This window comes from Myotis nattereri (genome assembly GCF_964212035.1).
Source record: "Myotis nattereri genome assembly, chromosome: 16".
In the NCBI taxonomy this organism is placed as follows: domain Eukaryota; kingdom Metazoa; phylum Chordata; class Mammalia; order Chiroptera; family Vespertilionidae; genus Myotis; species Myotis nattereri.
Window position 1 is genome coordinate 44,771,301 of NC_138091.1, and position 62,879 is coordinate 44,834,179.

At 52.3% G+C, this 62,879-nt stretch overlaps 2 protein-coding genes across 4 annotated transcripts; one reads left to right on the plus strand and one right to left on the minus strand.

Moving 5' to 3' along the window:
• The first annotated feature begins 2,858 nt into the window (after positions 1-2,858).
• Positions 2,859-14,476, plus strand: ANKRD40 (ankyrin repeat domain 40). Its single transcript, XM_081109134.1, has 5 exons — positions 2,859-3,000; positions 8,632-8,780; positions 9,180-9,665; positions 11,195-11,376; positions 12,074-14,476. The coding sequence occupies exons 1-5, from the start codon at positions 2,867-2,869 to the stop codon at positions 12,218-12,220; spliced, it is 1,098 nt and encodes a 365-aa protein (XP_080965260.1). The 5' UTR covers positions 2,859-2,866; the 3' UTR covers positions 12,221-14,476.
• Positions 14,477-15,288: 812 nt separating this feature from the next.
• On the minus strand, positions 15,289-58,693 carry ABCC3 (ATP binding cassette subfamily C member 3; the record flags this gene model as incomplete). Of its 3 annotated transcripts, none has more annotated exons than XM_081110554.1 (31): positions 15,289-16,780; positions 19,011-19,205; positions 21,806-21,972; positions 22,546-22,704; positions 22,874-23,020; positions 25,203-25,304; positions 26,276-26,402; positions 26,558-26,757; positions 27,541-27,851; positions 28,093-28,300; positions 28,401-28,548; positions 28,748-28,862; positions 29,824-30,016; positions 30,316-30,483; positions 36,229-36,405; positions 36,481-36,607; positions 36,833-36,899; positions 37,267-37,354; positions 37,723-37,869; positions 37,980-38,183; positions 39,322-39,414; positions 39,943-40,104; positions 40,217-40,394; positions 43,830-44,021; positions 45,131-45,262; positions 45,934-45,995; positions 46,220-46,345; positions 47,097-47,234; positions 47,458-47,583; positions 47,920-48,096; positions 58,611-58,693. In XM_081110554.1, the coding sequence occupies 31 exons, from the start codon at positions 58,653-58,655 to the stop codon at positions 16,672-16,674; spliced, it is 4,590 nt and encodes a 1,529-aa protein (XP_080966680.1). In that variant the 3' UTR covers positions 15,289-16,671. The 3 variants fall into 3 exon arrangements, with proteins under 3 accessions (XP_080966680.1, XP_080966679.1, XP_080966678.1); XM_081110553.1 differs by having other exon boundaries at positions 28,748-28,847; positions 58,611-58,655; XM_081110552.1 differs by having other exon boundaries at positions 28,748-28,865; positions 58,611-58,655.
• Between the last annotated feature and the right edge of the window lie 4,186 nt (positions 58,694-62,879).

Consider the following 62,879-nt stretch of genomic DNA (forward strand, 5'->3'; position numbering starts at 1 on the left):
GACAGCCAAACCCAGATCACTAGCCCAGAATGCCACACCCATATACACAGCTATTTACCTGGTATCTCCACTTAAAAGAAAGTCAGAAGGGAAAGCACAGGCTCTGGAGTCTAGCTGCTTGAGCTCAAAGCCTTGCTCCCCCACTAAGCTGTATGGTATTGGGCGAGTTACTTACCTCTTTGTGCCTCAAATAAGGATCAGTAATAATGATAATGATGGGGTTGTTGTGGGTACTAAATGAGATAATTCATAGATAATTCATATGCAGCACATAGTGTAATGCCTAGCAATCCCATATAATAAAAGGCTAGTATGCAAATTCTTCCCTCGACTGGGAGTTCACGCAGGGCAGGGGGGGGGGTCGAGACCCCTCCCCCCGCCAGCCCCACCTGATCGACCCCATGGGGTGGGCTGGCAGGACCCCACCCATGCACAAATTTGTACACTGGGCCGCTAGTAGTAGTAACAAAAGACCTTCAACAGATTCAAAAGTAAATCCATCACCGTACCTGAGACTTTCTCTTCATTCTTTGTCCTAAATCTCAGTAAATGGCAACACTACTCACCTAGCCAGAACCCTGGGTGCTATCTTTGTTTCCTGACCGCCACTGCCCTCCTCTCCTATTAGGGGCTCTTCCTGGGCTTCCCCTTGTTGGAATATACCTGTGACCCATTAAGTATTTCTGATGTCCAGGCTTGACACATACTCATTCATCAATCCATAGAACAGTCCTGCAAAATAGGGGCTATTATTATCATCCCTATTTTGCAGAAACAAAATTTGAAGCACAGAAAGATTTAGTAACTCATCCGAGATTATATGAGAGGCAAAGCGGGGACCAACCACTATGCCATATGCCATACTGTTTCCATTGTAATACTGACCACACTCTGTGGTTTCCCTCCTCTCCCCTGTTAGGCTGTGTTCTCTGAAGCCTCTGATTTGTTTGCAACCCCATCTTCAGTGACTAGAACAGCGCTCAGCAAAAGGTGCCTGCTGAATACACCCAGGGAGCTGGATAATCCCTTAGCGATAAGACAGAATAAATAAATGGAAAGCAAAAGAATAGCCATTGGCTTGCATTCAAGTCATGGCCAGGATTAGAGATTTTGTTTGTGGAGAAGGTTTTTGTTTTTATATGTGAGGACAACAAGCAAAAAATTGAAGTTAGAGATAAGTAGAGGATGAGTTTAAGGAGATACTAATATTCACGGATTCACCAATTATAGGGCACATGCTATAATCCTTTTAAGAGAGAAATTTGAGAAATAAATTCTTATAACAGGAATTCAGTCTTCTGAGTGCAGTCACTGCCGAATTTTTACAACTGCTTTTTAGAAAAAGAGAGGCTACCACCTACTTCCGTGTTACTCAAATTGTGTTAAAGGATCCAATTTCAGCGCCATGCAAGGCAGTTCAGGTGACGTATCATGCTGGATCTGAGAAAATTTAAATTGGGGGACAAATAAAAATAAATAAAAAGCTCAGAGTTCCAAGTTGCCCTGGGGGTCCATTTAAGCTTGCTGTTACCATCACCTGGGGCATACTGTGTACTGTGTGGATTCCGCCATCACAACGAACAGACAGGTTGTTTTTCTTTAATAGCAGCAAGAAAAATGCTTGCTGTGCGGGCCCTGGGTAGCTCCAAGGGAGGGAAATGAGAACTCCATCCCTGAGTTTGTCCCTTCCTGTTTCAGCTCCTCTCTTTGTTCAGGCCTTCCTCCTTTCCACTGCAGGGCCATTTCCTTAATCCTCCTGACCCCATCTGCAAGGTGCCCTCGTGTGCCACACTGGAAAACCTCTCAGAGGCACCTGCGCTCAGCACAACAATGATTTTATTTTTCACCCGCTGGGCGATAAAGCAGGGCCACGCGTGCGCGGAACCTCATTAGATTGACCAGGCAGAGTCAGGCAGAAAACATCCTCTTTGCATCCGCACCATAGCTCTCCCCGAAGCTCCAAAAAGCCTCTTTGGTGGCCTTTCTTTTTTTCCTTACACGGCCTTCATGAAGAGTAACTAATTATGATTTATAAGCAGTAATACATGGCAGTTTACAGACTCGAGGCACAGTATACATATTTCCCCCGAAAGCCAAGCTATAGAAGACATCCATCCCTGTTAGGAGAAATGAGATGTAAAACCACGGGGCAATTGAAATAAATATTCGAACTAAATGGTCCAAGCACTGTCAGAAGAAGAAAGAGCCGTGTAATCTATCTCTGCAGTGACGGGCATATAATAATAGGATCGTTTTCGGTCCATTTCCCCATCCTGCTGGGCAAGAGCTGGCTCAAATAACGAGAAAGGCTCAAACGACCTGGAGGGGAAAAACACACACACAAAAACCCAGCAATTATTTGTGATGCCCGGTAAACAGCCTGCGCCAGAGGATCAGGCTTTCCTGGCTCTCAAGCATGCATTTCCCCCCCTTTCCACGCATCTGTCCTCCCTGGAGCCGCGGGGGTGGGGGGAGGAGTGTGGGGAGGGGAGAGGCGTGTCTAAAAATAGCGCAAGAATCAGGGCGGCAGACCCAGCGCAGCGGTTACGTAAACAGGCGGCGCGGCCCGGACCCAGGGCGGAACGGAAGCGATCGGGGTCGGCGTTGTTACTCTGAATAGGGTCCCCCGGAGCCGGCCTGCGGGAGGCGCGGCCGGGGCGGGCCACTGGGTCCGCGGGGCCGGGAGCAGCAGGAGGGCGGCGGGCGGCCGGCGGGAGGGAGCCGAGGCCCCGGGCCGGGCGCGGGCGGGCGGCGGCGGCGCGAGCAGGGCGGGCCAGCCCCGCGCTCTCCCCATGGCCGGGAGCGGGCGGCGGTGGCGGCAGCGCTGACGGGCCCGGGGCGGGCGGGGGCCTGGGCCGCGGGGAAGATGAGCGCTGGCTTAGAGCAGAAGGAGCAGCAGGAGAGGCTGCGGGAGGCCGCGGCCCTGGGGGACATTCGGGAGGTGCAGAAACTGGTGGAGAGCGGGGTGGATGTGAATTCCCAAAACGAGGTCAACGGCTGGTAAGTGGGGAGCGGGGAAGGCCAGGGCCAGCGCCGCGGGCCGGGCCGTGGGGCGGCCGCCCGGGACCTCGGCGACGCCAGCGAAGGCGCGGCCTGGCGCCGGGACCCCGAAGTTGTGCGCTCGGGAGGCCAGCCCGGCCCCCCTGCCCGAGGGAGTCGGGAGCGCGGAAATCGTGGCCCACGTGGTCTTCCCCGGGCAGCGCCACCCCCCACCCCCCACTCACTTGGCCTGAAGGGTGCTGGCTGTGGTTCTCGCGCTAATTGGGAGTTCACCCCAATTCCGGTGTTGGATTGTTTTGCCATAGGACCTATGGCATAGGTGCTCCTGCAGAACGCGTGTGTACAGCCCAAAGCATAGATGAATCTTATCAACTAGCACGATTTCTTTTCTCAAGAGCAGAAAAGAAAAATCACTTGCACCGCTGTTCTGCTCCGTTGTCCCCCTGCAGCAGTGACTGCTGCTGCCTTCAGCTGCCTGTTGAGGGAAGACTCATTCATTTATTCTTTGGAGTGTTTTCTTTGTCTAACTGTTCCAGTTTCAAATAGAGAATCTGGTCTAAGGCTTTAGATACTTGCCTGCACTTAAGTCCTTCCCGATGAAGTAAGGAGTCGTTTTAAGATGTGCTGGTGGTCCAAGTGTGAGTGTGCAGTTACTGAATGTGTTATTCTGCCCTCTTCACGTTTAAATTTGTTTATTTTTATTTGATCCTGCCTATTTTGCTAGCTCAGAGTTCAAGTTAAGTTTGCAAATGTTATCTTTTAAAAGTGGAATCATACATTTGGAACTGAAAGGAACATTGGAGATGGGTTCCTCCCCAGAGAGTAACTTGCCCTCAACACAACTGTTAATGTGATAGCCAGGACCAGACCTCACAAATCTATCTCCCTCCTTACCCTAAAGAAAAAAACGGGAGTAGCTGTTGAGAATGCCAGGAAACAATAGATGCAGCTGCTTTGTTTAAAAGTGTTTGCAGACGAGCTTGCTGTTCTGTGTGTGCCTTTCCTGAGCGTTTCTGGGCGGCCCACCAGCTGGGAATCCCTGTTGGGGCCCTGGGAGGCAGCCTTGTACAGATGAAGGAGCCTGGGCTTGCCTGCAGGCTCTTCTTCCTGCCTCACTGATTGAATTTATTGGAGTCACTTCATTTTCCAATTATGTATTTCAGGAGAGTGTTGTAAGCGTCCAACGAGATGAAGCATAATATAAATAGCTGAGCTTGCTCAGCAGCACACACGAGGTTCTAAGGGCTTTACATAATATTATGTCATTCACAACCACACAGGGACATAGCTTTTGTTATTCTCTCCATTTCACAGATTAGGAAACTAAGGCCCAGAAAGATTAAGTAATTTCCCCAAGGTCATAAAGTTGTACTATCTATGGAGCTAGGAAATGAACCCAGCCTTGGACTCCAGACCCTGCTTTCCTAACCATAGTGCCCGCCACATAACAGGTGCTGTTTAGAAAAGGAACTACAGGCCCAAGGTCCCAAGGACAGCAAGCCAAGACTTTATTGCAGTTTAAAGCCCCTCCCAGAAAGGTGACTGTTAATCAGATTAGGAATTTCCTCATCCACACTAGTGAGGTTATCTACCTAGTAAGACTCCTGCTGCTCCCAAAGAAAAGTGCACTTGTCTGAAAAATACAATGATCCGTCCTTGTCTTACATCAGCAACTTTCTTGTCCTGCTCAGTTTCTGCCTATTAAAAACCTTTCTTTTTTTTTTTTTTTAACAGCTTCTCAGAGCTCCCTTCTATTTGCTAGGTGGGATGCTGTTCAATCCTGAATTATTTTAAAAAAATTTTAAATTGATTTCAGACAGGACTGGAGAGGGAGAGAGAGATAGAAACATCAGTGATGAGAGAAAAATCATTGATTGGCTGCCTCCTGCACGGCCCCCCACTGGGTGTCGAGTCTGCAACCTGCGCATGTGCCCTTGATCAGAATCGAATCCTGGACCCTTCAGTCCACAGGTTGACGCTCTATCCACTGAACCAAACTGGCCAGGGCAATCCTGAATTATTTAATAGAGCCAATTAGATCTTCAAATTTACTGAGTTGAATTTTGCTTTTTAACAGTACTCAGTTAATATAAGTTGAATCTGAAGTAACCTGAAGAAGCTTCTCAGAGATTTATTGGGACAGATGTCTAATCGCCGCCTCAAATTCAAGGTGTCAAAGGTTGAATTCCTGGTCTGCTCTCATCCCCTAATTGCCCCAGGCCTGCTCCTCGGGGTCCTCATCTCAGCGTCTGAGGTGCTCAGGCCAGAACCCTCAGTGCCAGCCTTGCTTCTGATCTTTCCCTCACACCCACAGCCACTCAGCCGGCGAATTCTGACCACTTCTCGCCGGCTGTACCACTACATCTCTGGTACAGAGTTGCCATCATTCTATTACCTGGGTCATTGCAGTGGCCTCCTAACTAGTCCCCTTACTTCTACCCTGATCCCTGACAGTCTTCTTCAACATAGAAGTCAGAGGGATCCTAACTTAAAACGGAATTTGCATCATTTCACTCTGCTCAGGACCCTCTAATGCAGTGGTTCTCAACCTTCTGGCCCTTTAAATACAGTTCCTCATGTTGTGACCCAACCATAACATTATTTTCGTTGCTACTTCATAACTGTAATGTTGCTACTGTTATGAATCGTCATGTAAATATCTGATATGCAGGATGGTCTTAGGCGACCCCTGTGAAAGGGTCATTCGACCGCGAAAGGGGTGGCGACCCACAGGTTGAGAACCGCTGCTCTAATGGCTCCCATCTCACTCTAAGAGCCCACGGAATCCTATAGTTCCTACTCCTGTCCCCGATCCTCCTGCCTCGATGCCTCATCTCTGCATTTGCCCCTTGCTTTCTTCATTCTGCTCTCGGCCTTGCTTTTCCTGAAACATGAGGCACAGCTCTGATTTAAGCCCTTTGCGCTTTCCCTTCCATCTAAAAATGCTTTTGCTTTCTCACCTCCTTCAGGTCTCAGCTTAGATATAACCGTGGTGAGCCTTTCTTTGGCTCCTCAGTTTAAAATTGCACTATGCCCCTCCCGTACCCCTAGCATCCCCTACTTCCTTTCCTTGCTTTATTGTCCCTATAACATTTCATAACGCTTGAGAATAGCAAGCATACTGTTTGTTTTGCTTATTTATTTGCTGGCTGCCTCAGTTTCTTCATCTGTAATATGGAAGGAACATTGATAATAGTACTGAACTCGTGGGTTGTTGAGAGGATTAAATAAGTTACTATCTGTACTGCTTTTAGACCAATGTCCAGCATGGGAAGCATTATATCTGTGTTTATTTTATGAGCAGTGTGCTGGATAAAGATTACCTAAGAAAAAACCAAATACTTACTCTCTAGCAGAATGGTTACTGCTTTCAGTTCTTAGTTGCTCAGTAACCACAATTTCAGCACTGATGAATGATGCCCAGGGCCTCTGGTCTGAAATACTTCCCAGCACTAATAGGATATTCTGACTGCAAATTTAAAGCTTAGAGAGTTGAGGTTCAAAGATAGAACTCCCACGTCGACTATAATTTAAGTGTCATGCATATCCCTTGGCTTTAAGGAACAAGTATAATGGCTCAGGAAGAATTTGAAAAGATTGCCTGGTTGCAGTGGCTCTGAGTTATGACTGCCCAGAGCCACACAGATCTGGACTGTAGGTGATTAGGGCACAGGGCTGGGGAGCCGTGCTGACTTAACCCCACTTGACATGGTGCTGCTTTAGTTAGCTGGTTTGTCCCAGAGTATCAGACCCACTGGCAGTCCATTACCTCCTTCCTCTCAAGCTTGTCATGAACAAGTTTGTCATGATTTACTACTGGCAAGTGAGCACTTATTTCCAAAGGGAACATATTTTTCTCATCATGCTCCATTCATTTTTGAGAGCTGCTGATTATAATTATTTACTTTCCAAGCCTATGCTACAGACATCCACACACAAACACACCGTTGGCTGCAGTTTGCCCAGAATGCATTGAATCCTTCTACTAGCAACACCTACCTTGTTCTTGGTTCACTCACTCAGCAAATATTAATTAAGCACTTGTATGTCTAAGTAGACCCTTCCTTGTCTTCCTGGAGCTTATGTTGTAGAAGTCTAGATCAAGACTCTGGCCTTATTTTTCCCAAATTGGTAGTCATATCGTCATGGAGTGCACCTTAAAGGCACTTGAATAATCTAATTCTAATGAATCTATTGTAGAATGCCACTCTGGTACATCAGTGGAGTTGCTCCCAGCCAGCCAGACAGGCTAGCTTTCTGTAAGTCATAAATATCAGGGTACCCAGGGTAAAATCAGCTTTTTCCTGGAACCAAACGAACTTTCTAGATATATTTCCCAGGTGAGTGACCTAATTCTCACTCTGGTACATATGTTCTATTCTTTTCCATACCTGTATTTGCCTATAAGCACTAAAGGTATTTATCTCAGTTCAATTAGAGAGTTGGTGAATGAGGACATTTCAAAACAGTGGGAAGAAAGTCTTCCATGGTATCATTCAGCTTTGACAGTTGGGTATGAATTTAGTAGCTCTGAATCCTTTCATTTCGATTAAGATGGAGTATTTGCTGGCATGTTAATTATGTTTCTATACAGTGTTAAAATAACAGCCCTTCAGTGTGTACATAACCCCTATGTGTACAATATTAAAGAATTAGTTTTACTTAAATGACTATGGTAGAAGAGTTCTTGAAATTTTGGTGGTTGATGTACATTTTTAAATGCCTTAGGAATTAAAGTCTGTGCAGTGCCTTACGTATAAGCAGATGAGGGTGTGTTTGTCGCCTTCTGGAGAGAACAAGAGAAGCCAACATTTTTAAAAATGGAAATTTAGCCCTGGCTGGTTTGGCTCAGAGGATAGAGTGTCGGCCTGTGGACTGAAGGGTCCCGGGTTCAATTCCGGTCAAGGGCACATGCCTGGGTTGTGGGCTCAATCCCCAGTAAGGTGCATACAGGAGGCAGCTGATCAATGATTCTCATCACTGATGTTTTTCTCTCTCCCTCTTCCTTCCTCTCTAAAGTCAATAAAAATATATTTAAAAATAAAAATGGAAATTTGGAAATCCTTCTTTTTGAGAGTGTGAAGGAAAGAAAAAGAGGAAAAGATTCAGACAGGAATATTCTGTATTACTAGTAAATCATTTTAGTGGCAGAGCAAGCTTGTAGATACAAGATAATTATTTCCCTGATAATATTTAATCTTCAAGTGATAATTGATGCATATGAAGCCAGTTTCCATAGTCCCTAAAACAGGAATGTGCCAATATAAAGATATACTTTAAAGAGATTGGGACAATCAAATGAGCAATACTGATAGACTAACACTCAGCAATACCATTAGAGTTATCCAGCCAGCCAGCCTGTCAGCCTTCTGGAAGCCATTGAAATGAAAGCTCCTAGGACAAATTAGTTTCTCCCAAGGGCCAGCAATGAAATTTAAAAATAAATTTTAAGCATAGTAAATATTTTGATCATCTGCTTTCTGTAAAGAAAAGTTGAGATTACTAGCCTGGTTTCCTGGTCCTAGCCGAACTCTTGCATATATTTATTTGCTAACGTGTAGAATTTGAAATCCCAAATCACCTCTCCTTTTTAAATTACTCTCCCCCCTACCCCCCTTTTTTTTGGGACAGGACCTGTTTACACTGGGCCTGTAAACGCAATCATGGTCAGGTGGTCTCTTACTTGTTAAAATCAGGAGCCGACAAAGAGATTCTTACCACAAAAGGAGAAATGCCAGTCCAGTTAACATCAAGGAGAGAAATCAGAAAGATAATGGGAGGTGAGTCTGAGTTTTGGGGCAGCTTTTGATTTTGTCAAACTGATTTAAGTAGTATTATTGGCTGTATTCTTTTTTTTTTTTTTTTTTGGCTGTATTCTTTATGCGATTCAAGCAACCAGTCTGCTTCTAAAAGCAAAGACTGTATGACTGTGCCAAGATAGTAATTCTATGTTGTTTCTGGGAAGGTAGGCATTATAAGTTTTTTAATCTGTAAAATTTAAGATGATAAAAACGATAATCATAAACCTAATGAAATATTCTTTTTCTTCTGACTTGAAGAGGCACAGAACACTGACCATGGAATTCTGTCATATACCAAAGCGTACTAGGTTTCACAGGACACTCGTTTCTTGCCCATTTTTGGACTATGTCTAGGTTCTGTGTTTTCCTCTTTTTCAGTGGAAGAGGATGATGATGGTGACAACCTCCCCCAGATGAAGGAGTCAGACCTGCCCTTTGTTCCCAACTATTTGGCCAGTCCAGCTTTCCCTTTTCTCTACACCTCCGTGGCAGAGGATTCGGCCCCGCTGCAGAATGGGGACCCCTCCACACCCCCTGCCACACCCCCTGCCTCACCCCCTGGAGACAGCTCCCCTGCATTGCTACCCCCTGGGGACCCTCCCCCACTGGGGGCCTTTCCGAGGGAGCACACCTCTTTGGCGCTGGTGCAGAATGGGGATGTGTCTGCCCCCTCTGCTATCCTCAGAACACCAGAAAGCACAAAACCTGTTTGTCAGCCACCCGTGACTCAGAGTCGATCACTGTTCTCTCCCGTCCCGTCCAAGCCACCAGTGTCTCTGGAGCCTCAAAATGGGACATACGCAGGACCAGCGCCAGCATTCCAGCCATTTTTCTTCACTGGAGCGTTTCCTTTTAATATGCAAGGTAACTCCTCGTCAGCAACCGCCTCTGCAAATGGGCAGACAGTATCCAGAGCTCCAGAGCTTTCCTTCCTGGGTTTTTGGGGGTGGAATGTATTTATGTTAAATATAATTACAGATTTACAGAAGAGCTGCAACACTAGTATACTAGTAAGGAACTCTCTTTCCTCAAATTGTTTGCCTTTTGCCCCTTTACCTTGAACTGTTTTTCCTAAGAATAAGGATAGTCCGTTACATAATTATACACAACACAATGATCAAATTTAGGAAATGTAACCTTGATACAGAATACTGTTTTCTAATCCATAGTCCGTACTTAAATTTTGTCAGTTATCTCAACAATGCCCTTCATAGCCATCCTCACCCCTCACCTCTGCCCCTGCCCCTGCCCCCCCATAACATTTAGTTACCGTGTTGGTTTAGTCTCCTTTAATCTGGAACACTTCCAGCCTTTCTCTGTCATTGTGGACCTCAATATTTTTAAAGAGTTGAGGCCAGTTATTTTGAAGAATATGATTTCCTGTCATTCTCTATTTACTAGTTGGTATTCTACTGTAAAGAAGGGCTTTCTTTTCTCCTCCATTTATATCAGCATGAACGCAGATTCTTATTCTAGTCATTTGGGTTATAATCCATTGCTATTACTTTGATGTTCAAATTATGTCACATTTGCCCAGAGGGCGCTTCTTTAAGCCAGTTCCTGTGTCCCTTGGACATGTCACATCCTTTTGGACCACTACCTTACTCTCTTGTACAGCAAGATGTTTACTCCCAAAGCCAAGGCTCCTCCCTTGGTAAAGTGCACTGTACTCAAATCATAATTATACTTTAATTTTTATTAGTAGCTTTTTGTCCTTTTACTGCACTTAATACAAGGAATTTCATATTTCATAAATACCTTTAGATCCACAATCGTTAAATCTTTTTAGAGTAACTCATGTACCATATCTTGCCTGTGCCTTTTCCCCTCTCTCTCCTTCCCTGCTTATATGTAGTTTAACTCCCAAACCCATTCTTAAGCCTTTACCTTCTTAGTTCCAGCAGCAGAAAGAAATGATCCTCTGTACAGTTGTGATGGTTGTCCCCGCCCCAGCCCACCTCCACGCCCCCTTTTACTTTTTTTTTTTTTAATATATATTATTGATTTTCCACAGAGAGGAAGGGAGAGAGATAGTTAGAAACATCGATGAGAGAGAAACATCGATCAGCTGCCTCCTGCACACCCCCTACTGGGGATGTGCCCACAACACAGGTACATGCCCTCGACCAGAATCGAACCTGGGACCCTTCAGTCCGCAGGCCGACGCTCTATCCACTGAGCCAAACCGGCCTTGGCCCCTTTTACTTTAGAAGCACACACAGGCTTAGGTGCAGGAAACTGCCAGCAGAGCCAGAACTGGGCTTGAGCAAATCTTGCTGGTGCCTAGCTTTTCCTCATTGGGTGGCACAAGCATCTTCTGGAAAAGGTCTTAAATTACTTAGGCTGATTATGCCAGAACCATCCATTAGTATTTCTCTCTTTTTTTTTTCTAGAGCTGGTGCTCAAGGTGAGGATTCAAAACCCATCTCTTCGAGAAAATGATTTCATTGAAATTGAACTAGACCGACAGGAGCTCACCTACCAAGAATTGCTCAGAGTGAGTTGCTGTGAGCTGGGTGTTAATCCAGATCAAGTGGAGAAGATCAGAAAGTTACCCAATACTCTGGTCAGAAAGGTAAGGCAAGGCCTGCTACGCCTGAGGGGTCAGTTGCTTTCTGCATTTGGAAAATACCCAGTTTCCTCCTTGGTTATGAGTCATAGTTGAAGAAATGAAGATAATGGAAAAGGAGAGAAGGGTTGTTTTCCAAATATAACCATTGAGCTTTCTCTCTCTCTCCTGGGTCCATAAGGGACATTGGCCTTTTTGGTTTTTGTTTGTTTCTTTGTTTTGTGGCCTTTTTGAAAGTTGTAGGATTCCAGAGAGAACATTCTGACATACCATTCACGTTTCCATTCAGTTGTTTCTGTGTGGCTCTATAAGGAGTATCTTAGTGCACCATCAGAATGAGGTTAAACTACAGGGCAAATCCACACGGATGCATGTGTGGTCCTCCCAACATCTCTGGGTTTTTTGAGCATCAGGCTCTGCTTCTCAGAGCACGTGAGTAAAACTGATTCCTGCATTGCCTCTCCCTTCAAGGTGTGCTCATCCGATAGCAGCTGCGGCTAAGGGCTTCCACCATTCCAACCAGCTCACGCCCCTGGGCCTTTCCTGCACCGTCACTGACGGCCGCAGGGATTTTTGTTTTTGTTTCTGTGTTTGTTTTTAGGCTTTAAAATGAGCCAAGAAACTGATATCAGTTCAACACAGCATACCAAATAGAAAGAGACAAGTGGCTCCTCTTAATCTGATTAACCTATTTTTGTTTTAGGACAAAGATGTTGCTCGACTCCAAGATTTCCAAGAGCTGGAACTGGTTCTAACAATAAGTGAAAATAATTTTCTGTTCAGAAATGCTGCATCCACACTGACAGAAAGGCCTTGCTACAACAGGAGAGCTTCAAAACTGACTTACTAATGCCGCAGGGACTTTTATCACTGAGTATTGTGACAGCGGGTCACCTCTGGGCCAAGGACAAGCCATTGATCTCAATGCCTTGGATGCCGGAGGGCCGCTGGTGCCACTGAGTAGTGTACACTAACATTGTCCTGCCAAGGTGGAAGCCCCTGACCCTCAAGCAGTGGTGCCACTCTTCCAAGCCTCTTGGTGCACAATAAACCGATTGCTCAACGCTGTGAACAGTGGAGAAGTGGTCTGGAGAGGCAGGAGCTGGCGGTTCCATATCCAGTGTGTTTTACGTGCAGCATGTAAGAGAGCGGTCCGCAGTGCTGAGAGAGTGGAGCCTGTTTCTAGCCACTCCTGTTGACAGTGCACCTGAAGGGCCAGGATGCACTCGGCTTGGTGATGCACGCTCACAACTGTCCTGAAATGTGAACCGACTTGAGGAAAACGGGAATGCACAGGTGCTAGACAGATGGGTTTTAGTGTGGCTTGTGGCTGTGAGGTTCCATATAACATATTTATAAATGTTACTCAGGTGAAAAGTATTTAAGGATACAGTTACCTAATTGTAAATATGCTGTTAACCAAAAGAGCTTCCCCTCCCCCACTTTTTCCTTTGTAAACACTCATGGCTCCTCTGTCTCCAGTCGGCCATTGCCAAGCCCTAGACTAGCACCTCTGCATTCACTTCCCTTTGTGGTCACTAGAGGGCTCTCCGATGCCTTCCAAAAGAGCAACCGCGGTTTTTGTTTTGTTTTGTTTTTTTTAACTGAAGTGATTCCTGCCATCTTCGTGTTTAATTGCACCATATGAGAAGAGCACAAACATTGCCTGTCCATGTTCTCTACTTTCATTTTCCACTAGAAATGAAAAGCAATTTTTGAGACTGAATCTGTTGCTGTTTTAAAGGTTATTGTAGGAAACTGAGCTAAAGGAGTTAGGATATTTATTTTTGTATAAAAGATAAAGATTATTTTGAAATTATTAGGATTTTTACACAACTCTGAAATCTGTTGCTTTTGTAAACAAATTGTTTTATCTTAGGGATCTCCCATAACCCCCACCAATCCAATACCCCCCACAAAGGCAATTGCAAGTCTACCAGGCTTTGTTCTGAAAAATGAAAAACAAAAAGTGCACACCTGATTAAACTCTTGAACATGGCATAATAATTTTTAGAAGAATGCATTCAAGGATTCTTTTCCTTCAGTGTCATTAATGTGAACAGAAAGCCACTGTCTTGTTGAACAAACAGCTTAGCTTCCGATGTGAGAACGAGCACAGACGGGAGAGCAGGGGTTTGAAGCCAGCTGTTGAAGGGCACCCTGCTGTCCTAAGAAGCTTTTCCCCATAGTGCCTATAGTTTCCAAAGAAACTTCACTTCCTGACTGTGTTACCTTCATTGGGTGGAGAGAGAATGTGCAGAAGATGTCAGGGGAAGAGAATGCGGTGCTAAGATGACGGCCTCCTGCTGCCCCAATGCGGAGCTGAGGTGGAGTGTTCGCAAGGCCAGCTCCACGGAGTCACCGTTCAGGGACCGACCGAATGTGTTTCAGCACTTGCTGATGGTGACTTACCCTTGTACAGTGTTTGCATGGCAGAGTAAAGGTTACTTATTACTCACTCTCTCTGAGGTACTTTAAAAAAGAAACCTCCCTTGTGTTGCAAACCAATCAGAAGCTAGTTTATCTAGACATGCTAACCTCTCTCCCCCTTTCCTTTAAAAAAAAGTTTAATGATAAGATTAGTTCTGTCGTGAAAGAAATAAATTCAGTATTAACTCATGTCTAAGTCACTGGGGTTAAAGCTTCCAGGCATCCAGATCGGTTAGCGATTCAGAAGCAGTGGAGGCCTCGCTTGGGGGTGACCTACAGAGGAGCAGCTCCGGGCATTTCCAGGGCTTAGGAACAGAGGGAGCCAGGGGCTGGCGTCTCAGGTGAGAGATGGGCCCTACGCGGGTCTCCTCTATAAAGCCCTCTGTGGTCCAGTGCCCTCTATGTATGGCCGTAGAATAAGACTGCACAGTTGCTGGTAGGTGAGTCTAAAGTCTTAATCTATGCATTCAGAGAAATATTTTTATATGCTTTGTGTAATTTATAACAAAGGGTTTTTCTTTTTAGCTCTGTTACTGTGAATTCCCCCCTCCTCCACTGCATATTTAAAGCATGTGTTCATACTGTGGGCAAACATTCACTGAAGATAATTTTCTTTGTGCATTGCTGACTGTTCAAATATAACAGGTATTATTAAAATTAAATATTAACTGACCAAGCCCATATTCTTTCATTTTGGCTTCCTAAACAGCACTTTACTTCTACCCATAGGGGGTTTAAATGGTTGGACAGTCCCAGGGACCAGACGCGGTGGAGGAAGCATGGGAGGGACCGCTCCCTACCTGAGCCTCCTGCATCCTGCTGCTGTGGTGCTCACGCCCTGTCAGTGGCGCCTGGAGACAGATATCTTGTGCGGAGTCTTCCCTCCCATTCTCAGCAGTCAGCTTCATTTCCCCGGAGTAGCTGAGCCAGCTAGATGGAGGTCATCCTATTAACTACATTTTTTTTTTTTTTTAAATATATTTTATTGATTTTTTACAGAGAGGAAGGGAGAGAGATAGAGAGTCAGAAACATCGATGAGAGAGAAACATCGATCAGCTGCCTCCTGCACATCCCCCACTGGGGAAGTGCCCGCAACCCAGGTACATGCCCCTGACCGGAATCGAACCCGGGACCCTTCAGTCCGCAGGCCGGCGCTCTATCCGCCGAGCCAAACCGGCTTTGGCTTAACTACATTTTTTGATTATTCTATTTACTTCACCCAACTGAGCCTCTCCTTCGGGCTGTCAGCACCTGTCTTGGCCTCAATGAGCTCAGAAGCAAACTCCCTAGACAGGAGAGGAAAATACAGCTTTACACCTTCATATCTTCAGCTGAGAACGATGCTGAAGGAACCTGCATTTCTGTAGGTTTAGGGCAGCTAGAGCCTCACAAAGCAGACGTCAGGCCAAATTGATCTAATAAATCAGGGCGCATAGCAGAGACCTTTTCTTAGCACCAAGCAGAGGAAGAATAATATGGGCATTTGTGCTTTCATACTTGCTTTATCACAAGGATGGAAGTCTTCTTCCATACACTCATAAACATCCTGAGCCAAAAGAGCCTGCCAAAAAAAAATTGTGGTTAACCTTTAACAAATGGGCCTGTAGCACAGGCTGCCCCAAGGCACAGAGCAAAACCAGATCAAAGGAGGCCTCTCCACACCTCCTGCAAACCATTTAGGGTGGGGGAAGAAGACAAACCGTCACCCACAACCAGTCACATCTTACCAAGGATGAAGACTGCGGAAATGAAAGAGGAGACCAGGAAGCTAAGTAACAGAGAGAAGAGATCCATTCCAAATAGAAGGTCTTGTGCAGGTAAACTGACCCACAGAAAATAAACGGATGGATTGCTCAAGAAAGCAAAACCCACCCCTCATCTCATTTACCAGCCAGGGATCGTCAGGGCTGCCTGCGTTCCTCCCGCATTCAGCTTCAGCCCGACTGAGGAAGACGGATGGTTCCGAGCCGCACTGGCTATGGAGACCTGTCTGGAACAGACTTCTAAAGGAGTGAGGAAATGAAGTGCCAGGCACTTTGCGGCCCCTAGAGAAGCAGGCTTACAGGTCTGAGGGATGACATAAACGCGGAGGTGTTCCCAGCAGCTGTCCCAAGAGGCCTCAGGTCAGATTTCAGGGACTTCATTTCTCACCTTTTTATAGTATCTGCACAGCAGAGCGGGAACTTCTGGCAATTTCCCAGTGAATTTTGGCTGTGAAGACAATATTTCCAGCCCAAAGCTCTTGGGTCTGAAGTCTTCAGATCATTCCAGCCATGTAGATGTATACTGAAGTCCACCTCCGCCTCTCCCCCTTCCTCCCCGCCTCCTTCCGAGGCCCTCACCCTCACCCCTGTGACCAGGCGGAGACAGCCTGCCCCGAGATGAGTGTTAGTGGCCACGCAGCTTCATTTCACCACTGTTCCATTTTTAATGGATTCAGGCCAGCACTCCAGAGTACAGGACTCGGTTCTTAGGGACGGCCTGACCTGGCAAGCTTCTGTTTCAGAAGGAAAAAGCTTTATTTTTTTTTTACAAAAAGACTTCAGAATAGAAACTATGAAAAGTCATCTAGGGGTAGGGAGGTTGCTCCATGAAGTGATTGCAAGCAGTGTCGTGGGGACAGAACAGGAGGCTGGGAATCAGGAGATCTGGGGACTAGTCTGGGCTCTGCCTCAAACCATCTGCGACCTTGGGCGCGTCAGGCACCCCCGGAGCCTTGCATTTCGCACGGTTTTCCCCCGGAGCGTTTCACAGGAGCAAAAGTCCAACAAATGCCCCCAGCTACCAGGTTTATTCTGCAGACACAGGTGGTGTCCTTTTCCTTTCTGAGGAAAACCAGGTCAGCCGGGAGGAAATCCCAGGAATCTCTGTTAGGCGAGACCAGCATCTCTGGCCATCCCATAGAAGATGCCTCTGGCTGCGATGAGGTTGGTTGGAGAATCAAATTCAGCGACTGTCCCTTTGTCCAGCACCAGGACCCTGGCCAAAAAAAAGAAGCAGTCAGGTCTCCGTCAGCCCAGACCTGGCCTCGTAGCCCGACCCTACCCTTCTGGGTACTGCTCAGGCCCTGCAGTGACATGCCAACCCTCCCACTTCAGTCAGCCCCCCCAGCACAGCCGCTACGCCCCCTGTGCACACTTGCAAGGCCGGCTATTTTAGCCGCTCCGTTTGCTCTCCTGGCAGATGAGGCGGTTTCTGGGATCAAACACAACGTTCCTATTCATCTCTGTGGGCCGGGGCTCCGAAAACCTTCCCTAATGAGCCTTTCTCCGGGCCAGGGTCACAGGACTGTGCGTGGGGGCGCCACGGGCCTGTGCGCTGGGCCCTGTGTGCTTCCATCTGCTTTGTGCCAACTCACAAAGGCACACGGCGGGAAACCGGGCTGCCGTGAGCCCTGACACTGGAATCTGGGGCTGTGGCTGCAAATCTGGCTGCCGCTGCCGGGTGGATCTCCCCCACCCACACACATACAGTCAGACCTCGGCCTGGGGTAGGTAATCACCGGGTGCACCTGGTACAGGGCCCACAGGCTGGCTCCCAGGGTGGGGCAGGAGTGGAAGGGCTCTCCCAAGCCTGGGGAGATGCCCCTGGATGGGAGGGTGTAGAACACACTCTGTTTCCCCACCCATGGGACACCCAGAAACATGTCCTGGGAAGAAGTGTGTCTGGGGACATCACTGCCTGGCCACTTCCCATACGGGAGCCCTGGAGACTGCCCTCTCCCTTCTCAGTACATGTAGGGTAAGGGATGCTTCCCCCTGGTCCTGGAAGTGCAGCATAGCAAGGTCTGTCCCTCTCTCTCCTCATCTTGGTTCCACCGTCTTCTTTGCTCTTTGTACTTCAGCCTCATGTGCCTTCCTACCTCAGGGCCTTTGCACGTGTTGTATCCTTGGCCTGACATTTTCAGCATCCTCCCTCTCCCATCTCCTCCCCCGCCTCCCAACTCCTACTCATCCATTAGGGCCTAGCTGGGGCTTCCCTTCCGTAGGAGAGAAAGAGTCCTGGCTGCCCTGGGGAAATGGGCTTCCTTGAGCCCCCACCCCACGGACCCCTGCTGCCTTCCCGCAGGGTCTAATTACATGGACAGTCACATGGGTATTTGATTAATTTCTGTCAGCCCCACTACCACTCCCAAGGCCAGTTTGAGCCTTCTCCCCGCAGAGCTGCTGGTGAAACCATTCTCATTTGGGCCCGAAAAACAGACTCGACTCGCTCAGCCCAGCCCTGTCCCTTATCTGGATCCAGGGCCCAGCACTTCCTGCCCACCCTCCCTTCTCTTCTCCAATGGGGTCCTGGGTGGGAGTGGGGAGTACGGTGGGGCAGGGATGGAACAGACAGCATAGGGCAGTGATGGCGAACCTCTGACACACGAATTCATTTTTTTGGTTGATTTTTCTTTGTTAAATGGCATTTAAATATATAAAATAAATATCAAAAATATAAGTCTTTGTTTTACTATGGTTGCAAATATCAAGAGATTTCTATATGTGACACGGCACCAGAGTTAAGTTAGGGTTTTTCAAAATGCTGGCACGCCGAGCTCAGAAGGTTCGCCATCACTGGCGTAGAGCATTCTCAGCTTGGTGCCCAGGCGCCTGGGGCTGTGTGGGGACACTTCTGACACAGGGACGACAGCTGCCCATGGCCCGTCCATGGCACGGTCTCCCCCTGCCCATGCCCTGTGGGTGTTTATTTTGTGAAGGAAGGTCTGGCGGTATACTCACACCCTCCTCCTTCACCATAGATTGGTGGCCGGGTCCTGCCTCCCCCGTCTGCATTCTGAGCTCCCAGGCCTCCATGGGGCCAGACCGCTGGGCCAGCACGGCTCACTCCCATGAGGCATCTGAGTCACCCGGCCCCTCCCCTCGTTCTCAGCACCGCCCTCTGACATTGGGCGCCACGAGGGAGTAGGTCACGGTCTTTCTGTTTGGCCGAGTGAGCTGCCTCTCCAAAGAAGCCATCGATTCCAAGGACAAGGCCTCCTTCCCAATCCTCTGAGGAAATGGCCCTCGGGAGAATTCCAGTAAGGAGCTGGGGAGGAACCGGACATTTCCCGGGATCTCCTGTCACTGGCTCTGACTGTAGCCCTGAGGGACTGGGGTTCAGGAAGGTTCATCCAATGGCCCAAGGTCACACCTCTCTCCCGCATCCAGATAACCTTCCCACTGGCCCAGGCGGCCCCAGCAGCCCCCCCCGCTGGGCGCCCCACCTGGTGTAGTCCATGATGGTGTTGAGCCGGTGCGCGATTGTCAGCACCGTGCAGCTCTCGAACTGGGTGCGGATGGTGGCCTGGATGAGGTCGTCGGTCTCCAGATCGATGGCGGCCGTGGCCTCGTCTAAAACCAGGATTCGGCTCTTGCGAAGAAGGGCTCGGGCCAGGCACACAAGCTGCCGCTGACCCACACTGGACATGGGGAAGGCAGACATCACCAACTGGGGACCCCCGGCCTGCCCCCAGGCCTCACGCTCTGAACGGTTTCTGTCTCCTCTCCTTCCCAATGGCCCAGGACTAACCTCTTTCATTTCTACCCCAGCCCTGACTCCCTGGACCGGGAATCGGAGCAGGGGAGAGGATTAAGGTGGGGCCTCGAGGATCGAGCCAGTGCTCAACAACCCTGTCTCTGGCACCTGGCCACTTCTTTCTTTGCCTTCTTCCTCCTCCTTGCTCCTCAACTAGTGCCATGATGTTTCTCTGCTTCATTCTATCAGTCATTTACACCTTAGTAAGAAATACTTAAATGGCTCTCTCTGGATATTTGCACAATGTCATCTTGCTGAACCAAATATCACACAATTCAGATAGCCTCTCCTGCCCCCATGGGAAATACAGGCCAGGGCTGTGGGAACGAGGAAGGAGAAGGGCAGGGAAGGACTTGGGGGACTCCCCATGTCTGGTCACCGGGGAGATGGAGGAAGGGCAGGATGCATACCTTCCACCTCTTCCCTTGGAAGCCAGAGCTAGTGAACAAAGTGAGGCTGTGTTCCCAACCACAGAGGCTGCAGCAACCCCACACCCAAGGACAAATACCTCAGCCCTGCCCAAAGGGGTGAGTCACCACAGCCCAAGTGAAGGCCAGGCTCTCTCCCTGGCCCATTCCCACAACTAATGAAGGTTTTGGCCGCAGAATGAGCCGCCAGATAGAACTCGGGATTGATTTATGGTGGGACTGGCACAGGATACAGGTTCTACTTAAAGCAGCTACAAGCTCAGTGAGGGAGGCAGGGAGCCCATTTCTGTCTCAGGTCCTGGTGTATGTGGGGATCGAGGGGATGCTCTGGGGAGGTGCTGATGGCAAGCAGGAGCAGGAGAACGGGCCAAAACACAACCCTGGGGCGCGGGGTCTGGAAGTTCAGGCTTGTCGGCCAGCTATGCCCAGCACGGCTGTGTAAGTGAACTCCCGTTAAAACGCCGTCTTCCAGGGCTGCCTGGGGAGGCAGGGACATCCCATGGGTGGCTACAATGCAACAAAAAAAGGTTTGGGGCAAAAGCCCCTACTCTCCTGAGTTTCTGCCCCTCCCCTTGCTCTCTGAGCAGCTTTGGGCAAATAATTTTATACGTTGGAGCCTCATTTCTGGCCCACAGGGCTGCAGTCAAGATTAAATGAGATAGTGGAGGCCAAAGTGTTTTGAGCACCACTCAGTGCTGAGCAAATGTAAAAGGTTTCTGGTTTGGTTTTTGAGTTCTGGAGGGAGTCCAATGGTACGGACCAAGTAGAAGAATAAGAATATGAACAGCTAAATTCTCCAGGAGTATATATAGGCTGAGCACGTTCCATTTAATCACAATGACCCTGAGACGGCTCTGTCCAAATGGCAGCCATTGGCCTCAGGAGGCTATAGAGCAGTTGAAGTGTGGCAAGTCTGAAGTGGGATGTGCTGTAAACGTGAAAATACACATGGGATTTCCAACTTAGTAAGAAAAAATGTAAACTATCCTAATCACTTTCATGTCCATTACATGTTGAAAATATATTTTTTTCTATATATCAAGCTAAATAAAGTCCGCTGTTAAAATTTATTTCACCTGTTTCTTTTTCCTTTTCTTAATGTGGCTACTAGAAAAAATTTTAATTACACACACGTGGCTCACGTGATATTTCCATTGGGCAGGACGGTGCAAAGAGGTAGGGGACCGTCATTACTTCTATTTTAGCGTGGGAGAAAAGGAAGCGCACAGAAAGGTTAAGCAACTTGCCCGAAATCACACAGCTAACACAGGTATGGGATTCTCAAGCTTTTAGACGCAGTAAGGAGATTTCTGGCTCTCCTTGAGGCACAGCCCAGAGGCCGGGGATATAAAATCTAAGGCTATAAAGAAGCAAAGAAGGAACTAGAGAGCTCACGTTCCTAAACTACAGACGAGACTGCATCCATCTGGGAACATATGATTTGCCTAAAGCACTGTAGTTGTCCTCTCACCTGCTCCACAAGTTCAGTTCACACCCCTGCCCCTGCTCCCCATCTCCCCCCATCCCTCCCCCAGCCAGCTCCCCCGGCCAGTGTGGCATTGAAAACCTACAGGACAGCCTTGGCCTGTTTGGCTCAGTGGATAGAGCGTCGACCTGTGGGCTCCAGGGTCCCAGGTTTGATTTGGGTTAGGGGCACATGCTCAGGTTGTAGGCTCAATCCCCAGTGGGGAGCACGCCGGAGGCAGCCGATCAGTGATTTTCTCTCATCATTGATGTTTCTATCTCTCTCTCCCTCTTCCTTCCTCCTTGAAATTAATAAAAATATATATAAAAAAACACACCTATAGGACAAGTCTGAATAGGGCTTTGGAATCTCCCAGACCTGGTTCAAATCCCAGGCCTGCCTTTTCCCAGCTATATGGCTTTGGGCCTGCCTCAGTTTCCTTCCAAGAGGGACCATGGACCACCTCTAGGGCTTATGGGAGGAGACAGTGAGATGGTGCATGCCTGGCACACAAAATGTATTCAAGACAAACAATGCCCCCTAAGAGCACCCAGGCTGATGGGAGTGGGGAGGGCCGGAGGGGGCTGTTACCTGAGATTCTCGCCTCCCTCAGAGCACTGGAAGTCCAGGCCTGCGGGCTGGGAGCTCACGAATGTTTTCAGGTGGGACAGCTCCAAGGCCCGCCATATGTCTTCCTCCGAGGAATTGCCGAAGGGGTCTAGGTTCATACGCAGGGTCCCCGAGAACAGGATGGGGTCCTGGGGACACATCAGGGTCTTAGAGGGAGGTAGTTTGGGCCCCACCAGGAGCCAGGGGGTGAAAAAAAAAAAGAAATTTGAGGAGGCAGCATTCCCACCCTGTCCCCAGCCCTCCAGGAGGGAGGCAGTGGCCACGGAGATAGAAAATGCCTGTGGGGAGCGATAAACCTCAGCTTTGCCGTCACTAAGCCCTCTGCTACAGCAGGGACCCGCGCGCTAATCTGAGTCCGAAGTGTCCGCTCAGCAGAAAAACGCCCCAGAGGAGCCAAAAAAGGGAAATGCCATTTAGAGCCGAGAAGCAAGGAAGCCGGGACCGAACATCTCGGCAATAGGCTGCTTTAAGGGGTCCTAGGGCCCTGGCCCCATCTGCTGGCCCCGGAGATTGTAGGACAGGGTCTGATTCGGCCAGGGGACCCCTGACCCTCCCGGATCCATAAGAGGTGGCCGCTCTGTGGCTCTGCTCCTGCTGTCTGGCTCTCCAGCCTCGAGGTCCAGTCTTGCCTTGAGGAACAGGGCTGGGGTCTGCCCCCCAGGGTAACTGGCCAGTGTGGCCCGTCCATGTCCGGTTCATACCTGGGGGATGATGGTCAGCTGAGAGCGCAGGTCATGGAGCCCGATGTCCGCTACGTTGACGCCGTCGATGCGGATTTCACCCCCTGCGGCCTCCAGGAGGCGGAACAGGCTGAGGGTCATGGATGATTTGCCAGCTCCCGTGCGGCCCACGATGCCCACCTGGAGGGGGTGGGGAGCGGCAGTCAGAGGGAGGCCCAGGGGTCAGTGGGGGCACCTCCTGGACTCCCCTAGAGAGGCCAACAGACAGCTGGGATGGAGCACCCGCTCTCCCAAAGACCCACTCTCCCCACGAGGGGTACAGGCACGTCCCAGGCACAAAACCACCCACCTTCTCGCCGCCGCGCACGCGGAGACTCAGGTCCTTCAGCACCAGATCCAGGCCCGGCCGGTAGCGCACGGAGTAATTCCGGAACTCCACCTCACCCCGCGTGGGCCAGCCTGCAGGAGGGCGGCTGCCCTCTACCACCCAGGGGGCCTGGCATGAGGGGAAGATGAATAAGAGTGCAGGTCACACACCATGAAGCCAGCCTTGCTTGGAGGTAGGGGAAGCCAGATTGTCAAACAAGCAAAGCAGCCCTGGCCGGTGTGGGTCAGCTGGTTGAGCGTTGCCCTGTGCACCGAAAGGTCACCTGTTTGATTCCTGGTCAGGGCACATACCCAGGTTGCGGACTCGATCCCCAGTATGTTGCATGCAGAAGGAAACCAATAGATGTTTCTCTCTCTCTCTCTCTCTCTCTCTCTCTCTCTCTCTCTCTCCCCTCCTCTCTTTCTAAAAAGCAATAAAAGCATTTTTTTTTTTAAAAAAAAAGCAGTAAAGCAGTCAGTACAGACCTCCCTCTCTCAAGGAGGTGTCAAAAGATGGCCCAGCCAGTGTGTCTCAGTGGTTGAGCATTGACTTATGAACCAGGAGGTCACAGTCTGATTCCAGGTCAGGGCATATGCCCGGGTTAGGGCTCGAGCCCCAGTAGGGACATGCAGGAGGTAGCCAATCAATGATTCTTTCTCATCATTGATGTTTCTATCTCTCTCTCCCTCTCCCTTCCTCCCTCTGAAATCAATAAAAACATTGAAAATAAAAGTACTATGCCTTGTATTTAAAAACAAAACAATGAACAGCAGGGTTGCGGGGGTGGCGGGGGGGGGTACAGAATTTTTTAGGATATGGAGACAGGATCATGTGTATAGATGGGGGAAATGGGAATGCTAGACATGAAAGGGGAGAATCTGAAGATCCCAGGAGGGGAGGGTTTGAGGGATGATGGAAGGTGCCTGGGAAAGGCAGGGGTAGATGGAGCCACAGGGGCAGGAGAGGTCCGGCTGGGAGGAACCAGTGGGGTGGTGGCTCAATGGAGACCGACGAGGAGAGAGCTCCAGTCACAGAACCCATGCCTTCCAAGAAAGGAGGGGCCATTTCATCTGTGTGTCACTGAGAGGTAGAACTAGACAAGAACAGAAAAAATGTCCCCTAGGTTTGGAACCAGGGAGGTCATGGGTGAGCGGCTTCAGGGGAGCGATAGGGCCAGAAACCAGACGGCAGGGGGCAGCTGAGCCCAGCGATGCTGAGGAGAGCGTTTGTAGACCATATTTGAAAACAAGCTTCATGACGAAGGGGAGCAGAGAAACGGGGCAGTGGGATGCAGAAAGGGAGGGTTGGCTTGTGTGTCTAGATGGGAATCATCCAACAGAGGGAGCGAGGTGGGCTCATGGGAGGGGTTTTGTAGAGAAAGAGGGAGGAGGGCAAGGGGCCTGAGAGCACTGGTGCTGGTGGGAGCATCGAATCCAGGCTAGATGAGCTGATGGACAAAAGGACAAAGACAGATGTCACAGGATGGGGAGTCCCCATGAGGTCAAAGTGCTGTGATTGCGGAGGGTTTGGAATCCATGAGCTGGGAGGGATGGGAAGGATGGTCTACACGAGGGATGCGTGGCACAGAGATCTCAGGGATGGGCAGCTTCTGGCACAGAGAGGTCTGGGGTTGGAGCCTGGGAGGGTGCGAACGGAGAAGTCGGAATCTCTCAGGAGAGGACAACTCCCTCCCCAAGCAAAGGGCAGGCTGCGCACCATTGCTCCTTCCACCAGGCCGATGGCTTTGGCCCGATGCTCACCTTCCCTGCTCATCCCGGCTGACCGGTCCTCTTTGGGTGCATCACCCCGGAGCTCTGGTCTTCCACCCACACCCTGCAGCGTGTCTTACCTCCCCCACGACATCGGAATCTGCTTAAGGGCAGAGCCTGTCTTGCTTCATTGGGAACCATCTATGCCCTTTAGCAAAGACCTCTGGTTGATGGCCAATCAGGATCGAATGAATAAATGAATCAATAAAGAGCCACTACTGCTGGCTTTTGAGCTATAGCAGTGGTTCTCAACCTGTGGGTCGCGACCCCTTTGGGGGTCGAACGACCCTTTCACAGGGGTTGCCTAAGACCATCGGAAAACACATATATAATGACATATTGGTTTTGTGGTTAATCACTATGCTTTAATTATGTTCAATTTGTAACAATGAAACTGGGGGTCACCACAGCATGAGGAACTGTATTAAAGGGTCGCGGCATTAGGAAGGCTGAGAACCACTGAGCTACAGGGATGGTGGGCTACTGAGAACCCTTCCCCAGCTATTCCAGACTCCCCACCCCAGGTTCACCCCGGTACACACCTCGGTCTCCGTCTTGGAGTACTCCTTGACTCTCTCCACAGCCACAATATTAGACTCCAAGTCGGATAACATCCGTATCATCCAGTTCAGAGAAAATGTCACCTGGCCAAAGGGATTGGGTCATAAATAGGGTGACCTCTCCCTCCCCCGCCGCCTGCAATGGCTTTGGGAGGAGTTCAGACTCCTTGATTTTGCTCCCCTCCCATCAGTGACCCAGGGGGGCCTGGGCAAGTCCATAGGGTGTGCCACCGAGGGCTCTACTCACGACTGCACCTCTGACCGGGACAGTGCAGACTCACTAGTAACCAAGGGCCAACGGGGCTAGAGTTTCCCAAACTTTGATATGCATGAGAAAGGCTTCCCAGAGAACCTTGCTGCCGAGCCAGGAAGATTCTGTATCTCTAACAAGCTCCCAGATGATGTTGCCACAATTGGTGCTGGGACCAGACTCTGTGTGGCAAGGAGTCTTGACAGACATGCAGGATCCTGAGCCCCTTCTTGGGCGACTGGTGTCAGAATCCGCGTTTTAACAAGATCTCCAGGTGACTCATCGGCACATGAAAGTTTGAGAAGAATGTGATTGGCTTCACAAAATTCCAGTTGCCAGTAGTGACCTGCCCAACCTCCAGCCCAGGGGCTCTTCCTGCAGGCATGTGAAATGGGGTGTCTTCCAGCCCTATACCCCCTCCCCCAGGAACCGTCAGGGCGGAGGGCCTTCTAGATCTTGTGCTCAGGCAGGACAAGTTCTGTTTGTGTTTTGGGGCCAAGTGCCAAGATAATTTCTCCAACACCCAAGGTGGAGCATCTCCTCCAGGATCTTAGAACATTTTGTTCCTCCCTCCACCAAGACCTGCTCCCCCAGCATTATAATCCCCTGCGGGGGGTGGGGGGGGGTAGGGGGGGGAGTGTGTCTCCATGCTTGCCTGTGAGCTCAGCCCCTCCGCCCTCCCTGTGAGCAGAACCTGGGGCTGGTCCCCACATGGGCAGAGCGAGGTGCTCAGCAGATGCCTGTGGCACTGGTGTGGCCTCTGCCCCAGTCATGGCCCTGCCCTGAGTCCCGGAGCCCTGCATACCTGTAGGGCATAGGACACAGACAGGCCCACCATCCCTGGACTCAGGCTGCTTCTCCCAATGACAGCGAAGAGCGCAGCAAAGAACACAACACAGTTCCCCAGGAACTCCACTCGGACCCCCAGCCACCTGCAAGGATGGGACAAGGAGGAATTGGGGCAGAAGCAAGAAGGTGGGGGAGGGCAGTTTTCTGCTTCAGGGGAAGGAGGGGCTAGGCCCCAGAACACCGCAGGGACCCCAATGGGAGCTGCTGGAGGGGCAGGGGTGGGGAGGAGGCCTCTGACCTGTTGGAGGAGATGCTGGGGTAGCAGCTCCTCTGGTTGGTGTCCACCTTAGCATCACTGATGGCCTCAAAGGCCTGGCTGCGGCCATAGGCCCGGATGACGCTGGAGCCAGTGACCGTCTCTGAAAAGTGCGAGTAAATGGGCGAGCGGCTGACGGACTCCAGCCGCTTCAGCTGCCGCGATGTGGCCACATAGAAACGCTGGCGGAGGACGGAGAAAGGGCCTGGGGTCAGGACTGCGGAGCCCAACTCAGCCCTGCACACCCTCTGAAGCACCAATGATGCTTCTCTCTCTCCCCCCTTCCTCTCTGAAATCAATAAAAACATATTTCAAAAAAACGAACAAGCCCTGACCGGTTTGGCTCAGTGGATAGAGCATCAGCCTGCGGACTGAAGGGTCCCGGGTTCGGTTCTGGTCAAGGGCATGTGCCTTGGTTGCGGGCACATCCCCAGTGCCCCCACTGATGGATGTTTCTCTCTCTCTCTCACCGATATTCCTAACTCTCTATCCCTCTCCCTTCCTCTCTGTTAAAAAATCAATAAAATATATATTTTTTTAAAAAAAGAACAAAACAACAACAACAACCCCATCCATATACACATATGTTTAGAAATGTATAAAACGAAGGGAAGGATAATATGTCTCAAACTGTTAGCAATATTTTATTTAAAAAATAGCCAGCAGGAAGGCGTTCTGGGGCCAGTCAACATTTACAAGGATTTCATTTTGTCCTAGCAACAACCCTATGATTGGGCCTACGATTCCTGCTGTTTCACAAGCGAGGAAAACAAATGTCAATCAACGAGGGAAAGGAACAGACTACCCCCTAACCAAAGCCAGCTGTGACCCTGGGTTCTGCCCTCCCTGCGCCTCGCCTCACCTGGGTCATCAGCCCTCACAAAGCCCCGCCCACTCGAGCGCCCCGCCCTCTGACAGCCATGACCACCTCCCCACCCCCACCCCCACCCCCCCTCCCTGAGCACCTGCACCAAGATGTAGAAGACAGCCAGAGGCAGGATGACCACGGCGAAGAGCGGCGTGCTGACCACGATGACCACGATGGTGGAGATGGAGGTGTAGAAGGAGCTCAGCAGCATGAGGATGGTGGGGGCCAGCGCCTCGTCGATGACGCAGATGTCCTTGGAGAAGCGGTTGAGGATGCGGCCCGAGGGCGTGGTGTCGAAGAAGGCCTGTGGCGAGCGCATCTTGTTGTGCAGCAGCGCCTGGTGCAGCAGGCGCGCAGCCCGGACACAGCCCACGACCATCATGACGGACGACAGCACCACCAGGAACCCTGGCGGAGGAGGCAGAGGGGCGCTCACTCGCCTGGGCCAGGTGGCGGGCACGCGGGCGCCGGATCCGAGACAGGGGCTGGGCGGGCCCAGAGGCAGGTGGACGCTAGAGTGGGTTAGGGAGGCCTTGGGGCTGGGCCATGGCTGTGATGGTGGAGGGAAGGGCATGGTTTGGGGGACTCAGCAGCTCCGGGGTGAGACAGGGGCTACCGGCGTCCCTCCCAAGGATCTCCGCAGGCTCACCTTGCAGAATTCCCAAGGTGGCATACACACCCAGCCTCTGGGTGGTGCTGTTCTGTCGTCCCCCCACCGTGGCCTCGTTGGTCCAGGCACCGAGCCACATGTTGGCGCCAATGGCAGCTGCACTTTGCCCCGCGTACAGCAGACAGATGACCAGTGTGGTACAGAGCCCCACAGCCCTGGCATAATCCCAGAACACGTTCAGCTTCACCTGCATGGCCATGGCGGTCAGAGACAGAGGAGTCCTGTGAGCCCCAGGACTGCTGGGGACCTGCCCACCCTCTCCAGCCCTCCTTGTCCACCCTGCTCACCTTGCCCGTCTCCACCTTCTCCTCTTCAATCAGCGTCCCATTTGCCTTCGCCTCTGCTGCCTGCGCTAGCTTTTCTGCTGGACTCAGGCGCCGCCGGAGCGCAGGCCGACCTTGGCCCTCCCCCTCCGAGGACATGGTACTCAGCTGTCTGTGGAGGCAGCTGGTCAGGCCCGGAGAGGAGGCCTCTGACTCACCCACAAGACAGAGCCCCAGGAGGAGGATGCAGGCAGCAGCAGAGGCCCAGGGTGTATGTCGGGGAGGATGCCCATCCACCTGTACCCCACCTGGCAGGGCTTGGGGAGCCCCGACCCAGCTTCCCGGGGGGCTGCGCGCTCTCAGGAGCCCACCTCATAAACTGCTTCTGGACCTCGTACAGGACCGGTTCATTATCCATCAGGTCTGGGTGGCTGCTGAGTGTGTCTTCGATCAGCAGCATCTCCTCGTCGTCTGCCTCTTCTAAGGCTGCTGTTGGGTGGGAGGAAGGAGACGGAGGTCTGCTAGCTCCCTAGAGACCCCCATCCCTGCTTCAATGAAGGAACCTGAATGGACAAGCATGAGCTAAGGAAGACGAGAGGGGTTGAAAGGGCAGCAAGAACAGTAACGACCAAAATAAGTGACGGGTTTTGTGTTGGACAAGGAAAAGGGCAGCAAGAAAGGCTTAGGTGAGACCAGAGGGAAAACTTCCCATCACGGGCTATAGAGCAAGGGACTCAGATATAAGGGTTAGGAGGGTGGGCTCTGGAGTCAGGCTGGCTGCGCTTAAATCCTGCTTCCTTGCTGCATGGCTTTAGGCAGGCATGGAAAACCGGGATAATAATAGTACCCACTTCATCATGTCGTTGAGAGAATTAAAGGAATAGATGTGTGTCAAGTGCTCAGCAAGGGGCAGAGCCCTTAGTAAATGCTCAAGGCGTGTTAACTTACATACAGCAGCAGGCAAGAAAACCCAGGGAGCCAGCCCAGGGTTTGGGGTTGGGGAGCCGAGACCGGACGACAGGGGGTGAGGAGCAGGGGTGTCCCAGGAGCCCAGGGACTTACATATGTGCGATGAGGACAGGAATTTTTCTATTTGTTCACTGCTACTCTCAGTGTTTAGAATCGTGCCTGGCCATAGTCTTTGCTCAATAAATACGTGTTCATTAATAAATGGCATATGCACCAAACAATGTATCCAGGAAACAGCCTGGGCCCTTCGACACATGGGGAAACTGAGGCTCTGAGGGTGCCAGTTAGGGGAGAGGAAGAGGAGGGACTGACTACATCCAGCTCCCTTTCCCTCCTGGTGATGCCTGACCATCACACAGAGGGTCCAAGTTCCCCAGACCCTCCCTTGCACAGCATCGGGCCCTGTCCACAGACTCGCAGAGACCCCGAGGCGGGGGAGATGCTGGGCGGGTACAGGGACATGGACGGCCAGGGGTACCGGTCCTGCTGCTCTCCTCCAGGTGTTCCTCGCCCTCATCCGGTGCGTAGTTGTGGAGGAAGTTGGCAAAGGAGCCGTTGCGCTGCAGGAGGGCTGGGTAAGTGCCCACCTCAGACACCTGTCCGTCAGCCAGCACGACGACGAAGTCTGTCTGGGGCAGGAAGCTGATGCCGTGGGTCACCAGCAGCCGGGTCTGGGGAGAAGGCAGGGGGCTGTCACTCCCACAGCCCTCAGCACACGCCCCAACCACAGGCACAGGGCCCCGGAGTGAGTGTGAGGTACCCATGTGCCAGGGAGCCCGGGCAGGCACATCGGGGACTCACCCGTGCTCACCACAGCTGGCTCAGTGCATTTGGGCTGTGAGCTCCCATCCCACACTCCTGCTTCTCACATCCCACACCTCCAAGTGTCACCCAAACTCCTTGGCCTCCCACCAGTTCTCTCCTAGGCCCTCGATCTCACCTTAGCCCCTTAGCTCCCTGGAGGCCTCACCTTGCTTGCCAGCACGCCTTCCGGCCCGATGACTTGGTCAAAGATGTGTTTGGCCACGTGGGAGTCCACGGCTGACAGTGGGTCATCCAGCAAATAAATGTCGGCATCACTGTAAACAGCTCGGGCCAGGCTGACCCGCTGCCGCTGGCCCCCAGACAAGTTGATGCCCTGGATGGGGGAGAGGGGAGGGAGGTGGGTCCTGGGTAGGAGGGGTCAGATGGGCACAGGGAAACAAGGGCCCTGCCCATTGTCATTCCGCAAGGCACACCTCTAAATGCACATTTCACATGCCCGGTCCTGTCTCCGTGAAGCTGTGAGGTCATGGAGAAAGGGTGGTGGCTCTCAGTCCTCCTGGGACACGTGAGGACATCCTGCTCCCTTTGCTCCACCACCTGCCCAACTGGTTCCCCTGCCTGCCACCCTCACGCTTGGGCAGGCTGGAAATCCCCAGGCGGTCCCTCGTAGACGTTTGACTCTTCTGTCACCCAAACAGTTTGCAGATGACTTTTGTAACAATGATCTCAATTGGTCCTCAGGTCATTCCTTCCAGGGAGGTATTGTTAGCCCCACTTTGGGGGATCAATTTAAAAATGATAAATAACGATGGTACTGGATTATAATCCATTGGATCAAATAAGAACCCATGAACCCATCTATACTAATAATAGCCTAGGTGGCATCACGCCCTAACATCGTCACAAGACGGCTGTCACAAGATGGCTGTGCACACGGCACAGGCGGGCCCGGTGGCCGCTCTGTGCAATGAGGCTGGGGGTCCCGCAGCTGCTCTGCCTCGCGTGGAGAAAGCGGGTCCCAGCAAAGGAGGTGGGTTGTGGCAGGGGAGGGCAGTTGGGGGGCGATCAAGCCAGCAGGGGAGGGCAGTTGGGGGCCATAAGGCTGGCAAGGGAGCAGTTAGGCATCAATCAGGCCGACAGGGGAGCGGTTAGGGGGCGATCAGGCTGGCAGGCAGAAGCGGTTAGGGGCAACCAGGCAGGCAGGCAGGCAGGCAAGCAGTTAGGGGCCAGTGGTCCTGGATTGTGAGAGGGATGTCCCAGATTGGAGAGGGTGCAGGCCAGGCTGAGGCCCCCCCCCCCATGCATGAAATTCATACACCAGGCCTCTAGTATTAATATAAAGAAATTAATGAATAAGTAAAAAAGGCAAAGGAGGAGAAAGCTCTTTCTTAGAGTCAAATGCCAACTAATAACTATAGGATGAATGGAGGTAGAAAGTTAGTATTTGGCAAACATCATAGTAAACACTGACTCAGGCGAGAATCATCAGTGAAAGTTATGAAATAAAATGACCAATGAAAAGAAATGCCTCCATGACAAAAACTATTTCACGTTTTAGATTTAGTAAAAGAAAAACAATTTTAATTTTCTAAGGTGATATAGTTCAATATGCCCATTTTGAATTATGTAATTAACTGGTATTAGGTATTTATTAAATAGAACACAATTTCCTTCATAAAATTGACATGATCAATAATCTGTTTATTTGATTAGTGACCATAGAGAAATTATTTTTATTTATACCTCACACAAGCCAATTCTTTAACAATAAGACTTGCATTCAGATGATATATTTAAAGTGAGGCTAACCATAGCACAGCCAATGATTAATTAAATTGATTTTTTGTTGAAATTTAAGAGATGAGATTATGCATTTGGTGATTGTGGTGGAAATTTGTGGTTGGAACAATCTTGGATATATCACTTGATGGAACAAAAATATTGAGCTACCTTTGGATAATTAATCAAAGAATACATTCACCTCAACAAGTATAATAGGAGGAAATGTGCGCTTTTTATTCTAGCAAGAATTTATTTTAGCCTACTTTTCTGGAGATCTTGGTTATGAAGCTCTATATAATGTGTTGTTCAAGATTGGCAGGCAAATTCTGTATTGTTCAATGACAGTACATTTACTGCTGGGTCCTGTTAGAGAAGTATGTTTTCCAAATATAGTACCTCCATTTTAGAAAACAAAGAGGTGAGCTATGAGTATTTATTTTTGTTAGATTCATTTACTTGAAATGTGTTCTAAGTAATGGGCTTTAGTAATTAATTTGTTTGAACTTGAATAAAGTAAAACTTTAGTGAGTAAAGTGTGAAGTCCCTGAAAAAAGAGATACTGAAGATAAAAGGGCAGAAGTTAACATTCTTATTTTGCATGCTGATAACGGAACTACTGAACTACATTGCTGGTGTCCTGACTTTGGAAAGGCTTATAGTTTGTAAATGTTACTTCATTTTGCAATTGAGATTTAATAAAGTGTAGATTTAATAAAAAAGAAAGAAAGAAAAGACATGCCCTCAGTCAAATGATCAAAGTTAACGCTGTTAATAAATGGACATCACGTGCCTCCTAATACGGTGCACCAAGAAGGACACAATATTACTCCTTTAGTATTTCCCCCCAAAATATACAATCTGCATCTAACTGTGGTCAAATTGAGAGACATTCTACAAAAAGACTGGCTTCTACTTTTCAGAAATGTCCAGGTCCCAAAAGACAAAGACTGAGGAATCGTCCAGATTGACAGAGAATAAAGAGATATGACAAGTAAATGCAATTCATGATCCCGGATTAGATCCTCGCCCAGGAAAGAAAATAGCTAAAAAAAGACATTTCTGGGACAAATGATGACATTTGAGTACAGACTGTGAATTAGATAGTAATATTATATCAATGTTAAAATTTCTTGATTTTGATCATTCATCTATGGTTATGTAAGAGAATGCCATTTTTTTGAGGAAATACGGACTCAAATCTTTAGTATTAAAAACAATACGGTGCCTGGCTAGTGTGGCGTTAACCCATAAACCAAGAGTTCACTGGTTCAATTCCCAATTCCTGGTCAGGGCACATGTTCAGGTTGCAGGGCTCGGTCCCCAGTGTGGGGCCTGCAGGAGGCAGCCGATCAATGATTCTCTCTCATCATTGATGTTTCTGTCTCTTTCTTCCTCCCTTCCTCTCTGAAATCAATAAAAATACATTTCTTTAAAAAGAGCTAAAACTCTTAGAAGAAAGCATAGGGGAAAATTTCATGACATTGGAATTGGCAATGATTCCTGGACACGACACCAAAAGCATGGGTAACAAAGGTAAAAATAGAGAAGTTGGATTATATCAAAATTAAAAATTCTCTGTGTCAAAAGACAACAGAATGAAAAGGCAACCTACAGAAGAAAAATATTTGTAACTCATATACCCGATAAGGGGCTAAAATCCAGTACAGTAAGTCCTCTCTTATTGTAAGTCACTATGACTTTAAGCTAAATGACATATAATGAAACCAATTGATATAATTGATGTAAATCAGAGTTAAGTTCCTACAGCATGTCATCATGTTATAACAGAATGACACTGAATGAAATAACATTATTTGGGGACCTCCTGTATACATAAAGAACTCCTACAAATCAACAAAGGAACAACTTGATCAAAAAATGGGCAGAGGACTCAAATAGACAGTTCTCCAAAGAAGATATACAAATGGCCAATAAGCACATGAAAAGGTGCTCAACATCACCACACCCCTTTACAATGGCTACTATCACAAACCAAAAACAACCCCCCACCCTCCCAAAAGCCACAAGTGTTGGCCAGGATAGGAGTTGGAATCCTTGTGCACTGTTGGTGGGAATGTAAATTGGTGCAGCCACTATGGAAACCCTATGGCAGTTCCTCAAAAAATAAAAAATAAATAGAATTACCATATTATCTAGCAATTCCACTTCTGGGTATATATATACTCAAAAGAACTGAAGGTAGGCTCTCAAAGAGATATTTGCACATGCATCTTCATAGTAGAATTATTCAAAATGGCTAAAAGGTGGAAACAACCCAAGTGCCCACTGAGAAATGGATAAACAAAACGTGGTATAAACATACAATGGAAGATTATTTAGCCTTAAAAAGGAAAGAAATTAAATTTTTTTTTATTGATTTTAGAGAGGAAGGGAGAGGGAGGAAGAGATAGAAACATCAATGATGAGAAAGAATCATTGATTGGCTGCCTCCTGTATGGCCCCCACTGAGGATTGAGCCTGCAACCTGGGCATGTGCCCTGACCAGGAATTGAACTGTGACCTCCTGGTTCATAGGTCGACGGGCAAACACTGAGCCACGCTGGCTGGGCAAAAAGGAAAATAAATTTGACCGGTGCTATAACAGGAATGAACCTTGAGAATGCTAAGAGAAATCAACCAGTCACACAAAAAAAGATACTCTATGATTCCATTTCTATGAAGTACCTGGAGGAGTCAAATGCGTAGAGACAGGGAGGAGCAAGGTGGTTGCCAAGAGCTGGAGAGGGAGCAGGATGGGGAGTGTTGCTTAATGGGTGTGGAGTTTAAGTTTTGCAAGATGCAAAGCGTTCTGGAGATGGATGGCCATACCACAATGTGAGTGTACTTAACACTACTGACCTGTCCACTGGAAAATGGTGAGGATGGTAAATTTAGTTATGTACATGTTGCAACAATTAACAACAAATAAACTAAAAAACAGAAACTTTCACTGATAGCCCGTGGTTTTTAGGTAAATGTCAAAACCTTAACCAAGGTCTGCAAGGCTCTGCCTTGCCCTGTACCCTCCCCCTGCCTTCCTTTCCTAACCACATTCCTCAGCTCACCTTCAAAGGCTTTCCGTCCCTCTTGGTAAAAGCCACCATCCTTACAGTGGCCTGCAAGGCACTGTGTGAAATGGACGCTTCTCTCCCCCACCCACCCCTGCTTACTCTACTGCAGCCTACTGGCCTCCTTGCTGGTCCTTAAGTGCCCAGTCACATTCCTGCCTCAGGGGCTTCGCACTTCCTGCTCTCTCTGCCTCTAAGGCCTTTCCCCAGCCAGACCTCCAGGTCCCCAGACAGGGCCCACTCCCTCCCTTCATTCAGGTTCCAATTCTCACTGAGGCTTTCCCAAGGTACAACACAGCCCCAGACATATTTCCTTCTCTGTTCCATTCTCTCCCCCTTAGCATTTATCTAAAATATTACATACTAGAGGCCCAGTGTACGAAATTCATGCACTGGGGGGTGGGGGTCCCTCAGCCCAGCCTGCCCCCTCTCACAGTCCAGGAGCCCTCAGGGGATGTCCTACTGCCTGCGTAGGCCTGCTCCCCATGAGGAGCAGTCCTAAGCCGCAGTCTGGCTGCGGAGGCTCAGAGCAGGCACTCTGTGTGTGTGTGTGTGCATGTGTGTGTGTGTGTGTGTGTGTGTGTGTGTCCCCGTCCGCTGGGGGCCTGCCCCCAGCTGCGCCACGGAGGCTCAGAGCAGGCGCCTCTCTGTGTTGATCTCTCAGGCTCAGGGTGGTGCCTGGGTATAGTTTTCTCAGGCTCGGGCCATGCCCGGCCCCTCCTCCTGAGCTGGTGGTGACCCTTATGGAGTCCAGACCTCATTTGCATATTACTTCTTTATATGTATAGATTTTACTTACTTATTTTGCGTATGATCTCTCTCCCCCACCAGAACGTAAGCTATATGAAGGCAAAGATGTGAGACTGGTAGAGTCACTACTGTATAATATTGCCTGGGGCATAGGTGTGTGATGAAATCTGATGAATGAATGTATAGATAAGTAGATGCACGACAAGCTCTTCTTCCTCAGCTGTTAAGATCGGCTCAAAAGTGATGCTTTTCCTCATGCAGAGTTTCCCCTCCCTGCCCTCCCTGTCCTCTGCACAGGCCTTCAGCCTGGCGGGCAGGCATTCTACAGCCCGCACCCGTTCACAAGTTGGCCTCCCCCAGTAACGGATCCGTTTCCCCAGTGCCCAGCACAGAGCTGGACATGCTATTACACGGGTGTGTGAGTGAATAAATAAATGAGTGCATATATGGGCCTGGACTGGGCTGAGGCGGGCAGGTGCATATGCTGACTCCCCAGGGAATGAGAGGGGACCATGTACCTTCTCGCCAATCTCTGTCTTGTCCCCGCCAGGCAGCACCTCCAGGTCGGCTAGCAGGGCACAGGCCTCCAGGGTCCGTTGGTAGCGCTTGGGGTCCAGGGCTTGGCCAAAGAGCACGTTTTCCTGAAGAGTGCAGTTCTGGATCCAGGCCTGCTGGGGCACGTAGGCCACGGAGCCCTGGCCACGGAAGAACCCCACCGTTACCTGGGGGTTCGCCAAGCCTCCCTTCCCAGGAGTCCCTACCGCACTCACCTTCACATACACCTTGCCTTCCAGCTTCTCCATCTCTCCCAGAAGGGCAGACACCAGGGAAGACTTTCCACAGCCCACCGGCCCCACCACGGCCACCAGGGCCCCTTTTGGCACCTGGATGTCTAAGCTGGGAGACAGGAACCCAGTCAAAGACAAAGATCAGGCTTTTGAGTCCCAACCTTCCACCTGGAGACCCAAACCCTTCTTTCTTCAGACACCGCCCTGGCCATTGAGGCGCTTCCTGCTTTCCAGGACAAAGACTTGGGGTAGCGTCGGGGGCAGGTTTTGCTATTTATTGATCTGAATGTTGGCCCCCTATAGGCAGCTAAGAAGGGATGGGAGAAGCTGGTACCTGTGCAGGGTTGGGGGCAGGTCCTGGGCCCAGGTGAAGGTGCCATTGTCTATGGTGACTGCATAGCCTGGGAGGGTCAAGGTTTGCAGGGTCAGGGGAGTGGGCAAGGCAAGGGGGAGGTTGGGAGGGAGAGGTATGGGGACCCCTGGGGAAGGGGCCAAGGGGAGAAGGCAGGGACGCTTGGGGCATAGTGAAAGAGACAGGAAGGCCAGGGACAGGGGCACAGGGAGCCCCAGGGAAGGAAGGAGAGTGGGGGGAGTCTGGGGAGGGATGAAGGACAGGAGAATAGAGAGAGGAGGGCGAAGGCAGGCATAGAGTTAAAGATATGAAAGAGGAAGAAGAAAGGGGGTCACAAGGGAAAAGTTGAAAGCCTGGAACAAGGATTTTCTGGAGCAGGGCCGCTGCAAGAGCAGCCCAGGCAGGGGTGTCTGGACCTGGGGCGATGGTATTTCTTTCCACACACTGGGGGTCAAGTTCATCTTGGCTCAGGAAATGCTGGATCCGTTTCAGAGACACGCTGGTCTGCAGGAGGGCGTGTGTCAGCCCCAGAAGCCATGCTTTTTCTATCTCCCTCCACTCCCTCTTACGCTTGCCTGGCCCCCTGAAGGCCAGATACGGGGTGGGGTGGGGGGGGCCCTCCTGTGACTGAGTCTTCCCTGGCTCCCACTCTGGCCAAGAGGAGGCTGTCTCTAGAACTCAGGTTTCCAGGGACCCGACCTGACCTCCTCTGACCCCTGACTCTAACGACTTCATTCAACTTTGAACAATTCTTCGTCATGTCGGATGGCCCTCTCCTGATTCCAGTAACTCTCCTTGATTATCCCCTGCACCCAAGTGACCCCAACAACCTGCCCTCGCTCCAGCAGAACCCCCAGCCCCACTGGGGTTACCTGGGTCAGGCCGCTGATGATCTGGGGCAGCATGCTGAGGGGGTTCTTTAAGATATTGAACAGGGACACGGACACAAAGGCCTTCTCAGCGTCCAGCACGTTGTTTGGACCCACAGACACGTACACCCCGAGGGTGATGAGGGTCACCTGGAGAGCAGTGGGGATGGGTGTCGGGGTGGGGTGTGCTGGACCCAGAGGCCTGGGCTGCCCAGGAGGGGGGTGGGAGGTGGGAGGCCGGCCCGGAAGGAGAGCCTCACCAGGAAGGGGGTGCAGATCCAGGTGAAGATGGATATGGCGTGGAGGTAGGCAGCCTGGCGCAGCAGCCGGAGCTCGCTCTGTCGGATGCCCTCCACCTGCTGCAAGAAGCTGGGCTCCCAGGCGTACAGCTTCAGCACCTTGATGCCACCCAGGATCTCGCTCATCAGCCTGATGCGCGAGTCCTTGAACTTCATTTGTTCTACCTGCGGAAAGAGTGGCAGTGGCGTGCTCCACTCCCCAACCCGGACCTCTACCCACAGGGGCTGGTACCTTCCAGGCACTGGCCCAGGCTGCAGCCATCGGCCTGCTCACCATTCCTCCTCCCTCCTCCCCGCGGGGCCTGTGCTGCACCTTAGCCTGGAAGGCCCAGCCCAGTCTCCCCTCTCCTCCCGACAAAAATCCAGCTCCAGCGTCAGTACCAGTCATGGTGCCGCCCAGGCAGCATCCTCTGTCCCCTCTCCTGGGACTCTAGGGCACACTGTCCTTTCCTTTTGTCCCCAGTGAGACCCTGTCCCTAATCTAGGGCACAACCCCTATTTGTTGAATGCCTACTATGCACCAGGCCATGTGCTAGACGTGGGGCAGATAATGATGAACAACTCAAACAAGGCCCCAGCCTTCATGCAGCTGACAGTTTGATGGGGAGGCAGGCGGGAAGCAAACCATTACCCAAGTAAATGCTTAAGAAATCAGTATGTGTGCTCTAAAGGGAAACAACAGGATTCTGTGAGAGTCTGGGAAATCAGTTTATGTTGGGAGGTGGGAGAAGAGAAGGAGTTGGACAAGCAAGGAAGGGATAGCATTCCAGGGAACAGTATGTAAGGTGGCCCAGAGGTGCGCAGAGCTCGGTGCTTTGGAGAAATGTAAGAAGGCCAGACTGGCTGAAATTTGGCCATATCTCAAGGGGCAAGGGCTTGCAAGATGAGTAGGGACCTGGCAGGTGGTCCCAGGGACTTCGATGTGCAGTGGGAAGTGACTGAAGACTTCGGTATGTGTTTGCAAATAAAGGACTGGATGACTGGCTATGCACACTCAGTACCATGTGGCAGGAGAAACTCTCATTAGACCAGAAGATGCAGGTTCAAGTCCTAGCTCTGCCTGATGCTGGACTGCCATCCTCTCTCTGGGCCTTGGCTCCTCAGCTGCAAAATTAGCATTTTTTTTCTCAAACCCTGTCAGGGTTGCTGTGAGGATAGAGTGAGCTAAGGTTTGTGAGAGTGGCTTGTAGCCATCCACAGTGAGCAAACAAAAGAATGGAAGGGTCCCAGGTTAGTGAATGCCCTTCCCCAGCACCTGGCCAGGTGCTCCAGGCAGAAGCAGTGCGCCTGCTCTAGCACCCACCTGTAAAGTACGCATCTTCATGGCCACAACTCCATTGATTGGGATCAGCAAGACCATGAAGGCAACTCCAGCCAGAACGGAGGGACCCAGTTTCTGAGGAGGCACAGGTGGACAGATAAGACAGATAACCAAAGTATATATGTAGACAGAACCCAACAGATAGAGGCTTATTGATCTGAAACATGCAGATGGGCAGACAGAGAGACAGTGAAAAGTGGACATATAGAGAGAGCCAACATGACTTTCTGCAGATGCAGTCAGCCATCAGATAATGACAACAGATAGGCACAGACAGGCAGACACAGAGGGGTGTCTAGACACACAGGAGGGCAAATACAGTCAGACAATGACAGTCAGTCACACACACCCTGCCTCCTAGCCCCTCTCTTCTCCCCTGGGATCTTTGAGAAGGATAATCATCCAGGCTGGAAAGACCTGGTTGCAGACACTAGCATCCTCCCAGTCCTGTCCCCTCCCCACCCCCCACCCCCCCGCCAATATCTAGGCAAGCTCTTGTGTCCATTAGGCAGCCCCTCCACGGACCCAGGTCACCCTCTCTCGCCCTTTCTCAGCGAGGTCAAGGTCAGAGGAAGGGAGCAGAAGTCGGGGTCTGAGAATCACCTGCCAGAGGAAGTAGATGGCCAGGATGATCTGCAGAGGTCCCGACCACAGCATGTTGAGGAAGGGGGCAACGTCCATGATGCGCTGGGCATCCACTGACATGAGGTTGACCAATTCTCCCACCGTGGACTCACGTTTGACTGAATTGGTGATGACCAGAGCCTGCAGGTAGATAGCAGGTGATGAGCAGGTGATGAGCTGCTCCCCAAGCCAGGCTCCCCAGCCCGCCGCCTCCCCACCGCGCCCCCCTCCCCCCCGCCCTGCTCCAGCTGACCTTCCTGTAGATGACGCCTATGATCCCCGTACGAAGCCTCAACCCCATCACAAAGATGCAGTGGTAATACTGGTGCAAGATCAGAGTCTGCATCACGGAGCACACGAACATCAGCCCGGCCACCAGGAAGCCCCACCAGGTGGGGGCCATGGGGTTTGAAATAAATCTGATCAGGATGCTGCAAGGGCAGAAGAGAAGCATGAGGATGGGGAGGGAGGGCTCTCCAGGCTGCTCCCTCTACTGCCCTCCCCTTCCCCCCTCAGCCTCCACTCTGTCCCCTGCTCTGAAACCTCTCAGGGTGGGGGCTGCTGCCCACCCCCCAGACCCGGGGGACTGAGCCCAGTGCTGCCTCAAGACCATGACCTTGCTCCCTTCTGCCTTCACCTCCTTTTCTATCTACTGTGGCTCCCACTGCCCCTTCCTTCTATCACTCTCATCACCAGCCTCACCTGCCTGCCTTTCTTTCCTGCTTGGACCACATGGCAGGAAGTAATGCCACATGTTCCTTGATTTGACTTTCCTGTGCCTTCTCAGAGCCTACTGCGTTGACCATACAGATTCTTGCCCCTCAAATCCATCCTCTCCAACATCAGCCAGCCCCAGTGCCACCTGGTGACCATCTCCAGGGCCCTACCCACCTCCTCTTCCACAGCCCTCTTTACTTTTCTAACCTTCTGATCCGTCCCCCTCTCTGCCCTCACTTAACTCGTCCACTGAGCACTCCCCACCAGCCTTAGGTCCATGTGGCCAAGACTCAACTCCCCACCTTGCCCCGTGCCCAGCCCCCTCCTCCCACTGAGTTCATCATCTCAAGAAAAGATCCAGACTCTCATAGCCAGTTAGCCTGGAGGTCAAATCACCCCCGGTATTGCCGACAACAATCAAGGCTTAACTACAACAAGACTGCGCACAAAGACCACTAGGGGGTGCACCAAGAAAGCATAAAAAATGCGGAGACAAAGAAACAGGACAAAATTGTCCATGGAGGATATAGAGTTCAGAACCACACTTTTAAGGTCTCTCAAGAACTGTCTAGAAGCCGTCGATAAATGTAGTGAGATCCTCAAGAAATCTAATGAGACCCTCGATGTTGTGATAAAGAACCAACTAGAAATTAAGCATACACTGACTGAAATAAAGAATATTATACAGACACCCAACAGCAGACCAGAGGAGCGCAAGAATCAAGTCAAAGATTCGAAATGCGAAGAAGCAAAAAACACCCAACTGGAAAAGCAAAATGAAAAAAGAATCCAAAAATATGAAGATAGTGTAAGGAGCCTCTGGGACAGCTTCAAGCGTACCAATATCAGAATTATAGGGGTGCCAGAAGAAGCAAGAGAGCAAGATATTGAAAACCTATTTGAAGAAATAATGACAGAAAACTTCCCCCACCTGGTGAAAGAAATAGACTTACAGGTCCAGGAAGCGCAGAGAACCCCAAACAAAAGGAATCCAAAGAGGACCACACCAAGACACATCATAATTAAAATGCCAAGAGCAAAAGACAAAGAGAGACTCTTAAAAGCAGCAAGAGAAAGAAACTCAGTTACCTACAAGGGAATACCCATACGACTGTCAGCTGATTTCTCAACAGAAACCATGCAGGCCAGAAGGGAATGGCAAGAAATATTCAAAGTGATGAATACCTACAACCAAGATTACTTTATCCAGCAAAGCTATCATTCAGAACTGAAGGTCAGATAAAGAGCTTCACAGATAAGGAAAAGCTAAAGGAGTTCATCACCACCAAACCAGTATTATATGAAATGCTGAAAGGTATCCTTTAAGAAGAGGAAGAAGAAGAAAAAGGTAAAGATACAAATCATGAACAACAAACATGCATCTATCAACAAGTGAATCTAAGAATCAAGTGAATAAATAATCTGGTGATCATAATAGAATCAGGGACATAGAAAGGGAATGGACTGACTATTCTTGAGGGGGAAAAGGGTGTGGGAGATGCGGGAAGAGACTGGACAAAAATCGTGCATCTATGGATGAGGACAGTGGGTGGGGAGTGAGGGCAGAGGGTGGGGCGGGAACTGGGAGGAGGGGAGTTATGGGGGGGGGGGAGAAAGAGGAACAAATGTAATAATCTGAACAATAAAGATTTAATTAAAAAAAGAAAAAGAAAAAAAAGAAAAAGAAAAGATCCATCCTCCTCCAGTCACCCGGCCAGAACCCAGTCACCCTTGACGCCTCCCTCTCCCTGGCACACCACACCCCTCCCCCATCTCCAGAGTAGCTGCTGCACCCTATCTCGCTCCTGGCCTGGGCTCTCATCTACCCTGGTTGGCCCACTTCCATCTGGCCACACGCCTTACATCCCCCACACTACTGGCTGGGAATCCTTCCAAATGCAAAGCAGATGCCCCTCCCCGGCCACAAATCTTTCAAAGATCTCCCTCTCCCTTTGTGAGTTTTTTTTCTGCCCCTCCCTCTGCATGCCAGCATTTAGAAACACCTGGAGTTCCTGAGTCATGCTGTCTCAGGCCTTGGTGACTTCCCCTCCTTCCTCACCTGGTTCACTAACCCCTGCTTGTCCTTCCAAGTTTGATAACCTCTCTGGCCTGCAAATGTCCCCTGCTCCTTCCCAAGCTGGCCTCTTCACCCCTCCTGGGGTTGGTCCAGACACCTAGTTCACCTCTGCCCGCACTGTGTTCTCATGGGTTTACACACTGGTTTCTCCCACCAGATGCGAAGACCATCCCTCGTGGATGTCTGCATCCCTAGCATCTGGCACCATTCCAGTACCCTGGGGCTCAATAAATATTCAGTAAATAAATGAGGGCATGAATGGAGGGGAAGGAGTTGGCGGCTCTGAGGCTAGGCAGCGCTCTTCCCCACCCTCTCATTTGAGAGCTCCTTCAAGTCCAAGCCGCTGTGTGACAGACGAGAGAGCCTATCACCTGGGAAGAACGCTGTAGCTGGAGGTCAGAGCCCTGCACTCAAATCCATCTCTCCCAGCTGTGTGCCCGTGGGCACGTCACTTCACTCTCTGAGTTTTTTGCTTCCTCACTTGTTATTTTTGTTTATTTTGTTAATTCCTCACCCGAGGATATTTTTCCATTGAATTTTAGAGAGCGTGGAAGGGAGGGGGAGAGACAGAAAGAGAAACACCGATGTGAGAGAGACACACTGATTGGTTGTCTCCTGCACCCAGGGGTGCTGGGGAGGAGCCTGCAACGGAGGTACATGCCCTTGACCAGGAATCGAACCCAGGACCCTCAGTCTGAGGGACAACGCTCTATCCGCTGAGAAAACCCAGCTAGGTCTGTTTGTGTGTTTTTTAATTTAGTTTTTCTGCTTCCTCGTTTGTAAAATGGGAATAGGGACACTTTGTAGGATTGAAAGAATGTTAATGCATTCAATAGGGAGCCTGGCACACAGGAGGTACCCGGTAAGTGTAAGTTGGATGCGAATGGGGAAACTGAGGTGAGAGGCACTGCCACTGCCAAAGGGCACACAGAACATGGAGAGGGCCCCTCCGGTTCCTGGGCTGGGGCTCTTTCCACTACATGTTGTCCCTTCCTCTGGGCTCAGTCCCCAGGGACAGCCAGCCATCCCCCTGCCCAGGGAAGGGCTGCAGCAAGAGGGAGGGTGGTAAGACCTGAGCAGCTGTGGGTTGACGAAGGAAAGGAGGTCCTGGATCAGCATGAAGCACGTGCTGGTGATGAAGCCGGGGCCAAAGGTGACCAGCAGGGCCCGCAGGAAGGAGGGCTCCCGGGGCCTGGGCCGGCCCGCCAGCAGCTCCTCATCCTCACTGGACACTGTCTTCCCAGATGCCGCTGCGGCCTTGTGTCTGGTCAGGGAGGAAGGAGCAGTGGGTAGGAATGGGGCCCAGGAAGCCAAGTGCCTGGGATGAGTGGGGTGGAGAGGGGAGCTTCTTCCTTGACTTTCAGGACTGGGAGGGGGATGGGCAAGATGACTGTCCAGGTAACTCCCCAGGAGACTCTGTCCTCAGGTGCTGGAGGGTATATGAGTGGTACCCTAACTGCTACCTAGGACAATAACCCGGCAATGGCCAGCCTCTGGCTTGCTCCCGCCACCCCAGGGAGGATGCTGAGAGGGAAGGCATGGGCAGGGAAGGCTAGTGGCCCAGTCACCAGGGAGCTGAGCAGGGAGGGGGTAGAGGTGACACGAAGGGCCAGAGAAGGAGTGACCACGCAGACTGGGGGTCCATAGGGCTTCCCAGAGGCTCCCAGCCACGGAAGCCACGGCATTGCTGACCAAGCTCTAGCCGGTGGCTCCCCCGACAGCCAGGCGGTAATCGGGGCTCTGACTGAACACACACTGAAATCCCGGGGAAGGGGCCTGTCCCAGGGCCAGCAGTGGGAGGGAGGGAGGACTCGGAGCCCCAGCTCTCGGCTGGGCAGGTGGCCAGAGATGGGTTCCCTGACGGGAGGCTGCCAGTGGGGAGGCCCCTCAGCTGGAGGGCCATCTTCTCCAGCCCCTGCCCCTCCTAAGGGAAGACCCTACAATCTACCCTTCACTCGGGCCTGGCGGTGCAGTGGTGAGAACAGTGGGGCCGGACAACTGGTGTGGATTCCAGCTCTGCGGGTCTGCCACCACCAACGAGGGGACGTTGGGTGCTGCATTATGCCTCTGTGTCCCCAGCTGTAACGAGGGGACAGCAGAACGCACAGGCACAGCGTAGGGCTGCTGGAGATTGAGCTCCTCTCCGTGCTCAGGGCCATGCCTGGGGGAGAATCTGCTCCGCAAGTGGCTGCCATTCTCTGGCCTCAGCAGAGCCGGCCCACCCAGGCCCGAGTGTCCCACCTCAGGACCTCCTACCCCTGCTCTTCTCCCTGCCCTCGCCATGCAATCAGCCCAGGTCCAGCAGCCTCCCCGCAGGAGACCAGGGTGCATGAAGGGGCCGGGTGGAGGGGTGGGGGACTGGGAGGGCCTTACTGTGCTGCCTGCTTTTGCTGCTTCTTCCAGGCCTCCAGCAGTCTCTGCACCACCACCTCGGATCGATGCTCCTTGTTCAGGGACCAGAGGTCCTGATCTTCCAGGGGGCGCCGGTAGCCAAGGATGGCCAGCCTGGGGCAGGCAGATGGCCCACATGGGGGCAGAGTTTAGCAGCCTGGAACTAGGACCAGGGAGTCCAGAAAGAAGGGGCTCCCCAGGGAGGTATCTCCGTTATTGCCCCCGTGAGCAGGCTGGAGGTCACTGCCTCCCACCCCAAGTTCCTATCTCAGGCCCCTTCTCTCCCTCCTCCCCAGATGCCCCCTGGACCCCTGGGTCCTGGTGATGAAGTGCCTGCTGGCTGGGGCCCTCTTCAATGCAGCGCAGTTAGTGAGCTGTCACTCAGGTCACAGACACAATTATCCTGCTCAAGCCACTCTGACGGGTGGCCGAGGAGATGACAGAAGAGCTCAGCGCTAATTAAGGTTTCCTTCTAGCCCCTGGGCCTGTCCTCGGCACCTGCCAGATGACCTCTGCTGAGGCCAGAAGTCAGCCCAGGAGACACTCACCACAGCAGGACACCCAAGACCAGGCCTGGCCTTTGCACTCAGCCTCCAGCCCAAACACAAACAGGCTTCCCCATCCTCTCCTGCCCCAGGGCCACTGAGGAGGGGGTCTGGGTGGAGGGGCCAGCCAGGCCCAGCTCCGCGGGCCCCTGAACTTCCAGCCTGCTCCCCTTCCTCCCTCTCACCCCCGATCTCCTGGACCCCTCCCTCTGGCCCAGCCTAGAGGAAGAACCAACTCACTTTGTGAACCACCAGAAAGACAGGCGGGAGAGGAAGCCAGCGTCGGTCTCCGGGCAGGGGTTCTGGACAGGGAGAGTGGAATGGGGGAAATCAGGAGTGCCCAGCACCCTCTCACGGCAGAGAAGAGGGAGGAGGCCCTTCGCCCTCCAGCTCCAAGCCCAGGTGGCACGTGTGGAGGTGACCTGGGCATGGAAGGGACTGGAAGGGACTGAAAGTGCTGGGAAGGGCTGCCTGAGGGCCGGGGCGTGGAACCTCCACTCCCACCCAGCCTCCGTGGGAAACTCACAGGGTCGACGTTCTTTGGGGAGAAAAACGGTGGCTTCTCCCTGAAGCAGGACAGGATGAGGGCAACGAACACCAGGACGAAGTAGATGTAGAAGGTAGTGAAGCGGAAGGGGTCCAAGATCTTGCCCTGGGGGGACAGCGGGAGGAGCATCAGAACGCCAGGCTCCTCTGAGAGAGGGGGCGGGTCAGGAGGGGCCCCGCTCAGTGGGGACTTGCCCTGCCTCAGGCACTGTGCCGAGCACCTCACCTGCATCACCCTGTCCAACCTCCCTTGTCTCCCCTACGAGGTAGGAAGTCTGACGCCTGCTTTCCAACGGAGGAAATGAAGCTCCAAAAGGCTAAAGAATTTGCCCAAGATCACACAGAGTAAGTGGATCATTCCAAGCCTGTGCTGATGAATGTACGTGACGGCCTCCCCTTGAGAGGGAGAAATGGGGAGATGCTAGATTTCCTACCACCAACCATCGCCCACCGCAGATCAAGAGGAAGGCCAGGAACGGAGGAAGGTGGGAAGAAAGGGGACAACAAGATCCTGGGACTTCCAGTTGAGCCAGGATTAGCCCAGGCTGTGTGTCTTCACACAGAAACTGGCAACTGGTGGAGGCTACAGAACAGCCCCTGCACTCCCATGAATACCCACCCATGGCCCCATTGCCCTGAGTTACACTGGTCCTCAGCCTGACCCCGCCTCCCCGTTCTGCTTCGCAGCAGAGAGACAGCAAGTAGAGAACAACACAAAAAGGACTGAACCCAGAGGAAGTCCTGGGCGCCAGGGAGGCGCAGAGGGCAGGAGCCTGGGACCAGCAGTGACCTTGACCCTGACTGAGTTCACCTCCTGGGCAGGTCTGGATCGGCCCGGTGTTCCTCTTCCTCCTTACCTCTTCCATGGCTGAAAGGATCTTGGAGCGGAAGGGGATGATAGCGCAGACCACACACAGGAACCAGAAGATGATGAGGACCCCCGAGGACTGCACCCCCTGCAGCCGCTCGTACTGGATCAGCAGGGTGGCCAGCAGCTGTGCAGGGAGGGCAGGGGGAGCGGGGCTAGAGCACACACACACATCTGGACTTGCCTCGCTTCTTCCCCATCCCATGGTCAGATGTCTGTGGGGTCACCCCCATCCTCTTCCCACTGCTAAGATGGGTCCAGGTTCTCCTCAGAGCCCATGGTTCCCCGATCACAATCCCACAACCCACTGGAGACCCTCCCCCACTCAGCTTCCAGGGTCCCCCACTGACCATGGTGACCCCCACCACCAAGGGGGTAACAAAGAAGATGGGGGCGGGGGCCCAGCCGTGGACCAGGCCATGGAAGGAGTAGAAGAGGTCAGCCCAGGAGACGCACCACAGCAGGACACCCAGGACCTACAAATAAGGTACAAGTTGGAGCGAACATGCCCAGAGGTGGGGACAATCACTCCTTGCTCCTGAAGCTACCAGACCTGCCTGGGCCTGGCCCTGAAGGCTGGGATGGCCCTGAGGGCTGGAAGCTTCTCGAGGGAGGGAGAGCCCTGATGGAAAATTTGCTTGTACCTCCCCAAGCAGGGACTATATCAGTTGGCTGCAGACTCACTTGGCAAGCTGCCATGGCCCCATGGCTCCTGCCTAGCTGCTGAGGGTGAGGGAAGGGACTCATTCAAAAAAGAACCCCCCTCCCGGGGGGCCCCAGCCCCACCCGCAGGAGAGCCCGGACCCCCTGACCGTCTTGAGCCTGGAGAGGAGGGAGAGGACGATGTAGCCTTGGTGGTGGTACCGCAGGTAGAACAGGTAGCAGGGCAGGGCGGCCCACAGGTAGATGCAGGGGACCCAGGCCAGCAGGGAGTTCTGGAAGCAGGGAGTGAGGTCCGGGTTGTCTGTGTGCAAGGACAGGTTGGCGTCCTGGGGGCAGAGGGAACAATTCAGTGCTCTGGCCGCCTCCTGCAGAATTGAGCTCTCTCTCCAGGGCCAAAGGGACACTCCATGTGCACGGGGTCAGAGGGGTGTGAAGATGAGAGAGTAGGTGTGCAAACAAGTGCATGTTGTCCCAAGTGTGAGCTCCCCCAGGAGGTCCTGGTTGTCCCATTTCCTCGTATTCTCTCTCTCTCAACTGCGGTTTAACGTAAGTACAATAAACTGCACCCATTTAGAGTACATGACCCGATGGGTGTGACAGTGTGCACAACCGCAAAGCCACTGCCACCACGAAGACGGAGAAGACTTCCATCGTTCCACAAGCTCCCTCTGCCCTTTTACAGCCCACCCCGCTGGCAACCACTGACCTGCTCTCTGTCATTCTAGAGTTCTACTCGTTTTCAAATTTAATTTTTTATTTTATCAGAACAATCCAGGCACCTGGTGGAAGAGCCCACGTCCTCGCTCAGCCTCTCCCAAGGTGGGCCAGAGAGCTTCCCTGAGAGTTCATGCCTCTCCTTGAAAATGAGGGAGGCCACCCCCCACCCCCCCCACCTCACCGGGTGGGTGTAAGCTCAGAGGAGCAACAGGATGCGGAGCGAGCTTTGTGAAGGACCAAGCCCAGGGTGGCCAGCCATCTTGGTTTGCGTGGGAGTGTCCCAGGGAGCCAGTGAGTCCAGACAAGACCCCGCTCTTGTCTTTGACTCTAACTCTACCTAAGAACTTTTTTGGGAAGAGATGGACGAATACATGCAAACACATATTTTACTGGGATTATCTTCTCCAAGCCCATCAGTCAACTAATCTTTTTTTTCCTTTCTGGCAACGAATTAGATGTTCTTTACAGAAAGCCCAGAAAATATAAACAATTTTTAAAAAAAAAAAAACCATACGCACAAAGAAAAAACAATACGACAAACAAAAGTAAATAATAAAACACCACCCACAGTTCATCTACCTAGAGACAACTGTTAACAACTGTTAACCCCCACCTTCTAATTGAAAATCGACATAATTATCATTTTTATTGTTGTCAAAGTTATACATGCACATAATTTAAAGAGTCAAACTGTGAAAACGAAAATGGTGCCTTGCCTCATCACCTCCCTTTGAATTCCTTTCCCAGGGGTAAAGGAACGGGCTTTCTTCTGGCACCTACTTCCATAGTCTAAGCAATTTGCTTTTATTATTATTATCTGATTTACAATGATTTGATAATTCCTATTTGCTTTTGCTTTGGAAGGTGAGGCTGTGCCTCTCTTATGGCCTAGTCCAGTGATGGCGAACCTTTTGAGCTCGGAGTGTCAGCATTTTGAAAAACCCTAACTTAACTCTGGTGCTGTGTCACATATAGGCATTTTTAGATATTTGCAACCATAGTAAAACAAAGACTTATAATTTTGATATTTATTTTATATATTTAAATGCCATTTAAGAAAGAAAAATCAACCAAAAAAATGAGTTCGCATGTCACCTCTGACACGCATGTCATAGGTTCGCCATCACTGCCTTGGAGCGTCCTCATCCTTCCAGTGTAGAAACATCACAGAACTTTTGTTAAATAAATATTCAAAGTTTACACTTTTGGACCATGGATGTGTTGTTCATTGCAAAGTTCACTACAACTGGCTGTACCTCTTTCGAGTGGTGTGACCTTGGGGTTGGGTGTAAGGACACCCCGTCCCCATTACTGCCTAGTGGTCTGTTGTGTGAATGGACCCACGTATGTATCCATTCTACCGTCATCTCAGCGAGCCCATTAAGCCCATCCACTTAGATGCCCTCCGGGAGCCTGTCCAAGGCCACCCCTAACTCAGACTGTTAGGTCTCCCAGCCTGCAGTGCATGTCCCATCTCTCTGGGTCCAGTCTGAGCCTCACCTCCTTACAGGAAGCCTTCCTGGGGCTCCCCAGCCTCCAGAGGGGCTTTTCTTTGCTTCATCCTGCCTGGCCTTGGCAGCCAGGTAAAGGTCCCTTATGTTCCAGTGGCACTTATGTGGTCATTAACTGGCTGGTTGATTCAGAACAACTTCCGGAAGTAGAGGGGAGGAACAGTATTAGGCCCAGCTCACAAAAGACATAAGCAGGGCTTCCCCTGCTCTGGTAACAGGTGCAAGGACACCCAGCCTTCTGATGCCAAACTGGGGTTTCTCCCAGGCCACGCCCCCTGTGCCTAGGAACACATCCTCTCTCCTATAGAAACGTGAGCCCTTGAGGACAGACACGAGGCCCTATTTCCTGGCCCACATCCTCCAACTTCCAGCACAGGGCCAGCTACGCAGGAGGCGCCCAGAAATGGCCTACACATTGATTGACAAGGGAACCCGAGTTCAAGGGCATGGCAGGAAATCCCTGCAAGCCAGCGGCACGGCTCTTTGAGGCAGGCGGGGTGTGACCACAGGAAGAGCCAGAACCTGATGCGGAGGACCCGTGAGGGTTGCCACTTTTGGACGAGGGAGCCATGGGCGAGCTCCTTCATCTCCCTGAACAGCAGTCTCCCCGTGTGAGTCATAACGGGAGTGATGACAGCCCTGGGCAGCTCCCCACAGCAGAGCACAGCAGAGTCGCTTGACTCAAACAGGGCCACGCGTAGGGAAGCAGGCGATGGAGCAAGAGGCAGTGGGACTTGGTTTCGATTGCACAGACAGCCTGCATTGTGACAGCCATCACGAGATCTTGGGGGCGTGAGGACTCAGTGGCTGCTGTGACCCTCCGGGAGTTCGGGCCTGGGCTCCCTGCTTTCAGATAAGCATGTCTCAGCTGGGCAGAGTCCCCTCCAGAAGGCAGGGGTGTGGGAAAATGCCTATTGTCTTCACTAGCAGAGAGGTGTGGACAAGGAACCCAGAAGGCTGGCGATCCTTGAAGCCCTTGCAAAGGTCAGGGCGGTGCACCCATCCTTAGCCCAGATAATGGTAGCTGAAGCAACTTCCCCATTTGCTGAAGGGCTAGTCTGCCTGTTACTGGAAATTGCCTGCCTAAGGGCTATGGCTGGGCACCAGTGGAAGTCCTTCCTCTTGAGTTGGACTTACCCGCCTGGCCCCCCAATATTCCCAAATGATCTCCTGTCTTTTCTTTCTCATCGGTGTGCGGCTCCACTTCCAGATCCTGAACCCTGAACCACGCGGGACGTGGCGGGAAACATTTACAACAAGCGGGTGCCCATCCAGGCCTCTGTCCTCAGAGCTAGGACGCCGATGGGATGTGTTCCCTGCCTGGCCTTGGCAGTCAGGTAAAGGTCCCTTATGTTTCAGTGGCACTTATGTGGTCATTAACTGGCTGCGAAAGACATAAGCAGGGCTTCCCCTGCTCTGGTAACAGGTGCAAGGACACCCAGCCTTCTGATGCCAAACTGGGGCTTCTCCCAGGCCACGCCCCCTGTGCCTAGGAACACATCCTCTGGGGGGCCAGGCCGCAAGTCCAGAACTGAACTCCCGCCCAGCCCCTCCTCTCCAGCCGGCCCACCTCGACGGAGGGTAACCTTTCCCTTCTCCAGGCCAGATCCTTGGAGTCATCATCCTTAATTCTTCTCTTTCTGTCACACCCCACATTCAACCCTCCAGCAAATCCTGATCACTGCCTTCAAATGGTCAGGGTGAGTGAGTTGAGAGTGCTGTAGTCAGAAGGTTCTTATCTATAAAAAGGCAACTTCATCTGGGTCTCCTTGATATATCCAGAATCCTACTGACTCTCTCCGCCCACTCCCCCACCGCCATAGCCCCCCCTCAGGGCTCCTGCTCCCACCCCTGCCACTTGCCCAGCAGTCTTTTCCAGTTGCCTCCTGCACGCCCCCTACTGGGGATCGAGCCTGCCCTTGACTGGAATCAAACCTGGGACCCTTCAGTCCACAGGCGGACACTCTATCCACTGAGCCAAACCGACTAGGGCTGTTGTTGTTGTTCTGTTAACCCTGCCCTGAGGATATTTTTTTCATTGATTTTTAGAGAGAATGGGAGGGGGGAGGAACTGGGGGAAAGAGAGAGAGAGAGAAACATCAATGTGAGAGAGACACATTGATTGGTTGTCTCCTACACATGCCACAACCAGGGCTGGGAATCGAACCTGCAACCCAGGTACATGCCCTTGACCGGGAATCAAATCTGAGAACCTTCGGCTCACGGGCCAACACTCTAACCACTGAGCACCCCAGCCAGGGCTCTCCCGCCTCTTTGACCTTATCTCCCTCACTCACTCCACAGCTGTCACCCACACAGTTCCCACAGCAACAACAGCTTCCTTAATAATGCGATTGAACAGCTGATGGACCTTACAAGGGCCCCTGCCTGGGCACTGAGGCTGAAATCCCTGTAGACGCCAGCCGGGGGCAGGTGGGACTGAGGACCCTAGAGCCCTTTGAGCCAGCTGGCCACACTCTGTCAGGGACTTCCCAGCCCCCACCGCCACCCCAGACTTGTTGACAGCCTCTATCATCAGAAGAGTAATTACTTCCTTAATCCTGTGGGGTGGGGAGAAGTGGGAGAAGGGATCAGCCGACAAGTTCATGTATCTCAGCAGAAATGGAGGTGCAGAAAGGGCTCTGATCCCCATTCACATTCAGTGACCTCCTGGGGCTAAAACAGCTGCCTCTGGAAGGGCCTGGGTGGGGGGCAAAGCCTGCTGTGCGGGGTGATGGTGGTGGTGGGGGCTGGGGGCGGGGGGCGGGGACGGGGTGCGCTCTATGGCTCACAGGCCCGGCTGGCCTGGCCACTTCTGAAATGTGCCGGCCCACAGCAACTTCGGTCATTGGAGCATCACTGTGTTCCAGGATCATCATTTCATGTTCACGACACTGAGACCCTCGGCTGGCAAGTGACGGGCCCAGCTCCCATGGGCTGACACCGGGGCAGGAACCCGGGCAGTCTAGCTCCAGAGTCCCCACCCTGAACCCCGGGTTCTAGGGTCCTTCCTCTGTACCCTGTAGGACTCCAGCATGACACCCCGCCTCAGGGATAGGACACATGTCCAGATGACCTGAAACATGAAAAATCTGCTTTCAGCCCTGCAGCCACCCCCCACCCCCACCCCAAGCACCTCCTTGCTTACAGAACGGAGGGGAAGGGGCTGCATGGAAGTAACAGACTAGCTGGGTCCTGGGAGCCGGTGCACTGGAAACCTGAATATCCAGTTAGGAGGAGAAAGCCAATGGAAGGTTAAGCCTCAATTATCCCTCTCCCCCAGCACCGCCCCTGGCGAGAACTAGCCCCAGGTGGGGGAGGGGAGAGGCCCAGCCACCCAGCAGTGGTGCACGCAAGTCTCAACCCTCCACCGGGATCCGGCTCCACCTGCGGCCCGGGACAGTCCCACCAGGGTGGGGTGGACAGAGCCCAGGCTCCTGCCTCCCAGGTGGGTCAGTGCCAGTCTCCGCCGGGACCCCCCTCCCTGGGGGCTGGCCTGGTGCCCCGAGAGCATTTCTCTGTCTGGGGGCCAGGAGACGGCCTTGGCAAAGTTCCCTCCCAAATGCTACTTCCCTGACTCATTTCCTTCCCCAAGTGAGGGAGCAGCAGGTTGGGAAGCAGCCAGCCTGGGGCCACAGGGACCAAATCCTCCCACCAGCAGCCAGGAACCCAGAATTTAAAGCCACCCAACCCCAGCTTCACCGTCCCCAGCTGGGATGGAGGCAGGAGATTCTAGGGGCCCTGGAATCCGGGGAGACCGGTTCCTGAGGGAGGAGCTTTGGTGCCCACCTGCCGACCTTAGGGGCCCTGCCAATGCCAGTTTCCCACAGCTTCGCATGCCACTGTCTTTATTTGAGAGTCAAAGTACATTGGAATCAGTCTCGCCCATTACTCATAAGTTCCGGCAGCCGCCTACGCAGGCGGGCGAGGAAGCAACCCAGGAGGAGAAGCCTGGGAAGACAGGGATACCCGGGAGCCTGAAAGCCCGAATCGTGGCCTGGCCACCTTCTCCCTTCCCCAAGCCTGAGGCTCAGGCTCCCAGAACCGGCACTGGGCAACTAGACCTGAAGGGGGCCCCAGAGTCCACCTACGATGTAAATTCAGCTGGAGCCCAGAGACCGTGAGCGATTCACCCAAAGTCACACCACTAGTGAGTGACAGCTGGGACTAGCTGGAACAGAGGAGACAGGCAGCTGAGCCTCTGAGGAACTAGGGCTTTGCCACTCCCGGGGGTGGGTAAACAGTCAAGGGGACAGTGAACGTGCCGGCCCCTGACCAGTGAGAGACCCAGAGGCCTCTACCAAGAGCTGCTACTAGGCAAACTCCAGGCCTGAAGTGGGGAGAGCGCCAGGGAAAGAGAGGTCTGGCCGTCTCAGGGGAAGGACCAGCCAACCTCTCATTGGCCACGTCTTCCCTCTCTCTAGTCGGAATTTCAGGGTGAGACCCCAGCTCCTTCTTTGACTTGAATCTTCTCTCTGCCATCCCCACAAGTGGTCACTCATCATGGGCTTGCATGCCCCCAGTGACGGGGGAGCTCACTGCTTGTCAGGCAAACATCGCCATCTTTGGACAGCTCTGACGGCCAGGACCTTCAGATTGCGCAGCCGTCATCAGCCTCCCCGGGGCTCCCTGGGCCATCAGATCGAGGCTGATTCTGCAAACAGGTCAAGACCTCCTGAGGGTAAAGAGCACGGCCCTTCTCCATGCACGGTCTTCACCCCCCGGCTGCTGCTCAGAACAGAGAGCAGTCCTCCAGGCAGGGGGCAGGAGGGTGCAGCCAGGGGGCAGGAGGGTGCAGCCAAGGGGACAGGAGGGTGCAGCCAGGGGGCAGGAGGGTGCAGCCAAGGGGACAGGAGGGTGCAGCCAAGGGGGCAGGAGGGTGCAGCCAAGGGGGCAGGAGGGTGCAGCCAAGGGGGCAGGAGGGTGCAGCCAAGGAACATCCCCACCTCCTTCATTCTGTCGGCATCTCTGTCTTTATGAGCCTTGAGCAATTTGGTCGTAATTTACTCTTTTAGAATTTTTTTCTATATGAATACCCAAGGCACACTCAGAGATGTTGGTAATCTGCCCCAGAGTAGGTAGAGATGAGAGAGAGGTTTAAAAAAAGAGATAAACCATCCACCCAGTACATGGTGTGTGGGCGCACAGGTAGGGGTCCCCTTGAGTCTGCTCCCCTCAGATTCATCTGGGGCTGAAATGGATGGATTTATGCAGGAGGCTGCCCATCGTCTTCACTAGCAGAGAAGTGCAAACAAGGATCCCTGAAGGCTGGTGATCCTTGAACCCACGGCAGGGCCTGAGTCATGCACCGACTGTCTAGTCCTGACAATGGGGGCTCAAGCTACTTCCTAACCAAATAGTCTCAGAGTAAATCCTTCTAATATTTACTGACCTTTATGATAGCCTGTCTATAACTGCAATTACCTGCCTGACGAAGGGTTTTAGGTTTAACCAAAGTTGAATAAAAGGTTGGCGAAGCCTGGGCACCAGTGGAGGTCCTTCCCCTTGAGTTGGACTTGCCCGCCTGGCCCCCCAATATTTCCAAATCATCTCTTGTCTCTTCTCTTTCATTTGTGTGCGGCTCCTCTTCCAGATCCTGAACCCTAAACCACGCAGGACGTGGGGGAACACACATACACCAGATTTAGCCCCCACATCCCCAGCAAACAGCTGAAAAGGGAGTCCCTGGCCCAAGGACCCTGCCAGCCCCTTTCTTGTAGGTCTTGCCAGCTCTAACACTCCCTTCTAACTTCATTTCTCTTTCTCATCACTCTTCTTCCCAGGAATGCCATGACTTGCCATCCACAGAGAGTTTTTTCGTTCTCAGCGTCATTTCACATTCCCTATCTCATTTGATCGCCACAAGAATCTTCTCAGGTGGTTAGGAGATGGGTTATTTCGAAATTTCCCGGGTGGGAAAACAGGCTGTGGGGCTATGAAAAGACTTGGTAGAGAAACCAGTGGCTCAGAGGGGCCTGAACCAGGCCCACCTACGCTCGCCCCCACACTTCCACTCCTGTCTCAGGAACTTCCTGGGTGCCCTGAACCACTTCCCATAAGGTAGCTCACCCCCAAGCCCCTAAGAGAAAAGATTCAGGTGCAGATGTACCTGCATAATACGAAATGCAAATTAGTGCACCACGAACGAGTAGCCCAGGGTCCCAGGCCTTTTGGGTAACCGAGCCAGAGCGGAGGCTGTAGCTCCAGCCTCCCCTGGCCTCAGACCCTCCCTTGTCTCAGTTGTGCAAACCTTCGGAGGATGAGCTGGGAACCTTCCTGATTTCTCCCTGCCCCGCCCTCCGTCACCAGCCACACTGGGTGCAGCTGGGGACAGCTTTCAGGAGCCAAGAAGATCACTGGGAGGTGGAGGGTGTATAGAGACTGCGGTGAGGAAGAGTCACTTCCCTTGACCTTGTCCTTTGAGGTATCCGAGCAGACACCCCACGTAGATGACATCCCTCAGACCTAATATAGATGTGGTGACTCCCATGAACCCTGAGGTCCTCAGAGCAGATACACACGGCTCACGAGCCACAAGAAGTTCAGGGACAAGGAGGCCCAGAAGCCCAAAGGGGCACAGACAGGCAATGGCAAAGTGGAGACCACATCCCAGGGGTGCCGCTCCCCAGTCCAGCACCCTGCAATTGAGTGCTGTGTGACCCTGACAAGTCCGTTCCCTCCCTGGCACCCAGCTTCCCCAGCTCTACAATGAGAGGCTGGGCTAGCTGCTCCAAGCCCCCACGCTCTGATTCTTGAGTTCTCCTCCAATATCAGGGAAGGGTAGAGTAAAAGGATCTCTAAGCCTGGAATAGGAAGAGAATCCTGAGTATCCCAGCTCCAAGTTCCTCAAAGCTTGTCTCCGCACAGCCCTAAGCTCTCAGGGTCACTGTCCACCCAGGAACGGGGGGGTCCTTGCACTTGAGGCGCGGACACCATCTGCCCCCTTGATTTGCAAGCCCTCTACTTGGTCACCCAGACGTCATGGCCAGGCCACAGCCACCCCAGCCAGGCTCAGGTGGGCAGAGAAAGGACATACAGTTTGCCCTTGAATAACGCGGGTTTTGAACTTCCTGGGTCCCCTCAGATACAGACTATTTCCCATTGATCCACTCAGTTCAATGGAAAGGCGCAGTTCAAACCCACGTTGTTTAAGGGTTAGCTCGTGGTTGGGAATTCATGTGCTGCATTCGGAAGGCCGCCTTAAGTTATGCACACATTTCAGCTGCAAGGGTGGTCAGCACGCCTGACCACTGCGCTGTTCAAGGGTCAACCGGGTACTCATGAGCCAAAGGGGCAACCATCAGACTCTGGTGAGGAGTGCCCGGTCCAGGCTGAGTGACAGCCGGTGCTCATGTGCGGGGGGTGGGCAACAAGGGCAGCTCCAGAAAAGTCACATCATCTCCGGTTAACCCTTCAGTGACCCAGAGAGAAAGAGAGATTCTCCAAAGATACTTTTTCCTTTTTTCTTTTTTTTTTACAGGTGCTCCATTGCCCCAAGTTTCAAAAATCCATGTAACCCCACAGCCCATTCCACACACAGCCCATAGTGGGGTTCCTGCCTGTATAGACACACTTATGCGCACACACACACACACACACACACACACCCAGGTAACACACACCCAGGTAACTCATACACAAATACACACCCATGGTAACACACACTGGGCGCGCACACACACACACACACACACACACACGAGGCATATATGTCCAAATACTTGAAATGGGAAAGGGTTTAGAAACACAGGTCCAGAGGCCCCGGATTTGGGACCAGCCTATGCTGGGCATTGCCTGGGCGACCACACACAAGCCCCTTAAATCTGAGCCCATCTGTACAATGGAGACACAGCACCACGTGCCTCCCAGGGCTGCCCTCCGTGGGCCGGCAGCTGCAGGAAAGCTCGGGGCTGACAGGGAATGCACCCGAGCTCCTGGGGCCTGGAGTCAGCGCTGGAAAGCACCCTGACGGCTTAGAAAGGGGTTCGGTGTACCCACAAAAGGCCGGCTTTTCTAGTCCGGCTCTGCGCTCCTCTAGCGAGGTGACTTAGGCAAGTCCCTTCCTCTGGCCGGGCCTCCCTTTCCCATCTGTAGGCGGCCGCTGGCCCAGGTGATTCTGGAACCTGTAAGGGCCTGCCTCTCCCTCCCCAGCCCAGGGCAGTGAGGGCCGCCTGCTCTCCAGCTGCTCTTGCCCCCAGAAAGGAAGGTGGCAGGAACCCCTTACAAGAAGGGCAGAGTCCAGTGGAGTCAACCTCCCCAATACCTGGTTGAACAACAACCCTGGATGCCCTGGGCCAGGGGCAGGTGTAGGAGAGCTCCCCCGCCCTGGGACGGGGCCCTCAGCCTGCACCCTGCGGCCAGCCCCAGGCGAGGCGGCAAGTGGGGGCACCTTCCGATTCCGAACGCCACCCACTGCGCCCCAGGAGCCGAGCGCCGCGGTCCCAGCTCCTCCACGCGGCGGGGGAGGGCAGGGCAGGGCACGTCCCGGGCGCCCCGAGGGACCGGCTCTGAGCGGGGCGGTCGGCACCCTCCCCGGCGCCGCTCGGCCCCCTCCCCAGTGCGGTCTCGGAGGCCTGCCGGGGCGCGCGCTCGGACCCGAGACACCTCCTTACCCAGAACTTGGAGCCGAACTCCCCGGAGCCGCACAGGGCGTCCATGGGGCCGAGGCGCGCGGCGAGGCTGGCGAGCGCGGTCCCGACCCAGCCTGGGACGCCGCTGGCGCCAGAGCCTCCTCCGCCCCGCGCTCCGCCCCGGCCCGGCCCGCCCCGCCGAGCCCTACCCCCAGGCCCTTTGGGTCTAATTCTGGCATCTCCGCTCGGCGATTGAACCCGAGCTTCGCTAAGGCTGCGGCTCCGGGAGGGACTTTGGGGCAGCGGTGATGGTGGGGGTGGGGAGTCCTTGACACGGTGACCGCCCCCGAGTGGCCACCGGGCCGGTGGGAGAGATGCCGCTCCAGGTCCTGAGGCTGATGGGACCGGAGCAGGTCTGTTTCCAAGGGGCTCCCGCCCGCTCCCGCCCCGCACAACACTGTGGGGCCTGGTGAGTCACTGAGACCCAGAGGGACCTAGCAAGACTCTCTGGGAATAGGTCCCTGAGAAGGTCACTTCATCTCGAGCTCAGTCTCCTGATCTGTAAAATGGGTAGAGCTGGTCTTCCCAGACAATCCAGAAGGCTACCCCTCCCCACAGTTCCCGGGGAACCAGCAGACACCCACCACGATGTGCACAGGAGAGGGCAGGGGCAGGGGTTTAGCATCTGGGGTGGCTTCCTAAGATTCCCTTACGTTGCTGCCGTCCTGAGGGGCTGGCTCCCTGGTCTTGTGGGCGTCTCTTTAGTGTCACTCTGCGCTTCCACTTTCACTTTGTCAAACAGGGGTAATCCCAGTACCGACCTCCTAGGGTTACTTTGAGGATTAAATGGGAAAGGAATGTAAAACAGCAAGCACGGCGCAGGCACACTGACTCAGCACCTGACATGTGTTAATTGCATCCATTTCAGCCTGGTCAGGGGAGAGGACCGGCTACCGGACCCTCCTCTGCACAGCCCTCCCTCCCTCCCTGTGTTGTATCACCCAGTGTCTGGCTTACCTACCCCAGAAGACAGTGGGTACGAACCAATTCTTGCTTATGGCTGTATCCTCAGCATCCAGGACAGTGCCTGGCAAAGTCGGTCCTCAGGAAATGTTTGCTGACTGGCTAACCGAGTGGGATAGTAGGCAGTTAGACAGACGTGAGCAGAGCAGGAAAGCTAGGCCGGGTACAGAAGCTCATCAGGGCAGGAAGTCCCAGATACCAGGCGAAACTGGGTGTTAAGCCCAAAAAGTCTAAATTCAGGATCGCTTCTGAAGAACTGCCCCATAGCCTTATCCAAGTTCATAAGAGCTTTAATAAGAGACACTTACATACAAGGGCAAAGCAGCTACTTCCAGGGGTGGCGTGCGGGCCAGGAAGAATCCACACCCCCCTGCCCCAGGACAGGGTCCCTTTTAAAGGGGGTTCATAGCGGGGTTATAGGAAACCCAGATAGCGGGTAGTTGTGTGGCCCTCCCCAGAGAACAATGAATCACTAATTAAAAGGAAAGTTAAAGATAACATCAGGCAGTTATGACATTCTATACATTCATTAACCGTCTTCCCGGGGGCTGATGTTCAACTTGGGGCAGCATTCCAGTTTTTGGGGTAGTCAGCCAAGCATGAGGTTACAGGGAGTTAAACAGTCGCAAAGAGTTCAACATCTCCCAGAGACCTTTACTGCTGGAGCCATACTGCATCTTTTTTTAAAAATATATATATTTTATTGATTTTTTTACAGAGAGGAAAGGAGAGGGATAGAGAGTTAGAAACATCGATCAGCTGCCTCCTGCACACTCCCCACTGGGCACGTGCCCGCAATCAAGGCACATGCCCCTGACCGGGACCGAACCCGAACCCGGGACCCTTCAGTCCGCAGGCCGACGCTCCATCCACTGAGCCAAACCGGTCAGGGCCGTACTGCATCTTTAAAGGAGCTCCCCTACACTGGGAAAAGAAGTATTGTCGGGCCTCCCCACCCGGTGACCTCTCCAACTCTAGCTTATCGCTGGCCATGCAGTTCAGACCTCCCCCAGACCTTCGCTCCCCTAGCATGTCTCTAATCAGGTGGTAGACCCCCTTAGAGCAGGAAGAAGGGGACCGGAGAAAAGCCTCACATGGTCCCCATACAAGTCCTTGCAGGACTACGCCCTGAAGCGTCAAGCTCAAGACAATGAGGTTCTGACCCACATCAAATAATCCTAGGAACAAAGGCTCTGGACTGTGGACCACGGAGACAAAGTCTAGGCTTCAGTTGTATGTTAGCTCCAGGCCCAGAAAAGCAGCAATGAAATGGCTGGACCAGCTGCCACGACTAAAGATCCCCCGTCCCGCGCCCCTCCCCTCAAGCCAACCAATCAGTGGAGACCATGACACTGAGGAGATACACCTGGAAAACTAACGCATATTCTATTGCGAACTTGCTGGGGCCTTCAGATGAAAGCCCTTAAGACAGTGGTTCTCAACCTTCCTCATGCCGCGACCCTTTAATACAGCTCCTCATGTTGTGGTGACCCCCAATGTCATTGTTACAAATTGAACATAATTAAAGCATAGTGATCAATCACAAAAACAATATGTAATTATATGTGTGTTTTCCGATGGTCTTAGGCGACCCCTGTGAAAGGGTCGTTCGACCCCCAAAGGGGTCGCGACCCACAGGTTGAGAACCGCTGCCTTAAGACAAGGAGCCAGCGCTCTCTTGCTCTCTGGAGCACACCCATACCTGTCCCCCTCTCGCTCCCCCTGGAGCGTTTTGTCTTTCTTTTCCCTAAGCTCCAGGGGCCCTTCTTTGGCCTCTGTAACTTGTTTCCTGAGCTCATACAACCCAGCTGGCTCACTCACTTCTTCTACCTCGGTGACTTTCTAAAAATAAACCTTTGCTTGTATTTGCGTCTTGGTTCTGAATGCTTCCTTAGCCACACTCAAGGACCGAGGTCTAATATTTGGTGCCATTCGCCTTTAACACAGTATCTCATGTCCTGAAAGGAGGTCGTAGGTGGCAAGGCCACTGTGGCATTAGCACACACACTATGGGCACTGTCCACTCCGCTTTGAGCTTTCAGACCAAGATTTTCCAGCTGGAGGCTCCTAAGAGGAGCAATAATGACCTGTGGGTTGGGCTGCAGCAAAGGGAGGGACCGAACCTTCTTCAGCTTGAGTGCCCCAGCCCCAGCCTCCCTCCCCAGCTGACTGAAGCTCCAGGCGAGATGGACAGAGCATGTGCTGCGCCTCCCCTGCCAGGGAGCATCCCAGGGGAAGCCAGCAAGGGGATTTCTGGCAGGGAGATGAAAAGATAAGATGATTTCAAGGTACAGCTCTGAGCAGGAATGACAACAGAGAACAGAAGAAAGCAGAGCAAGGTGGGGACAGGGAGGCCCAAGGACAGGAAATGCTGCAAAGGAGAGTCAGATGGGAACTGACAAGACAAGGGGGCGGGTGTGGAATGGCAAAGGCAGGCTTCTAGCTCTCCCCGCCGATCACTGCCTGATTCATTTCAGCCCCTCGTGTCTCCTTGAAGGTCCGGAGCACCCCCACCGGCCTCCAGTTCCCAAACTCCAACCTCCCCCTTCTCTGCTGCTTCCTCCAGACCCCAGCCTGGTGGAGGCCACACTGATCCCACTCCTGGCCTCAGCGAGGTTGGCTCTCTGCCCCCAGCCTGCACTTGATCTGATTTGGCATGCATGTAAGCACCGGCTGCTGTGCCCGATTCAGGAATTTCCAAGACAAGAAGAATTAATTAGCTCTGTGGGCCACAGTCAGCATTTCCCACACCTGGACCAGGGCTAAGACAGTTTCAGTGTTCCCTGGCAGAATTCCCACCTGGGCATTCGCTGGAGCTGCCACCTCCTTCATCTACTTTGCTGTGCCCTCAGAGCAGGACACCAGCCCACAACTAAACTCGCTTTGGAGAGTTAACTCCCCTCCTAGAAACCACTGTTTGGATTCGCTTAGCCCTGGTCACTGGCCTTAGGCAGGGATCCCTGGAGGCTTAGCACTCTGATGGCCCGGCTTCTCCAACCACAGACAAGCCCTTCATTGGGCCCCGTGAGCCTGTTTCCTCCTTTGGGGATGGAGTATGCAGAGCACCTGTCCATAGAGGGTGTCCAGGTGTTGGTGTCCTCTCCCTGGCTTCGTACCTCTGCAGAGGGGGCACTGGGTGGGGTGGCACCAGGTGTAGGTGGCTGGTGCTGCATCTGGTGTCTGATGCCCTCACTATACTGCTGTCGCCAGCCCTACAGGTCAGGCCGCTCAGCTAGCCCAGGAGAGCAGACAGGAGGCCCTGGGGCACCAGGCTGTGGTGGGTGGGGA

What these genes read in the sequence shown, in the direction of transcription:
- ANKRD40 (XM_081109134.1), top strand. Translation starts at nt 2,867, where the DNA reads ATGAGCGCTGGCTTAGAGCAGAAGGAGCAGCAGGAGAGGCTGCGGGAG. An exon ending in AATCAGAAAGATAATGGGAG is followed by an intron (nt 8,781 to 9,179) that starts GTGAGTCTGAGT and finishes CCTCTTTTTCAG; the next exon opens with TGGAAGAGGATGATGATGGT. An exon ending in CCAATACTCTGGTCAGAAAG is followed by an intron (nt 11,377 to 12,073) that starts GTAAGGCAAGGC and finishes TTTTTGTTTTAG; the next exon opens with GACAAAGATGTTGCTCGACT.